A 72089-nucleotide genomic window follows, 5' to 3' on the forward strand; every position below is an offset into this window, starting at 1 on the left:
ATTTTGATCCAAGACTGCAACTTACCTTAGTCGTCATCAACTGCTGAACAGTGTTGAGACAGCCTTGAGCTAGACCAAGTCATAACATCTCCTGGACTCACTGGCTCAACCATCCTGTTGCCTCTTAGGTACACAAGTCATGGTTTCAAGATAAAATGTTCAAACATTCCAACAATGGAAGTGAATTCTTTGGAAAGACCACCTTGAACTGATGATAATTGTGTTCTTTACCAGTCTGGTAGTTGTGAAGGTAGCGTTTAACAGATATCTGCGTAGCAGTAATCTGACCTGCTTTCAGCTTTGACAGATTGCAAGGTCCAACCTAGTTCACTTCACCCACTTTAGATCATTCTGCCACTGGCCCCATGACAAAGTGGCATGCAGTTGCAGAGGCGGAGAGAAACATTCTGTTTAATGAAAGAAAACGGTAATGGTCAAGTCATGTAGGTTCAGATGCTCCTTAAATCTTCCGGCCTGGTACTTCAGGCTAGGCACACCCTAGATGTTCCAGGCCTTCACTGGCTTTGAGTCTTCTGGAGGTCCAAATTTGTCTTAAAGGTTACCTTTTAGTTAAAGAACACACCTCAAAATCTTTGTAGTTTTAGTCTCCAAATTCCATTTCTGGGTAGCTCAATTAAAGTTCACAGGGTCAGCTTACTTTTGGTAGTTTTTGCCCTCTTCATAGCACAACTATCCTCATTAGGGTAGTTAAATTAATCAATAGAAAGGAAGTAAACTCCATTTTGGTCCTGTCAGATTATCCAAGTCAACACTGCTAATCGAAACTTCAGAGGAACTTTGTACAAGGTTACCACCCACTTATGTGATAGAAACAGAAATCTGGGTACGTCCAGACATCTCCACATTCTATCATTAGCCATGTGGAGCATCAGTGCACAGCTCAGTCCATTATGTATGAAGTTTATGCTAGCCTGCATCTCAAAGAAGGGTGTCTTAACACAGCTAAGCTGGAGATACAACTTTCCCTAGTAATGCACAGTGCAAACTCCTTGAGCAGAATCTGAAACCCTGGCTATATATGGCACTTGGTCAAATTACTCTTTTGTAAACTTCTGTTATTTATGGTAGCAAAGTACATTGTCTATAGACAGTCTACAGTGGTCAAGCATTCTTGCTTTCATTTGAAGATTACCAGGAATGACATTTTTAGGATCTTGGTTTCTTGCCTCAAGCACTTCTACATTAGAAGGCAGAAGAGATTGCAGCTTGACTGCAACTAAACATACTGTTATGCTTCAGAAACTAAAGCGAGGCCTACATGGTTTAGCATGGTACTTTTAAAACCTCACCATTTGCTTTTATCCGTATAGGACTCTTCCCCCCCCCACACACACACACACACACCACCACCACCACCACCACCACGGAGTCAACTTTCATATTTGCCCTCTTGGGCATTCAGTTCTGCCAGCACTTAAGACAATAGTTACCAAGTGCAACTAAGGACATCTGATATCCATCTCATTTCTCACCCCTGCACTTTTGAGTCTACCACCATGGCTCTTTAAAATGCATTCCTCCTTAGGCTGCTTTAAGAGTTCACGCTGTCTGACAGTAGCAGTTTTGCATTTCAACATGCTTTAATATCTACAGTAGGATTTAGATATGCACTTTAGATGTGATGAATGAGCCAATTATTATTGCTTGGGTAGCAACAGTTAAAAACCAAAATACGTACCACGTTTGCCTTGCTTGTAAGATCCCATTGTTTAACTGATGCATACTGATGGGAAACATGTTGTCTGAAAGAGGTAGCAGTCTATATAGCTACTCTGCTATTAGTGTTATTGGCTGGCTTATAGATATCTGCAATTTAACTTTACTACTGGAAGAGGACAATTCAGGTGCAGGAGAGCAATGTGAGAACTCATTCCTGTGATGTACAAAATTTGTTTCACAACTGCAAAACCTCACTGGTTTAGCCCTTATCTTACTGAAATTGTATAGAAAGCTACATTCGACAGAAATCATACCACATTATATGGACTAGATGTATGTTGAGCCTGCATGGCAGCTAGCTATATGTCAAAGGGATTACTGGATGCAGTCATGTCCTGTAGGTTGTGTGTAGTGAGTGCTGTGTACATGCATCCTGTGATGGGCTGACATCTAATCCAGAATAGCTTCCATTGCAAGAGCAGGCCCTGATTCAGCCCTGATTCAGTTATAAAGTATCAAAAAATTAATGACTGCAAGCATGAAGGTATGGAAAATGTGCAATCAAGTGTCTATGTGGTCTGTGGCTACTGTATGCCAGATACAAGTTTAGATGTGTAAAATTTCAAACGGAGAAAATATACTGCACTCAGTGGGAATCACTGCATTAAATGCACCCAAATCAGTAAATGTATAGAGTGAACAAGGTAGGGTTCAACAGATCAGCTAGTAGCCCCCCTTAGGACCAGGGGACTAGCTCTATACAGAACTACAAGTCAATGATCTCCACATTTACTTCCTTCAGCTTCTTCATACACATTTTATACTGACAGGACAGTCTCCAACTGCACATGGACTTTGCTACTTGGAGTAGGAATGCAAGTATTAAATTTGAATTGTTTGCAGTATATATTAGGTGCTTGAAACCTGCAGTCTGTTACCTTGATTAAAGCAGATCAAACAAGTAAGGGATGCAGGGAGCCAGACAAAATATGAATTACCACCTACAACCTATTTAACCCAAACAGACAAAATTTAGACTCAAATAAAAAATATTTGATAAATAGTTAGCTTTATTACTATTAAGTCAGTTTTTTTTTTTTTTTTTTTTTTTAAACAGTGCACAGAACTTGCAAATTCCAAACTGTGTAATGTTCTGGGTCCTCAATAGACATAATCTGTGCTTCATTTCAGTTGGCAATGAGCATTACATCAGCTGTATAGAAATTCATAACATTTGGAAGAAAAAGGATCCTTCAGTAGAGTTGCATTAGAAATAGTGGTTTAAGATTTTGTCCTTGGTCCTTCTGCCCACTAGGTTTCACTACCATGGTTGTGGCACAGGTCTGTAAACTGTTCCGTATCAAAGATGGCAACTAAAATAGGTGCAATATCGGTTAAAGTCTACTGAAAAAAAGAGAAAAGCTGGTAAGATCAAACTAGTTGTCAAGAAAGTGTCCATAGGAGTTTAGCATGCCAAGTTAATCTCGAGGAAGGGGTTGAGGCAAAATGTGTAGATGACCTTGTTAAAAATCAGAGGAAGATTAAGACTAGCATCCTGGTAAGATATCATGAACTTTGATGTGGTGTTTAAAGGACATTCATAATGGGAATACCACCCCTAAATGGGCAGAAAGACTACATGAAGGTTTATGCCATGCAGTGCAAGAAGTGATCAAATGTACTCCATTGCATTACCCATTTGTTGATTGGGAAAGCCTACTGGGTACAATGGCCTTTTCAGAAGTGACCCAGGAGCACTGTCTGCTTAAGTGACTTGCTCAGACTTGCACAGCAGGCAAAAGGTGAAAGGAATCAAGCCCTGCACCTGGGCAGCAGCAATTCACCATTCTCTGCAACTACCACCAGAGATCATGAAAGTGCAATCTGGAGACATCACAAGGATGCATCTAGAATATTCATTTAGTTTCTAACCCTACAGATAATTGGATTCTATAGATAACAGAACTTCTGTGTTAAAGGTGATGGCATATGCACTCAAAAGTCCACAGCACTAGAAATATACTATGGAGGAGTATCAAAAGGGAGAAACACCTATTTATAGACTGGAATGGTGGTAGCAATGAAGAGTGGCAGAAGCCAGGAGCATAGGTTGAGAAGTGGACTTGCAAGAATCAAAGTGCATAGGACATTTTGCACAAGTCTTCTAAACATGCAAGTACATAAACTTGGAGAATTTGAAGTAGACGAGGAAAGGGGGCGACATGGTCCTATTACACACCATAAAGTAAATAGCAGAGAAAAGAACGACAGCACTGGAGACAGAATGCCAAAAAATGTAGTTTAGAAGCTGGCAACCAAAATGAGAGGCTCTAGCAAAAAGTTGTCTTAGCAGAAGGTGGGAAAACGAATTAAGAAACTTTTAGCTCTACAGGACACTGCTAGTAAAGTCAAATACAGATGCATGGAAAATACAATTAGAAGTAAAAAATGCATTTCACGAAGGTGCTACAACAATCCACCTGATGTGCAAGAGTCCTGTAAATAAATGCTTGCTTGGAGGCTTTGGTTTATGCTTAAACTTGTTTAAGAACTAATCCAGAAGTTTGACATTAGGTTTCAATTTTGAAGGACTTGACAATAAAGTCTCCTTGAATGGAAAGCATGCTTATCTTTTCAGCTGGCATACGATTTGGAAAGCTCATCTCTTCAGCTTGTGCCTTAATTTCAAAGCAACCTTCCTTAAGCGAGACAGATATCTAGAAATTAAGAGAAAGAAGTCATAACTGGACGAAATCTGAAACTTAAAAGCAATATAAAGAGATGTAAAAATATGCATCCATTTTTAAATATTTACAATTTGACTAATAGTTACAATACTATAAATACTTTCTGTATTACATCAGCACAAGAGTGCCAAGGTTTTAGCATATTCTCATGGAAGGAAATTCGTATTAAAACATTTCAAATCAATACAGGCATAGAAGTAAAATCAATACAGGCATAGAAGTATAGGGATGTATGATCTAGTTCACCCAATGATTCAGTATTTGCCATCTGCATACAAGTTTGTGCAATAAAATATAGAAATTCTGAAACACATGCAGTCACAGTGATGAGAATATTTTTCAAATGCTCTCCAAATCTTACTTCAGCCTCCTCTTCAGATTCAAAGGGGAAATTAGTGTTTCGTTGCTCTTCACACCAAGTGCCACCTTCTCTGGAATTGCATACTATAGTTCTGTAATCTCCAAGCATATCAAAGCGTGGGTTGAAGTGTAGGACCACATTCTCATCACCTGATCCCAAATTAAGTGAAAACCTAAAAATAACACAAATAAAATCTTACCGCTTCATGTACTACTGAACATGGAAGCACTACAGCAGTACTGATAATGTTTCCATTTTACAGATGGTAGGGTACATTAGTATGAGGCATTCCTTGATACTGAATTACCAGAAAAAAAAAAGTTATGTACTCACCATAACGTTCCATCAGAGTAGTTATACTTAGGATTCATATCGGATCAGAACCAGCAACGTTTACCAAGCATCTGCTCCCCTTGCCCATAATCCCTCATCTCCTACCTTCCCTCAGATCAGCAACTTACAGCACTAACCTAGAACAGGTTCAGGGGAAGGAAGGCCGGGACGGTTGCAGAAAATGAAGTACAACTGCTCAGATGGAACATTATGGTGAGTACATAACTTCTTTATCTGAAAGTTAACTTCAGATATCTGCAACCTGTGGGACAGTCCCCAGCTAACAAAACCCCTGGGAGGCCTTCATGGAAGGACATTCCTGAGCACTGCAGAGCCAAAGGATGCTCTCCCTCTAGAAATCAAATCAAACTTATGAGCAATAAAAATGTCCAGGTTGCTGCTACACAGATATCATTCTGTGAAACCCCAGACCAAAAAAGCAGCAGTAGATCTGGTAGAATGAGCTTTAACGGGACCAGGTAGGGACAGACCTTTACCCTTAAAGACTTGCAGTATACATTGTGTAATCAATCTAGCTAAGGAGGCCTTGGAAACTGCTTTGCCCAAAAAGGGTCTACAAAAAAAAAAAAAAAAAAAAAAAAAAAAAAAAAAAAAGGACACTGATAACTGGACTTACGAAAGGGTTTAGTCCTATGAAAATAGAAGCAGTCTATGAACATCTAGCAAATGCAGTTTATTTTTCACCCTTGTTCTAAAAATTTGGAAAGAAAACAGGCAGATTAGTAGTCTAGTTAATATTTGATTCAGAGGCAACTTTCAGTACGAAAGGGTTCACGCGGAGCAAAACCATATCAAGTAAGGGGGCATGGCAGACGAAGCTTGAATCTGAAACCCTTCTGGCTGAAGTAATGGCCACTAGGAAAGTGGTCTTCCAGGATAAGAATTTCAACTCTGCAAGTTCAAAAGGGGGGGGGGGGCAGCCAGTGCCTGTAGAACTAGGGTAAGGTCAAGGAGGGACTGAATCTAACTGGGGGGGCGTAAAACGTGCCTTTCAGGAAAGCTTTACACAGTCTCAAGAGGCCAAAGCATTCATATTTTTCACAGACATGAAAAATAGAGATGGCTGCCAGTTGTACTTGAGGAACTACCCCTCGTTGGAAAATATTGGACAAAAACTCCCAACACTGCAGAAACTGGGGCTGTAAAGTCATCTAGGCTCCACTGAGAAGAGTTTCCATTTGCTGCGATAAACCTTCCTAGTGGAAGCTTTGTGGGATGCCACCAAAAAAAATAGTCTGGGAGTCCTAGCAATCAGGGGAATTGGAGCAACCAAGCAGTCAGCTTGAGGCTTGTCCAGATCAGGTGGACAGATACCAGAGGGAGGAGAGGAGATCTGGGCAAGATACCAGAGGGATGAGAGGAGATCCGGGCAAGGATCCAGAATCAGAGGAGGAGTTAGAACATGAGACCAGAGGAAGGGGAACCACACTTGACAAGGTTTGCACACCAGTCAGTAAGCTTTCTGAAGAAAGCTCGGAATGAGAGGTAATGGGGGTTCAAGCATACAGTAACCCAGGAGGCAAAGCATGGCCGTGAGCATCTCTGGGGAGTCCCCTGGTGAGGGGATCAGAGCAAAGAACTCGCTGCACTTTGTGTTGGAAGGAGATGCGAGATTGCAGCAAGGCTGACCCCACACAAGATCTACCCCACTATTGACCATTTCAGAAACCACTCATATGGCATTTTGTCCACTAAAATGGAGCATCCTGGGATATATGTTGCAATCTGAAACTTGCCAGGTGGAGATGGCCCACTCCTGGCCTCACGACAGAGAGGGTAAGATCTGGTTTCTCCTTGTTTGTTGATATACCAGACTACTGACATGTCTGACTGAACTGTAATAGGCCCCAGGGGACAAACAGCATTGAAGGCTTGCAATGCTAAAACAGCATTGAAGGCTTGCAATGCTAAAAGAACTGCCCTCATCTCCAGAACACCGATATGCAATCTGGTCTCAGTCTGGGACCACGTGCCTTGGACAGTCCTCTCCAAATAGTGCCCCCCCCCCTCACCAGAGCTGGGAGGCATCTGTGGTCACTGTGGGTGTTATGAAGGTACGCCCTGTCAAGATTTCCAGCAATTGGAGCTACCAGAAAAGAGACATCTTGCAGGTACTGCTGATTCTTATTGGATAGTCCATGGGGAGGCTTCACCAAGACCACTGAACTACCATGGTCCACTGAAGCACCTGTATATAAAAGGTGCATACAGGGAAGGATTGAGATTGCTGCGGCCATGGAGCCTAGGGCTCTGAGAACATAGCTTGCAATTGGAATCCTGGGGCCAATGATCACTTACATGCGTCCGTAGGTTCTGGACCCTGTCCAGTGCGAGAGACTTTCAATAGTGTAGTGTCCATGTCCAAGGTCCTTCTGGTTCAATGACTTCCTAGGTTGACTGCAAGATGCAGGAAGGAGTCTCTGGCCATGCAAAGTAGACACTTGGTGGCAGCAGCAAGGAGCCAATCACCTAGATAAGAAACACCCGAATTCCCTGAAGCCTCAGGTGAATCACTACAACTGCCATAACCTTGGTAAACACCCTGGGGGCTGGGGTGAGACCAAAGGGTAGGGCTCTGAACTGGAAATTATTGGCTCCCAGCAGGAAGCGAAGGAATCGCCTGGAAATTTTGATATCGTAGCAAGTGTCCTGGAGGTCTATCGAGCACAGTCGCATTCTTGGAGGCAAGGTAGAACGGACTGCAAGGTGACCATTGAGCAGGTGAAACATCTGGGAGGCACTTTGGTTGGATGGGTGGGGCATGGAGTAGCCTCTGGATATTTTGGAGCACCCAACAGTAGATGCCCAAGCAGTTGGGTGCAATGACAATCTTCCCCAGACTGTCTAGAGGAGGAGTCAGGCAACCCCTCAGCGTTGCTGTGTGGGTCTTGGAAGATGCCCCTAGACCCAGAGTTCCTCAGCCACCCCTCTACCTCTGGGGTGGCACCCATCTTGTCCCCCTCCGTCTCTAGGGGATGGTGTCCTGAGTCCCAGGAAGAGAGATTCAGAACCACTCACAGGAAAACAATTTTGAGAACCACATCTCTTGTCCTCAGATTCCTAGAAGAGGATCTTTGAGAGCTAGAGAAGCCGACTCCAATGGCAGTCTTCCAGTCCTTCTCGCTCTGGACCAGGGTGTCAGTCTTCCTGAACAAGGAAGAACCAAAGGGAGCATTTGTGAAGGATGCCTTGAAGGGGTCTGCAAATTTACATAGCCTGAGCCAAGCATGTCGCCTCATAGTTATACTGGTCCCAGCTGCCCTAGCCGCTCCTTCTGTGGCATAGGAAAGAAGATGCATTAAGTGTTCAAAACAGACTTTAACAGCAGCTTGTCCTCTGGCGACAAAGACTCTGGGGGTGACACAGCGAATTCTGTAACTAGATCTCACTGAAGTCGTACAACAGGTGCCAAATTATTCAGCGCTCCTATAGAAAACAATCGCTGAAGAAAAGACTTCCCAAATAGATCCACCACCCTAGACTCCTTGTCTGGAGGATGGACCCAAGAACTTTCCTGTGCCAGTTCTCACTTTGTAGCAGCTGCAGCCACCAAGGATCCCTTGTACCAGGCCTGTGTCTGCAGGAGGAGAAGCTACTGTCCTGGCATCCATTAAGATCTCCAGGAGAGGACACCCAGGATGTAGATGGGCCCATGCCAAAGGCCTCCAGGAATACAGAGTCATCCATAGAGGGTCTCAGGGCCGACCAACCCCCCCTAAAAAGGAGCTATCCTTGGAGCTGACCTTGGGGAACCCTCACCTTCATCCATGTCGGTATCTTCTGTGAGGGACTCTGGGGAGTCCATGTGCCTCCTCTTACAAAAGTGCTTACAGGGACCCTCTTTAGTGAGACTGAGGAGGGCTAAGTCACAGGGTGGGTTCCACGACAGGATCCACCTGGGGGTACTCTAGCACAGGCTGTCCCTGGGACACACTGATGGGAGTCATGACCCAATCCACAGGAGCCTGGGTTGAGTCCAAGACAATAGGCTGGGGTCTCAATCCTTGGGAAGAGAACTCTCTGCACCATGTTGAAGGAGAGTGCACCTCCTTAGCAAACAAAAGATCTCTGCCATGAGGATCGGGGCAAAGGCTGCCAGGGTTCCAAAGGAATGGCTTGGATCTGAAAGCCAGAACCAAAGACACTTCCATTCCCTCTGATCAGAGGAAGGTAATCGGTGGTGTACAGGTTGAACAGTCAGTGCCAAACCCCCAGCTCAGAGGATCCATAAACCCCAAAACCACAGGTCAGATAAAGGAGAAATTGGATGGAAGAAAGGCATAGAGGTCCCCTCTCTGGCCAGAGAGGGGCCTGGCAAGACTTCCATTTGGATCTGCATCCAAATGAACCTCCGCATTATCCTGTCCATGTCTAGCTCCGACAACTGCAAGGAGGCGACAGACTGATCTGGCTGGTCTGTGTGGACCCCGAAGGGGGCCTCTGGTCTGAGGGCTGGGGAGAAACTCTGGGAGTGGAACCAAGGAGAGGCAGTCCTGACAACTTTTGTAGGTGGGCTAGGAAAGGGCTCCCACTCTGGAGACTGCAGTGCCTTTCCACTCCATCTCTTGTCCCGTTTTCTTTACTTTTAGTCTCCACCTCAGAAGGCTTAGAGGAAGGTAGAGTCCCAGCCTGAGGTGAGAGTTGATCGGCTACTGGAGCAGAGGTTGGTGTCAAGGCAGAAACTGGTAGCAGGCCCTGGCAGCTTTGCCTTCCTTTCCTTCAAAGCCCTAGGGTTGACACAGGCAAACATCACACCATGTGGCCATTGGCTGGTGAAAGCTTGTGGCCACACTGCATTTTTTAAAAGTTGGTTTTTGCTGCTCAGCCATCACAGAAACCTACTCAGCCAAAACTAAACCCAAAACTCACACGCACTAAGGTTGTTAGGCCTACACAACATTTTTAATTTTTTTTTTTAAAAACAAAAAACCGAACAAAGGGGAAGGGTTTAATAATCTGACACAATGACAAATGTCCACTTTACGCCAAACTTGGAGGTAGAGACCATGATGCGTATGCATGAAGCGGCAAATGAGATCTGCGGGAAAGTAGGAGATGTGAAAGATTATGGGGGGAGGAGCTTAGAGCAGATGCTTGGTAAATGTTGCCAGCTCAGATCTGAACACCCGCAGGTTGCAGATAACTGCTTCAGATCCACAGATACTCCTCTACATGGAAATGCAAGTGCTCAGCCACACAAAAAAACTGCACGTTTGCAACATTACAAAACGGACAATGTTAAAACAGGAGGATGGAGTATAGGGTACTTCACCTGACTTTAGATGCTCAGAGCTGTAATACATTTGAATATATCACTACTAGGCTGTGGTACAATGAGCAAACATTTCAGCAGATATCCTATGAATGGCCCGTTTTCCCTCAAAAATACACTGACAATCTAAAGAAAATTACCTTAAGAATGGCACAGAGCACAGGATACCCATCTTTAGACCAAGGATAGTTGCAGAGGTCTACAGAAGTGTTCATTGAACAGCAACACAGCAGTTAGGAAAGTGGTTTATGCACCTTCTGCAGGCTCTGAAAATTCTCAAACTAGAGCTACAAGATGCCATGAAAATTCCAGCTACTACAAAGCTTTTAGAATGAACTTTTATAGCTGAAATCAGGGCTCTCACAAGAGGAAGTATCTAGTACAAGCCTACAGTGTACTGTGCAGATTACTTTGTAAATTAAGAGGATCATGGACTTTCCTAGGTCGATAGCCTGCATTATTAAATGGTAATCAAGCCCAAGAGGTTACCCAAAGGACTGATTTAAATGAATAAAATGTGCTCAGCCCAAGAGGTTACCCAAAGGACTGATTTAAATAAAATGTGCTCAGCCTCCTCAGACTTATCCAATCAATGCAGTACTTCATCTGTGTAGGTTAAAAGACCCTCAGGTTCCACAATTTTAACAGGGCCTACCGTTATCTGATTTTACAAGGTAGAATCAGTCCATCAGGGGCTCTTTGGGATGCGAAAGGGTCAACCCAAGAGAGCCACACCCATCACAGCTACAACTTCTCACACAAGCAGTGCATTTTTGGCACCTCGAACATCCCCAGAGACTGTTTTTGATTTCCTGGATATAGCTTTTGTCTTGTAGAATTCATCCAAGGCTAAATTACTTGATCCCAGGGGCAGGCTCCAGTAGAGAGCAATCTGGAATACATTTGCCTGTGCTGCACTACTCTGCAAATTCAGTCCACAACCCAAAAGTGAAAAGTCAAAATACCCAGGCAAAGGAAAACGCACCTTCAAGTATCAGCTGTTGTAAAACAAAATTCATGTTTAAGCACTTCACTGCTTCAGACCAAGAGAACAAGATATCATACACATCTTAATAAACCGATTTGAAAACAGCCAATCACTTCAGAGAACCCACCAGATAATTGGCAATTTAAAACTACAGGTTCATAAAAAATCTATACCAGTGTACTTGCATCAAGAATGTATGCATTCATTGAGAAAATGTATAAAAATTCATCCTGAATATATACAGACTAAAATATAAAGCAATAAATAAAAACATACCATAAATCATAAATGAATTAAAATGTATATACAACTATGAATAGATTAGCATTTCTTATATTTAGGCTCATTTACCCTTCTAGATTAAGACAGGTTTAAGGGGAACACTGTCATTCAGACCATGACCCCTAGGAACCAAGTCTCAAAAGTTCCACAGTCTCCGTAATGTTAATCACCTTGTTTAACATTTTCTGTAACGTGTAGAACCTGAATATGTGGTGCCCCTTCCCTTCAGTGAATGCTTAGCTAGGGCACCGTATTCTAGTCCTTTCATAGTATATCCCCGATGCTCTAAGACTGTTTTGTCTTCCTATATAGGACCCAAGAACAGTGTACAATGAGAATACACCGCATTTTTTTTTTTAATCACAATTAGCCTGACTTCAATTCCCATAGGCGTCCTCTGCAAATTCAGAAACAAGTGTACACTTGTTTTAAAACAGTAGTGTCCAACCCGCGGCCCGCATGCGGCCCTCAGAGCTCTTCCATGCGGCCTGCGACCCTTCAGTTTAAATTTGACTTTTTTTCAGTGTGTTTTCACGTCCGTGTCCCTCAGCTGTTGTATGCATGCGCCACATTACTTTTTCCCCGTTTTTTTTTAAGCCAGCGTCTTTCAGCTGGTGTGCGCATGCGCCAAAACACAGTCCTGACTTTTTTTGCGTCTGTAGATTCATTTGCGGTACACAGCTGAAGGAAGAGGATTGAGGTCGTGGCGAAGGAAGAATTGAGAGCAAGGGGGATTTATTACTGACTACACTACACATCTCCTGCAGTAACAGGTAAGTCGTTAGATTGAATTTTCTTACACTGAGTTGCAATGCTATGTACTAGCTCTGATGTGAGACCTGTAAACTTTTGATTGGCATGCAAAATTAGGTCACATTAGAGTCATCTTGTGTGACCATGACTGGCTATCTATGCATCTCAAACTCTGGAGGGGACTGTTATGCTCGTTAGATAACTTGTGGGACTATACCGAGGAAAGCGAGAGCCGGCGGCCCACGGGTAAGTGCCTGTTTAGGTACGACAGTGACGCTTTACTACTGACTGAGAACCGAACTTGTGACTGTTAGGGGGAGTTGTTTAAGGCCACTACGATTTGGGTTGACTGTTGTCATTTAGAAAAGTAATTTGTACATGTTGTAAGATTGAAAAAGCATTATGCTCCTTTTTACAGGACCCCTTAAAAAGTTAGGCAGAGTTTTCTGAAGAAAGTGAAAGATCTGTGTGGATGAGAGATAAAACTAAAACCCCTCCCGCTTGCCGGTTGGCAGGCGAGTTGTCTGTCATTCGTACTGCTCTGAATGAGGAAGCAGCGTAAAATTGTGTGTGGCAGGGCATGGGGGCCGGGTCACTCCCTCTTATTCCAAACACACGTACCTTAATCTTTCTTTTATTGACTCAGTTTTCATGCTTCTCTGTAAACATGAGTTTGTAAGGGCCTGCTATTGTTTCCTTTCTTGGTCAATTTTAATAGAGCTCATCTTATGTTTGAAGTTATGCTCTGCATCACATACTTAGTTTAGTCCCTGTACAATACAGACCCCAAAGTTACAGAAGGGGTGTTGCAGCTGTCCTCTGGTGCCTCTTTAGGTTAATAGTCTTCTCCATGCGCAGAGTTTTTCATTCCTATGAGTGAACATTCAGTAAATATGTATCAAACATTCATTATATATGTCTGTCTGTAGAGAAATTCCTTTACTTTCACTGGTTATTTTATTTGCAATGATTAGTTCCCCTAAGGGTGTATAGCAGACGTCCCTATTTGGGTGGGACTGTCCAGCCTCCGCTTAGCTTTTTTTTTTTTTTTGATTAGCCTGCATACCTGGCATACAGGCCAATCAAAAACAACTAAATACGGAACCTTTTTTTTTTTTTTTTTTGCTCTTCAGGTTACATGAGGGACTTTTTTTTTTGGTCCTCACTTGCAGTCTATCCATAATATATTTTACAATTGGCCCCCAGACCATTTCTGGGGACTCAATGCGGCCCTTACAACTGAAAAGGTTGGACACCCCTGTTTTAAAAGCTGTAAATAAGGCAATTTACCAAGAAGTCAGATTTTTAACAGCTGCAGTTAGAACAGATGCATATTCTGACGGATATAAAGTCAGACATTAAGATGCCTCATTCCCAGAAAACTGCAAATTTTGTAGAACAGACCAAAAATGAGGCAAAATTCTTGAGTTACTACAGTTTTCAGAAGAGCAATCTAGCAAGTCTCATCCATGCACGAACTTGCACAGGCTCAAGTCCACAACTGTTGATTTAGCAAACAAAAGGGACCCCTGCTAGCAACACACCCCTTTATCACTGGGTGTTGCTATTTTCAGCAAAGGAATAATGAATCTGCTTCACATGGTTGGGCCACAGATCAATGTTTTGGCAAAGCCCTGTAGGAGGCTATGTTACAAGCCAAACTAATTGGAGCCAAGTCTAACTTGATGCTATGCCAAGTTCTTTAAACACCACGTCTAAAGTCACTACATCACTTGCATCTTCCATCTAAATACTCAGAAGAAATTTAGTGAAGGGAAGTAGCTATCAAGCAAGACTAAGACCCACCATGGAAGTGGGACACAAGCTGTGATTCCATTAATGCTGCATTTATGGCAAATTTATGCAAGCAATAATCTTTCTATAGGGATGCAAGACCAGAGTTCAGAAAACCTGCAAGACCAGACAAACTAGTAAGGAGCAATTGCCCAAATAAATTCTCACTGAAGGAATGGCTCTACTTAAGAAAATGGTTCACACTCAAAGCATGCAAATAAGCACAATGTGAACATAAACACATTAAAAATCCACTTTGTGTAATGCACATAAGGCAGCATTAGGAGGTAAATTGAGTGGCAGTCAAAAGGCCCAGAATGTGCACAAGAGCATATACAGAGGAGTCTCCAGACTCTGTAGCCCACTGGAACTGGGCTACAGCATGTCCTTTTTACCAGACCCTGCACATCCACTCCTATCTACACAGCATTCAAAGCCCAGTCCTGAAGTGTCCTCCTGAACAGAAAGCCCACCTAGGGAAGGGACAAAGGGTAAAACCCAAATTGCAGTAATACAGAGGCGGACTTTCATAAAGTCACGAAAATGTTTATATTGCAAGAAAAATAATTGCCAACCAGCACCCCTAAGTGACTGAAGACAAAAAATCAAAAATCTCTTCACACATTTACATGACAGCTCAAGAGGACAAGTGTCTAGAGCCCAACGTTGGATAAACATCCAAAAGTAAAAAAAAAAAAAGTCATGCATTCCATTAACATTGCTTTAAAATGCACAGATGTAATGCCACTAGAAGCTAGTCAATACATTTTTGACTTCCTATCTTGACGATCAGAGATACCCACCAACCTGCTCAATGCAGCCCATTCATTCTCTTAGGAGGCAGGAGTCCTATGGCCCCTGTTTATTCTAGGAGCAAGAGCTGAACAGTAGATAGGAGCAGCAGTTACCCAGCCAAGATAAAGTACAGTAAAATCTTACCATAAACAGTAGCAGTCCTTGCCTTTACTGCTGCAGTATCAAGTACGGTATTTCCTCAAGTACGGTATTTCCTGCCATGGAAGCACAATGTCCAGCCTACCATTGGGGGACATTCAAGGTACCTTAAAAAAGGTAACTTCCCTTGCTTAGTGTAGGGCATAAAGGTGACATTCAGGCATACCATCATCAGAACTGATTAGTGTTCATATTGCGCAAAGAGAACCTGCACATCCAGGAAGAAAAAAAAATACTAGGGGATGGAGGGTGTGAATACTGCAGTGGTGAATATAAAAAGATATCTGTTACAGTAAAATTTCACACATACTATATTCTTATTCACCGCTGCAGTATCAAATGCATTAGCAAAATCAGCTCTGGAGATACCAAACTTAGAGTTGCTGCTTCAAGAGGAGAATTGGTGTCAAAGCAGTTGGGAGGAGGAAAAAAAAAGCTGCCATGGCTCCCAACAGAATGAGCCTTTACAGAAGGAACCATGAAAGCACAAGAGAAAAATGGTTTGCTTTGAAACAGCTAATCTCAAGACATAGGATGAAAGGAAACTGATCAGATATTTATCAAAATAAAATCTGATAAGTCTATCCACGTCCAAAGTATGCAGCACCTGCTCATTGTCAGCTTGTGGACAGGGGGGGGGGGCAGATTAAGTGAAAACAAGAGCCAACATAATTCTAGGAACATTGCAAGGAAGCTAATAAAATGGGCCTTAATAGAATAGGCCAAACCTGCATTGAGCAACTCAAAGGAGAACACAAAAGGAACATCCACAGTAAGTGGGTCCAGGTTACAAGAGACAAATAGAAAACCTTTCCTCTTCCATAAGCTTTCCTAGTAGGTTTCCTGGCCTCCTGCAGTACACTCAGAAAAGGTGTCTTGAGGAATCAAAACCTTATCACCCAGCGTCAGTTGAAAGTGCTGACAGGTGGGGATAGAGGAGAGATCCCTTGTCTTGTGCAAGTAGAACCACCCTGTGCAGTAACTTGCGATGACTGCCCTTGGCTAGATGCAGAAGTAGAGGGAGTTGTGCTGTCACAGCCAAAAGGGAATCACCGACAAGATTTTAGGAGCATCCTGTGAATCTAACAGGGCTTTCAGAAAGAGGAAGGGAGAGAATGCATAAACATCCCCTCCCAAGAAAATGAGGGCATCCACCTTCGGGCGATTGCCTGCCTCCACTGGGGGGGGGGGGGGGGACTATTTGGAGTACCCCACTGGTACTGGTGAAAAAGGTCCAACATCACTGTGAAGCATTCATTCGTGGTATTGAGTAAAGGACCTGCTCAGTGTACCACAAAGTTCTGCTCTGTAAGGATATAAACTGCCTGAACAGAGTCACTTAACTTGATGGCCAGAACCCATACCAGAAAGTGCCAAATGGCAGAGTAAGATCTTTTTCCCCACGGTTTGTTAGTACATCTGAATACATAGAGGCCCCAGAGAAAGAGCCAAAAGTGGTTCCCCATCCCACATCTGAAGTGTCTGAACAGATCCTGAGGGGGAAGCCCTGGATTCAGAGACAACTGCTGAATGCACCAGAGAAATTCCTTCGAGACATGAGGGGAACTGTAAGGTCTACAGGATGCACATGTTAAACCACACACTTTGGAAACCACTGGAACTATGTGGAGTTTGGCCACAGCTATCAAACTCCCTGGTTGTAATGGCGGTCAGGGGAAGAGAAAATTTGAAATGAGATAAAGACCTCTGGAAGAGGCAGGGATGCTAGCACAACTCCTGCAACCTAGAAAGATCTGGAGGAGGCAGGGATGCTAGCACAACTCCTGCAACCTAGAAAGACGATCCAGAGAAGGAGTCCAAAGACTTTTGAAGTTTTATCATGAACCCCAGGCTCTAAAGAGAAATGGCAAAACAGATTTTGTAAAAGATCTCCAGAGAGGATGCCTGAATCAACAGGTCATCTAAGTAAGGAAATATTTGGATCTCTTAAAGCCTACAAAAATGCAAAAGGGGAAAGCACAGAACTGAAAATTCTAGGAAGCAGAGAAATGCAAATACTGAAAGGCAGTCTAAAGCACACTAGAAACATTGAATAAACCCCCCAACCCTTGGGATACTATTCAAGAGGTGCCAGTGTGAACCAATAGATCTTTAAGAACCTCTGGTAGAAGAGGAAATTGTTCCCGATTTACCCCTGACGAATGACTGACAGAACCCAAGAATCCTGAGTGATTGGAAGCCAAACAGAAGGAATGCGGCTGAGAACAGGTAGATGGGACCTTTTCTTGTCAGGAAAGTAAGACTTTAGAATCCCTGCAGTCTGAATGGCCTTAGCAGGAGGAGCCCTTCTACCACCATTTCACATTTACCAGGAGGGTGAGTGTCTACGAACAAGCACTTGTTTCAGAAGGGTAGCTCCTCTGAAATTTAGGCACAGGACAATCAAACATGCTTAAGCTCCTGTATGGCCTGCCCTGAAGAACTAAGAGCAACTACTTCCAAAAAAGTTATCCAGAGAAGAACTAAGAGAGAGCAACTACTTCCAAAAAAGTTATCCAGAGAAGCATCCATCAACTTGGGCTTCAGCCTTTACCCAATAAAGTAAAAGCCAATATTACCTCATTACAGAGCCAAAAGCAGCAGCAGCCGTAGGAGAAGAATCTGCTGCATCATAACTACATTTGATAGAATTATTAAACTACAAGCTGACGAGCTCTAGAAAGAGCAGCCAACACATACCCAGATACAAGAGTGATAGCCGACCTAAAAGCTAGGGTTAAACCTTCTTACCCAGCTTCTCCATGGATCTGCTATCCTTGTCAGAAGGCAGTAACCTGGATGAAGGAATGGCTTAAGAGGCTATAGCAGGACAAACTGGTACAATCCTCAGGCACCCTATAAAACCCATCAAGCTTCTTGGAGGGAGGGGGGAAAAGAATTAGGCACTTTAGAGGCATTGGAAAAAGCATCAAAAAACAAGAGGAATAACTGCAGCTTTAGGATACTCCATCTACAGTAACTCCTAGTAGATCTTGAGACCTGAGCACAATCTCACTGAAAAAAAATCCTAGAGATGCTCCCACACATTTCCTCAGGACCATCAGATTCCTCTGACCCAGGTCAGAAGGAATCAAGAGTAGAAGTAATGGATTCTTTTAGAATACGATTAAGAATTTTCTCTGGGCCCTAAGTGGGAGAGGAACAATGAAAAGAAACCAAAACCCTTGAACAGGCTTAATGACAGTAAAGCATTAGGCCTGCCACTCCTGTTGTGGACCCTAAACAGGTTTAGTCTAGTCAAGTCACAAATTTTACACACATGTGCATGTATGCGTGCACTCACCTTTTGATTTAAAATTACAGCATTCAGTCTTCTTGGGTACACACCTGCCATCAATTAGACTGATTAACCCAAAATAAAAAGTTTAGCTGTCCTAGCAGGATATTCCCCGACACTCAGCTACAGCAAGCCACAGTTTGCCGAGAGCTTACAAAGCAAACACTTTTTGAAAGTTAGTCAGAAGGGTATAAAAAAATTTCCACAGCACTGGATATACCATGGAACACAAGACAACCAAAAAAAAGTGGAGAAAATATGGGACCATAACGTTGCAAAGTGGACGTCCTTCCAAAATTTAAGAGGAGACTAAAACTGGTCAGGAAGGCTGCTAAGAGACCTATAGCAACACTGAAGGAGCTGCAGGAATTTCTGGCAAGTACTGGTTGTATACTACATGTGACAGTCTCCTGTGATCTCCATAAATCTGGCCTATGGGGTAGGGTTACACAGGAAAACATCCAGGCCTGGCTGAAATTTGCAAAGCAATAGATTCCCCCAAAAGCATGTGGAGCAAAAATGTAGTATGGTCTTACAAGACCAAGGTTGAACCTTTTGGCCACAATTCCAAGAGAGGTTTGGCAGAAAAACACTTCAGCGTGGGGATTGTGTTCTTTTGGTGATCCAAAGCATGGTGTGGCAGTATCATGCTTTGGGGTTGGTTTTCCTCAGATGGAACTGGGGCTTTAGTCAAGGTGGGAGGGAATTATGAACAGTACCAAATACCAGTTACTTTCGGCACAAAAGCTTCAGGCATTTGCTAGAAAGCAAAAGATGAAAAGGAATTTCACCTTTCAGCACAATGACGCCAAGCATACATCCAAATCAACAAAAGAATAATCTCACCAGAAGATTAAAGTCCTGGAATGGCCCAGCCAGAGCTCAGACCTAAATCCAATAGAAAATCTGTGGGTGACCTGAAGAGGGCTGTGCACAAGAGATGCCTCGCAATCTGACAGACTTGGATCACTTTTGCAAGCAAGAAGGGCAAATATTGCAAAGTCAAGATGTGCCATGCTGATTGTTGGGAAAAAATTTAAGACTATTTTTTTCATTTGAATTGTACAAAGTTTTAGGTCACATTAAAGGTGGGAAACGCTTTGTAATAAATTTATTGCGGTCTCAAGTTTTTTTTTTTTTTTTTTTTTATAACACGCACAGATGTCTGCCATAAAAATCCAGCATTCAACTGTAGTAAAAGAGTTTAAGTAGAATCTGCAGAGCCCCTCAAAACAATCCACCTTTGTTCCCCCTGGACATCTGAAACAGATGCCTGCAAAGCCTTGGACATGCTGCCTACCAGGCCCTTACCAGCCTGCAACCTGGTCGCAATAGAGAAATACGGAGGTTCACCTGGCTGTGTTTTGAGCAACCTTGGAAGAAACTTGGCAGAGACTGGACAGCAGAAGATTCCAGTTTTTCACCTTCTTCCAGCGGCTGACCCTCTGGGCAGGAAATTCCTGTCACTGCATCTTTAGCAAGAAGCTAAAGACACTGGTTCTCAAGAGACAATGAGGGAAGAAAGCGGAAAGCCTACTACGTTTCAAGATGAGCGCCTGACAAATTGAAAAAGACATATGGCTGGCAGAATTTCCTAGGCAAAAAAGGCACTTAAAACAGTCTTTATGGGAAATAAATCTCCCACACTGGCATTTACCCTTCCCGGATGATATGAACCCCAAACAGCACAAGAAACAAAACCCCAGCTGGGTACTTCTCTGCAAGGATAAGGAGTTCAGCAAACAGGAGTAATCACCAGAATATAAACATGCAGTAAAAAAAAAAACAGGCAAATGGACAGATTGTTAGAAACAGTGATAGACTGGCAGCAAATTCTGAGGATGGTATGTTACCTTTATGCCCTACACTATGAGAGGGACATTTGGTGGGAGACGTACAGCATACTTTAAACAATAGTAGGATGACTGGATGTTGCTTCTACAGCAAGGAATCCCACACATTCACGCAAGGACCTCAATTACAGCCAAGTGAGTGATGCCTCTAACTGCTCTACCATCCCTTGAAGCCAGTGCTAAATAGGAACCCTGGTATCCACTAGGGATTCTACACAATAGGACAAGAGCCCTGGTGTGTACCCACCCTCCCCAAAAATCCTATCCTATGAACCAGCAAAGCAATATAACCCATATAAAGACATGCCATGCTGGCCACTGGTACAAGTGCTACAATGGGAGAAGAGTGCCTCAGCCAGAATTTCTCTACCGTACACAGTTACCAAGGACAGGCTTTACCTACACCTCAACTAGATTAAGCATGTTATTTGTCAACAGATCTCTTCACTTCCTGAACTAGACCATGCAGAGTTATTGGATTCCTAGAGTTATCAAGCATGCTTCCATCTATGCTAGTGGTGGCCAATGTGGAGCTGCTTTTAAGAGCTGGCTGTGACCTATGAGAAGAGATTTACCAGTGTCAGGTTAGTCAGACCTCAGTTTGCTGCTGACAGAACACAAAAGCATACACAAAAACTCAGTGACTTCAGTCCATAAATAATGTAATGCAAGTAATACCTTTGTCCAAGGCTGTTGAGAACAGAAGAGGGAAGCTACTGCTTCCCTGCCAGAATGCATCATACAAAATACAGCACATCAGCTGGAATCCAAGCCCTCCAATTACTATTTGGACATGATGGGACAATGCAAAAGGCTGGATAGCCGACTGTAGGAGTGAAAAGTCCTGCTGCCGGCTAATCAGTACGCAGCAGAGATGCAAGTCAGACCATATACAAATCTTCACAATCAAAACTGATCTATGGGCAGTCAGCAACTGCCAAAAGCTTCCACTTCCAGCATTTCCCCAACCATTGCACCCTCCTCTACCAGCCCATCCAAATACTTACTTGGGCATCAGCTCTTACAAAAGTAGTAGAAAGTCATGGATGTAACAAGCAGAATCATGTTTTTATGCATTGCTTCCTTGTCACCAACCACATGCTGCATTCATACCCCTTCTTTGCAATGTAAGAGCTACAAGAGACCCGTGTGGACTCATCCACATTACCTGTCTGGAGTCACTGTCCAAACATGTGACTGCTCTAACCTATAACATTGATAACCTCCCACTCCTATATCTAAAGAACTCCAACACATGCCAAAAGGAGACAATGCCACTCAAAAATGACAATTTCTTTCATAAGTGTGCCAAGACAAAGTTACTGCAGTGCCCAGTAGTATTAATGTTATTAACTGCCATCCCCAGATTAGTACTGCAGTGCCAATAAGACTACAGTGCTGGGGGGGGGAATTCATGGATCTAGTTTGAAAGGCCAAATTTTCCTGAGGCAACACATTAATTAGGCTGTTGTGCACACATCTGTACATCTACAAGAGGATGTGCCATCACAGATCAGCATTTTGTTTAGAAAAAAAAAATGTCAAGCTAAAATGAAATACAAGGTGATTAAATAGAAAGTTAGCAAGGTTACATCAAATAAAACAGCATGTGCAATAACATTTACAACGATGCTGATTCACTATGGTGAATATGGACACTTCTATAATTCTAAACAGATCTGAGCAGGTGACAGGCATTTAATCAATGCGTCTAAATAAGGTACATTTTGTTGTACTGCACCATTCAGCTGAAAGAGGAGAAACATGACCAGGCAAAACATTTTAGGATACCAAGAAAACTGTAGCAACTGATAAACTGAACTGCAATAACCTTAGAGTTTAGCTAAAACTTTTGCTACAGCTGACAACTTCATAGCTTACATTTCAACCAAGTCATGCACAATTAACCCTAAAGGGACCTGTGCTGTTTTGGAAGCTAGAGGCCTTAACCTTGGATACTTCCAGAGAAATACCAGGATTGCATTACTTTAGCCCTTTATTACACACCGCCACTGGCAAGAACTTTTGGGGTCTAAACAAAGCAAACTTCTCAGCACACACTAAGTGCCTAGTGAACTACCATTACACACCTAACCTACTGCAGAACATGACTGCCAAGCAGATCAAAAACAGCACATATGGACAAAACCATGACTGTACCACAGATAGCTTGTTAGATTAGCAGTACAAGGACAGGGGAATATGGGGACGAGTTGCAGATACTGGCTCACCCATCCCAAGGAAAACTTTGCTCAATGCACTTCTGACACCTGCAAGAATGCGGGTGCGTCACCCACAGCATGACATCTGTCACTTGGCAATGAAGTTGCACATAGCTTACAGGCTACTGGGGGGTGGGACAAGTAAACTAGGTTGCAAAGAGGGCAGACAGACCTCTACACCAAAGTTAACCCAACTTGTTTTAAAGGCTGATACTCCAGTAACCAGTACACCACTACAGATGTGCATTTCATATTAAGTTTACAATCTACTGAAAATACTACAGAGTGCATTTTACTACAGCAGAAAAGAAAGTTCTTTCAAGATAAGCAAATGGACAGGTTTACAAGTCTACAGCATGCAAAGGGGTGGGGCAGATGAACAGCTCCATTTCTGTCTGTGGTATATTAAGTCTTGTGTTCTGCTGTCTACACTACTCAATCTAGACCTAGACTGAAAAGACAAGACAGCCACTGATTCAAGTGCAACACAGATAGTTAGGCAAATGTTCTGGTTCCCAGGTCTATAGGAGACATTAGACAAGCTCAACACTAGTGTCATATGTTCCATGCTGACCAGCTAGGGAAAGATGTACACAACTTGTAACCAAAAACAGAAACATTCACGAAATAATCCACAAAGTCTCCGGCACAATGAAGGTTTTCCTGTTTCCAGTAAAGGCAGGCAAACCACTCGAAGTAGCAAACACTTTGTATAAAAATAACAAACCACATCAAAAAGCAAAAGCAAGGGTCGATTAGCAAACCACTCGAAGAAGTAGCAAACATTCTGATGAAGTCTCCGTAATAGGAGACGAAAGCGCTTAATCGACCCTTGCTTTTGCTTTTTGATGTGGTTTGTTATTTTTATACAATAAAAGTGTTTGCTACCTTCGAGTGGTTTGCCTGCCTTTACTGGAAACAGGAAAACCTTCATTGTGCCGGAGACTTTGTGAAAGATACACAACTTTGACACAGCTTCTAAACAAGTGACCTTTTGTTAGCTACAGAAGGTATTGGATGCCAAAATCTGTACACTGCAGACAAAGGTTTTAAACAATGAAAACGTAAAGACTGCTCATGCAGTTAAAAAAAAAAAAAAAAAAAGGCTTTTGGGGAGTGACCACAGTGTACCATTTTAAGATTCAGAAAACTGATAAAACTACACAGTTTAATATTTTACACAAAAGCAAGAGCTTCCAAAAAGGCAGCAGTTAACAGACATACAAGGAGAGTCACATCTGTCCAGCTTAAAGGATGGAACTGGTGTCCAGACCCTCGGAGAAAGCTCCAGAGGCCATTGCCCCTTGAGACTAGACTCCAGAGGCAGAAAGTTGAATAGGAACAAAATCGTAAGGAACTTGTTAGAAACTGCTAAGCCATGAAAGACAAAGTTGACTTAAGAGAAGGGAAAAAACATGCAAGAGTGGTCCAAGTTTGTTCTTTAGCCTATGGGCATAAAGGCTTGGTACACAAAGAAATCTTGCCTCAAGTATAAAAAGGAGAAAACAAAGCTTGCAGTTCAGAAACTCTGGCAAAGATGAGGACAACCAATAAACAGTTTAAAAGTGCAATGTTGCAGAGAAGCATTAGCAGGTTCAATGGAAGCCTGGGTCAATTAAAAGGTCAAGGAAGGAGTCTTTCTTGGAGGCCTGATGTTGAAGTAGTTTTACAAGAATTGTTTAGCCTCAAAACAAGAAGCCAGTAGTGGATTCATAAGCAGAGACTGCAAACACATTTGCAGTGACAGTAGAGTATGCTTAACCATCCTGGAGAGGTACATAAAAGGTCCAAAGGGACCCCACTGAGAAGGGATCCTTGTGAACCAAAGAAAAATCTATTTAGACATACGATTTTCTGGCTTTACCTTTCCTGGCTTCCTGCAGAAACCTATGCATATCCTCAGAAATTGGGGTTTACCCAGACTATCAACTGAGTGGACAGTGAAAGAAACCTCTAGTCTTGACAAGATTCACCCAGTGAGCCCCTGGCTAGCTAGGGGGGGGGGGGGGGACATTGGTGTCTGGGCAAAAGTTTTGGAGAGAGTCCACCCTGGGAAGAGCACAGGGGAACATTCCCTTTCATGGAAGGGGAATGGAGTTCACCATCCAAGCTAGGGAGCTTGGAAATCTGTAACAGATGTAAACTGTACTGTTTAGAAAGCAAGAAGATCCACTTGAGGGGTACTGCACTGATGAATGGACGCTTCAGAGGGGTACTTCTGGAAATGAAGGTGTGCACTGGAAGTCTGAGTTTTTTTCCCCTGAAGGAATGTAAGCTGCCTGTTCAGATATTTGCATTTGGACAGCTAGATCCCAGGCCTAAAGGGATAATATGCCAAGACAGGACCTTGTAGACCCCTTGCTTGTTTATGTGGTACATAGACCTGTAAAGGACCAGGGGACCAAAGGAGTGGAAGGCTTGGGAGTGCAAGTATGAGAACTTGCATTTCTTTGCTGGGTACCAGAGACCCTGAACCCTTATTGCCTCAAGCTACAGCTTAAGGGGGGGGGGGGCGCTGTATTTGAGCTCATGAGATGGAGCAGGAGGCTGAAAAGGGATGCCTTGAATCCACCATTGAATTTAGTTTTATAAATAAAAGGAACTGGAAACTCCAGTGAGTGGCAATGCTAAAAAAGGGGCTTTGAAGTATTAGTTTAAGGGTGTGCCCACTTATGCAAACAGCTTATTTTTGCATTTTATATTTTTTCCCCTATAGATTTGTTTTTTTCAATTGAGTTTACAGGTTGTAGGTCACTTAAGGTGGGAAAAGTTTTGAAATAATTTATTGTGGTCTCTTTATATCATTGAAGAAAGACTTCTTTATAAAAGTAGACCCACACATTGCGAAATTCTGTGAACGGTTCAAACCATTAACAGAGGGAATTTACCAGTTTTCCCACTGTAGTGGGGTAGTTGGTATATTTAAGTAGGTGGGTGTGTGGGCGAAGCCCCCCACATGGGGGTGGTGTTGGTTAGTGGTTCGTTGAACCGTTTTTCACAAGAGCACTTCTTTTTCAAAGTGTTTCTTCAATCAAGTACAGTAGACCCACAAAGTTCAGAGTTGATTGTCTGCAAGTCACTTTATGCCCTATGCTGACAAGATCATGCATCAGACATACAACAGAAGAATTAAAGGCTCTGGTACGAGGGTCAGATGTGGGACTGTCCTTGGCAGGAGATCCCACGTTTATTAATACTACTATCACTGGGCACTAGGCTATTGGCCCTAGGGCCTATGCAAGCCTAGCTAAAAAGGTACCCTGGCGTTCACCACCCAAGAAAATTCCTGTGCCTCTGTCGAGCAGAGCCACAGAAGTGATCCCAGGGTGAATTTCCCATTTCCCATCCAATCAAGATTTTTCTCGAGTGCTAAATAGGAGCTTTATAGATGAGTAGTTTGTTCCAGAGTATGGGAAATCAAAGCCTTTTAATCACCACTAATGCTTATGCTGCATCCTTGCAAGTGTGCATGCAGCCTATAAAAGAGAACCAAATAAAGCAAACCAGACTTTATTTGGAGTCACAGGTTGCAAGCAGTTATCAGGTCCTGTAGCTAACATTACATATGGACATTTTCCAAGAATCCCAAAAGTCAGTGGCAGTCCACTGCCTACAGTTCGCTCCATGTAGCCAGGAATTTCAGACAAGCAAATGCTACACTGTACAACTGCAACAGCAATTCCACTTTAAATTGCAGGACTCCATTCTGTGGAACCTAGTACTTTAGCCAATGCATTTAAACACTCACATGGAAGCCAGAAGTATTTTTGGTCCCAGTTAGTTGCCTTTACTAATTCCCTGCCATGGTCCCAAGTGCCAACAACCTTATGTTCATAGGTATGAACTGGGCTATCTGCCCAAAGGCATTTATAAGCCTAGCCAGAATGTGTTGGCTTTCACCACCCCCTTAGATTAGTTCCCTGTGCCTCTGTCCAGCAGAGCCACTGAAGTGATCCCCGAGGTATACTGCTTCCCATCCACTTGAGGTTTCTCATGGAGAAAAAGCGAGGAGCTCTGCCCACTGCACATCCCATTTATTGTTGTGGTGAGGTTTAGATCCCTAGAGCATGTGGCTCGAGGGGGATATGGTTCTTTAGGTGGAGCATGTCCATCAATTCTGGGTTGGACATGGTTGCATACCGCCTACTCAGAGGTTCTCTGCCTGCTATACAAGGCCAAGTACAGCTGAAGTTTGTCGAGCTGCATAGGGCATCTGTTTTGAGGCCAGTGATCCTCTTGGTGAGGTACTTCTTTCCAGCTTGTAAGGTACATCCCAAATGGGGCATTGTCCTCTGATGGGTCTGATTAGTGAGGAGTAGAGGGGCACAATAACCTCTTGATCTGGATGCAAACCCTTTTGCGATTAGGTGTCCCACATAAAACCCAACCACTTTGGCAATGTGATTATCAAAGGAGAGATTACCATCTACTTGGGTCCCCAGATCCCTTATTACATCTTGGGGACTACCGCCCATGTGGTAGTTTGTGGATACTTTTGTTTTTTTCCAAAGGGAAAAACTATGCACTTTGGCATTTAGCTTGAGGCCATGAATTTGATACCAGTATTTTTCAGCAATGACTTGCTAGGTCAACCAGTATCTCCAGTCAAGATGTGCTACACACCCAATTTTTATACTCCATGAAGTATTGCATCGATAAAAGTAGTTGTCTCAAGCATAGATGTTCACACACTGGCTGTGCACACAAAAATGATACTGAAAACAGCATACTATTTCTACTGCATGTGCATGTATTGGAAATGCTTCTTAAAAAGGTACAACTCCCATCTGTTATTCTACAGCCTCCCTTTTTGAAAAAGGACTGACAATAGACTGACATGCTATAGTTTCGTGGTAGAACGCACTTCTGACTCAAGCCGTGCCGTTGAGTTTCTGGGCGATCTTGACAAGGCACCAACCAGATAAAGGTTTGCCTTTTGTATAGACCATTTTGAAGTCGTACAATTTAAGCATCATTCTTTGCAATATCACTGTAGGCTTCTTTGAAACTCTGGTTACTAGATCTCTACCACAGATAGATGGAACTTGGAACATGCAGACACCATTGCCGAAGCTCTTATCGGAGCATATTGCATTCAATTTGGCAAGTGTTCTAGATGCACAGGCTACTGGTCTACCCTCTTGAAAAATAACTGCACCAAGAGTTTAACATAGTATCTTAATGTAGGTGGAGTAGCCATTTTCTGCTAAATATCTTCAAATTCTCTCAACATAACCTTGTAGCATTTCTTACTTGTTAGCTCTCTCAAAGGCACTGTCAGCTCAGTCTGGTATAAAACATGCCTACACAGTTGACCATACCATGAAAATGTTGTACAGCCTGAACATTTGGCACTAGCATCTCAAGAATGGCTGCTTGCTTGGCTGGGTCTGGTCTCAAGCCAATGCTAGTAAAACAAAATTACCTACGCATGTTCTGGTGGTCCGAATTTTCATGGAAAAATCTTTACGTTCACTTCCAAATGCTTTGTCTAGAACTCTCAAGATCTCCGTCATGCCTCCAACACTATTAAGGCACAGGGATAACCTGAAAAATTTGCTTCCTTGCATGCCAAACACTTCACTTGCAGAATTTATTACAACTGACATCCTAAGGAATCTACATCTTCCAAACTGGGTACTGAATAGTCAGTAATGAAAATTCACGATAAAGCACCACTTGTCAGAATGAACTTTTATGCATCTAAACACAAAAAAAAAGCAATCTGTATTAGAGCTGCAACTTCGACGTATGGGATGATTTAGTCTTTTTAATGCTTTAGTCAAACCTCTTGGGTCAGTGCATTCAGATTTCATCCAGGCCTTTGTGAGCTGCCATCATGGACAACACCCATTCGGTAGGTTCTGTAACTGGACAAAATTACACCTAACACTTCGTCCAGCTGAGCTTGTACTTTTAAGCTGCATAGCCATCAGAACTTTGCTGGTCTGTCTACTAATCTCTGTCCAACTTCATAGAATACACAACTGGAAGTTTGCCAACTTGTCAGTGAAGAGTCAGCATACTATGAAAAAATAGTTAGTGAAGTTGTGGGACATGCGCTTACTTGATGAACTTGGATAAAAGGTCAGACTAGTTCTTTGCCACATAACATGAAAGCACTACCAAGCCTTCAGTTAGATTTCTTCACCTCCAAAGAGGTTTCACACAACTGGTCACATTTAGTTGTTTACCAGCTCTCTCTCCTTAAAAGTATCTGCAGACACATTACACTTTGAACGGAGGTCTACTTGGAGCTCAGTGGATCTGGACAATACAAAATACTACATTCTTTGCCAATAAATCTACTGCAATCTTTTCTGATGCACCATCTACACAGAAAGCAGTGTGTTGCAGAGTCCAACTTTCAGTTCACTTCTTTGAATAACCCTTTTCACAAAAGTGTGAAGCTTACTCGATTTGCAGAGTTTTTGCCAATGGGCCAGCAATGACCATGTAAGAAGTGAACAAGTGACAAGCACTTCAGACTCATGGCTGGCACCACAACTGCGACAGTTAATAAACTTGATTTGCATTTTGCTGATTCTCCCTTTTATGGCAGAGTATGCCCCTTTAACTGAACCGGTCTCAGAACTTGCTGGAAGGTTATGGGGCCTAGTTTAAAAAAAAAGGAAAACACCCACACTGCAGCTGCCACATGCTTAGGCCAGTTTCCACCTGCCATATGTTGCATACAGTCTTGCAGAGCATGGTTCCAGCAGGCTCCAGAGCATATCCCTTTGTAAGCATGTGCACCTTTGTTACTTCAGTCTCAATAGCAAAATCTCTCCCAGCAGCATTAACACCACACACTAGCAATGCATCAAGCTGCTTGTATGAATATTGTACTTTTGCTCAAATATTCTCCAATTTTCTGCAATACTCTGAATACAAGTGGTAGCGGTTAGCTAGACTTTTGCCAGTATGTACAAACACACTGAAAATGTATGCCAGTGGTGCTGCAGTAGCGTTGTCACCTCATAGCAGGACACTGTCCTGTTAGATTTTCAGCTAGAGCGTCTTGTGTGGAGACATGCATGAATAGGCGTACCTTCATTGAAGGTTGTGCTTCAGAGCTGGCAACTACGCACGTAAAAAACTGACAATTAGCGGAACAGAGTTCCGCTGTGGCGACCCCTAACCGGGAAAAAGCAGAAAGACAAAACTTGTAACTATGCCCAATAGCACAAGCAGCTGTTTAACAGAACTTTGTGAAATGAGTTTCCTGGGTACTAATGCTCTTGGAAGTCAACTCTCAGTGTAACATTTCAAATAACTGCACTGTGCAAATAAACTGGGTAGAAGCAGCTCAGAGTAAGAAACATTTCAAGTAAATGCACTACAGTATACAGCACACTGAATTTCCCCAAAACTGCTGTACTTTGCTAAATACTCTATAGTGCATGAAACACTGTACCGGCAGCATTCTGGCCCAACACAAGAAGCTTTTCTAAATGGCTGTATTTGACTGCACCTAACAGTGGCACTTCGGAATAAGTGCCCAGTACAGGGTTGCCAGATTACTGACTGGCCACATAGGGACAAACAGTGAAGACTATTTTATATATAAAAAAAAAATTCTTCCACGCCAGGGTCCAATGCAGAACAGAGTTTCGCATTAAACAAAAAGTAGCAGTTTCAAAAATAAACACGAGCTGCTTCTGTTTAATGCGAAGCATCGCAGTTCTGCATTAAACAGAAGCAGCTCTGTCTTGCTTTTTGATTGGCCCATACAGGCCAATCAAAAATTGCTAAACAAAAAAATCGGAAGCTGCCCATGATTTAAACTGGCAGAGCAGGACTCTGGATCAGGCTGCTGTTCTCGGGACAGTCCCACCCAAATAGGGGCGTCTGGCAACCCTGGCCCAGTAACACTGAGCACACTTTCAGATACTTCTAACAACTCTAGGTACACTATTCAGAGCTCAGAGCTCCAATCAATATTTAAGTAGCAGTATATGCCAACTTATTTATACTTGAAATGTCATTTTTGCCCTTTGTTATATTACTTTTGCTCATTTAATCTATTTTCATGACTATTACAGTTAGAAGCACAAGAAAATATAAACATGCTAGTCTTGCAATTCTGAACCTTGTGCTTTGATACTCATTTTAGCAAACATCTTAATTTCAAACATTTTGCTTAAACTTTTATGCTGCTAGTTTGCCTAGTAATATGCATTTTGCACCCATGTAATGCCCAATTTTAATAAAATGAAAGGGTTCATGCAAGTTTACCACCTTTAGTTTCTGGCCTTTTATTGCCTTAGATTCACTTGCCGGTTAACTCTGTTACATCATGGCTCTGAAAAAGCAGTCTCAGGAATCTTGGTTCTGACACCATGTCGCTTGTCTAGTCAGGATGAAGCGAAACATTGTGGATTCTGTTAAAGCATCTTTTATTATATACAAACTACTTCTTAAAAGGTACAATACATCTGTTACTCTACAGGTTGTGTTTAGCACAGACTGACACGAATGGTGGCAAGTTCTCTCTTGCTGCAAAAGATGACAGGTGTCAAATGAATGACAGAAGTATTGAGGAAACTTGTGGCACATGGTAACCCCTGGAGTAAGATTGGCCAACAATGAACAGTGAGACTGCTGAAGTGATGGATTGTTGCCTCATGCCAAGTTGTACAGCTCTGCAGTGCTGGACTAACCAGAGTTACACAATTCAAACTAGTCATTCCCTTTTGTAATCTGGCAAACTATACTCCTGTTGATTGCTTCTCTACCACCGCATTTTTTTCCATACATTCTTGTCCCAAGTAACATTGGAACCTGGAGGAAGAGTCAAATTATTTGGGGTAGAGGAAATATGACCACCTGGTTCACACCTCACTACTCATTAACTGGGAATAAAGTTGCCAGGAGACAGCCAGCAACTTGCCAAGTGTATATGGTCTAGGGTGTCAAATCTGTTGGCATACTGCTTGTTCATGGTGTATTTCATTTGAGCCACATGGTGCTGGCTACATTGAGACTTTGAAGGAAGTTCCCCTTTCATTTACTATCAATCCTTCACACCATTCCAAGGTGTTTTTATGGCATCTTGCACTGGTGTTGCAGGTTTTACAGCAAACAGCACAAAGTGTCACCATCTTGGCAAAGTACATGCGAGAGATTCCTTGTGGTTGGAGTAATTAACTTCTCTAGCTGGGAAGCATAGATGCCCAAAAATCAAAATGTATGTTGTGAAAGCAGGAAACTAGAACTTTTGTAGACAACTTTATACTCAAGCCTTACAGCCACCTATCCACCCCAGCTTTTCCCCAGTTAGGGCCACAGTGGATCCGTCTGCTCATGATCTCCTGCCACTTACGATAGATTAGGCTTGCATGCAAGTTGTACACGGGTCTTTGCAGGCAAGAATCAGGTGCATTTACTGGGCTCTGGAAATCCCCCCCCCCCAAACTTCTACACTACAGCTCAGGTTTCACCCAAAGCTGGATCTGAATTCTTACTGGCAATTATGACAAAGCTTACCCCCACCTTTTCTTTTAAGAGTTAAAAGCACTCCAGATGTGAAGACCCAAATCTGGAGAGTCTGGCACCAGTGCCTTGGTATAAGCCATCCAAACAAGTCTGCTCTTCTGTATAGAATCCCCTGCTTTTTGGTTGGGGGATAATGTAAACAAGTCTTCAGCTTCTACCCCAGAAAGGTAGATTATTACTCTTGAAAAAAAACTACAGGTCCATGCAAATGGATTGCTTCATAACTCAATCCCAAGATAAACTAGCACCTTTTGAAAATTTGAGGTTAGAGCTCCTAGTACACAAGTAGCCAAATGTATTATTGTTTTAGGATTCAACAGTACACTTAAATTTGACACTAGGCATACAAGCATAGACAATAGCAACTCAAACACCATACACAAGGTTAATTTTCTCAGCTTGTCTGCAACAACTCAAGTCTTCTCCATACCTACTACTTAGTTGGGGCAGCTCTGTACCCACTTTTCAAACTAGCCCCTTCCTTTTAAACTTTGTGGAGTATGACCACCCACCACCCTTCTCCAGAGCAAATGAAGAATTCAGGGGGAAGTGGGAACAGTCATTAAATCTAGAAGCATTACCCCATACTGCACAAAGCTGACAAATCCTCCAGCCTTGGAACAAAGGCCTAGGAAATTAAGGTTACTGCTGCCGCTTTTCAGCCACTTTCAAAAAGCAATGAACACTTGGACTTCCAGCTGCATACAAGTGGCAATACTATAAAGAACCTACCAGTTCAAAGTATCCTACAGCAATTGAAGACAGAAGCCTCATGTCCCGCACTGCAAGACAAGGCTTAAAGGTCTTTCACCAAAGGCCAGTGGACAGAATCTGGACACTGGCACCTAAATCAAGCCCACCCCCTTGTTAAAGCATTTCCACAAGTGGCCAGCATTTTCTAGTCCTAGTCTACCACAGCAATAGCAGCATAGTCAAAGCCATCTTGCCAAGTGATCCTGGACCTTTCCAAGCAAAAGCTTTGGCATGAGAATGGTCGAACAAAGTCACATTTGTCATCTCTTCAGTGGTATCAGAAGCTTGCATACACCAAATACACCCTTCAAGCATGGCTAGTACCTCTTCTTAAACCCTCTTCAGTGAAAGGGTACCAGACAGACTTTCATTGCTGCTCATTTTTTCCAGTCACTCGCTTCTTTAAAATTATCACCTCATTTTGTAATGTGCAATTAGGCCAACTGTTCTGCCACTTAATATTCACTTTTTTTTTTAAATTTATCCTTTGACAAGTTTAGTCCTACCAGGCTAATAGCCTCTTCTCAGGCAAGAGGCAAGATGGTATTTATACAGCATTGGGAGAACTTACACGTTTGATAGATTTGAGATACCACAGCACCCAAGCTACCACCTTGCTTAAAACACATCTGAAGGACTGCACACTGCAGTGCAGCATAAGGGTGATGCAGCACTGAGTGTAAACATTCAATTTACCTGGTGCAGGAATTCAACCCTAAGCTTTCTACAAAGGAGTGAAACATTCAATTTACCTGGTGCAGGAATTCAACCCTAAGCTTTCTACAAAGGAGTGAGCTACCTTCTGCACCACTGACAGTCCTCATATAGGAGGCCTTCAACCCATAAAGTTTCATATGTGCAGTTAACACTAATCATATTGGACAAAGTACTGATGCAAACAACTCAACCATTAGGTGTGCGCAAAACCATCTTGCACATCCAGGCACTTATTCCCCCCCCAAAAAAAATCTTTTAGTACAAAGTGCAATTGTAAGTAAACAAAAGTAGATTCTCACTGCTGCAATAGCCTTAGCCATTTGCATTTTATAAATCATAACAGCCCACAAGCTTCCAAAGCTACAAGGAAACAAAAAAAATCACAATTGCAGCACCTACTGCAGAGATCATGCCAACATCTTCAGTTACTGTTCAGCATCATAATCACTGCTGCAATCTTTTTGCCATATGGCTAGATGACCCTAGCTTCTTACATTTGGGAGATAGGACCTGTGGAGAATGTACAGGATGATGAAGTAGCAGCCTCTAGACTCAAACCCCTTCCAAAACCCAGATGCAGCCAAAGCCCTGGTAGTGTGATCTTGACAGGTTTTGACCGGTTGCCCCTTCTTACTTTCACAATAAATTAATTGATTAGATGATCTGAGACACCAGTCGAGATAGTAACCAGTCTGCGGACATCCACAATATGGCATATCCTCTCCTTACATAAAGAGAGGAGTGAGATTTAAAGTGGCATCACTTGGCAGTATCAAAGTAAAATGGTTGCAAGCTCTTATGGCAAGTCTACTCTCAGATACTCTTCAGAGGTTGCAGCCAACAAGTTTTCCCCATGTAAGAACCTGGGATCAGCCAGGCTAGCTGGTTCAAATGGAGCAAGTGTCCTCTTCCAAAATTGTCCCAAGGAGAGGCCACTGGTTTACTTGAGGCCTCCGTGTAAAATTCCTTTCAAATACACTGAGACTGCACTGAAAGGAGGATCCATGGGCAGACAAGCTGAAATGGCAGATGAACTTTTTGTCAGGATTCAAACACACCTGTTCTTGTGTAAAATAAATATGAAAAAGCTTGATAGCTGCCCTTTGCAATTTCGAAAAGGGAGAAACAGTTGCCTGGACAGAAGTGAGTCTGACCTGGGGATTCCTTCTGAATCTTCAGGAATACTCAAAGATATTAGTGGAAGCAGTGGAAAGTATAAAGAACATTCAGTACAAGGAAAAAAGGCATCCCATCTTGCAGAAGAGAATCTTGCCAATTGACTGCCCAGTCTGAACAAAGCGGGCTACTTGAGAACTGGCCCCCTGATCCATTCACATGGGTCTGCCCTGGTCCTACTCAGCTTATCCGTCTCACAATTTTGGTGATATAGGATGCCTGTAGAGTGAGACTGTGCTGTGAAGCCACATCAAAAGCCAACGTAGCTAGTCTACAAAGGGAGTAGGACCTTGTTCATGTAAAACTTGATGCAGTCTGTAACAGGTCCCAGGGACCAAAGAATTCTGAGAGTAGAGTGTCTTGATCAGGGCAAGCATTGCCATCTGCTTGTCAGTCTTTAGTGTCAGTTACACCCTACACTTTATCCCTCTGAAAAACTATTGCTCCAACAAGTACAATGATTCTTTCCACTGCCACCTTTATGATGGATGAGCCCATTTGTCCGAAACTTACCAAAATGGTTTTGACTTTGGGGAAAAATGGGACCAGGGTGGTAGGGGGTTACAAGGTCTCCTGAAGCGTTCCAAATAATCAGTTTACCTGCATTTTGAAGTGACTATTCTGCTTTCTGCAGAAACTAGGAGTTAAGAATCCTTTTTGCAAAGCTCTGGAAGCTGGCAGGCCATTGTTTCCCCAATGAGGCTATAGCCCAAACAGTATAACTAAAGCTACTGTAACAGTGATCAGCAGGAACATCTTCAGAAGCACAAGAGGCCACTTGGCTCTGCTTTTTTACTATTTGTGAATAGAATGCTGGTGGGTAGCAAAGCCCAGACACCTATGAAGTCATACAGGCTCCTATCCTCAAATCTTTCCTTCTGCACAAAAAAAAAAAAAAAAAAAAACAAACAAACAAAAAACAAACAAACACACCACACAGAACTGCTGGACTGCCTCCCAAGGTTATAGGTTTCACTGTTGAAATGTTAGTGGATGACAATAGTAAACCAGAAACTAACATGTCCACCCACAAGTGCAATGCATCAAGTCATGTACATCACTTGCCATACCAACTCAGATCTCCCATTCTGCTTCTGGGGGCGATTATGAATTTGCCAATGGAGCTTAAAACATTGCAACTTGCTCTTCCTTTCTAAAGGGCCCAATCTACCATCATGGAAAGCTGCAAGCCTTTTCTACATGTACGTCGCAGAAGTGCAATGCCATGCTCTAGTAGAGCACTTGGATATACATTTCTAAAATTAGGAGGTGATATTCCCATAATTTGCAGCCATATTAACTTTTTGCACTGCAGCACCCAAGAAGTCAGGATCAGTGAACCCACCTCTACAGAGAGGCCACTCATCAGCGAGTACCAAAGGTCTGAGGGCTGGGCCCACTCCTGCTCAAAGTGGAGTAGGTGGTTATAGGCCTCTGGCTCACCATTTTCCACCAGAAGAATTCAGGATATAAATACACGGTCCTACAGGCTGCTGAGAGGGATCTTTGCCCACCTACCATTCCCCAAACAAATCCTTGCCTTGTTACTAACATGCCCTACCCCTCTCATACAAGGAGCCCATGATACTCTGGACCCAAATGGTTTGGGATCAGTCAGGCTCGTAAGAGTCCTAGTGGTAGTGAACCAAAGAACATATATGGAAAACATCTTAACTTCAGGTATTGCAGCCAATGAGCAGATGTAGTTGCAGAAGAATGCCAAAGAAACTGAAAATAATGTGTAGTCAGCACTACTGTATGGTACTGGAACCTAGACAGAGGATATTTATGAAGTTGCAGGCAATGGATCACAGTAAGCAGGAAAGGATTCAAGACCCAAGGCCATCTCTGATGCAACATCCTGACCAGACCCCATGGGAAAGGTGCAGATTACTTTTAGACCTCTATTCGTCTCAGTAAGTCCCCAACAGAAGCTCAGAAAACATCCAGTCAAGTATACCACCTACACCACAAGACTTTTGATTAAAGTAGTTTTGCTGCTACTGCTGCAGGGTGGAGCCTCAACCCTACTCCCTTAAATTGCCTTATTGCATTTCTTCCAATGATAATCCATAAGGCATCTTCCACAGAACTTCCACTGTTTAGTGCTATGGTAGTCATAGAACTACTTCCCTACACATGACATTTTTCCTATAAAAGGCACAACTGACATTTCTCTAATATCTAGTTGCACACAGGACAACTTGTTTTGCAGTGACATTTCCTACCATTTCTGGTTTGGTGATATGAGCATCCTGAGGAAAATGTAGAAACTGCCTCAGGTTTACTGAGCCAGTCAATGGTATGTGAGATTTACATGTCAGAGGCAAAACAAAAAAAAAAAAAAAAAAAAAAAAAGTACTTCTAATGTCAATAAGGTTCAGTAGTACACATGCTGCACACATCACGCACAAGTCATAGCAGACAGACCCACATACTGAGGCACTTGCATGCAACTTTGCTAAACCACAAAGACCGCCTAGACTAAGGAGGCAACAAATACCCTCAGCAGCCTCAAATCACCCACAACCCAGAGCTACATCTCATGGAGCCTCTACTGCTAAGCCCATAAGGCAAGCCACAATCCAACATTATTCATTGGAGACTCCATTGAAAGACACACTGATGTCCCTCTCACCAGGCTGAGTAAGGAGAAAGTTATGGTCAGTTACTTATCAGGGGGTAGGATCCGCCACATTACAGATGCACTCATGTTAATGGACCACAATTACCAATATGATCAGTCCCATGTGGGAGTAAGTGGGACCTACTTCCCCAGACTATATGGAGAGGGGCATCAGAGCTCCCAGAAAGTCCACATCAAGCTGGTATTAACCTAGTGCACCGAGCAGGATTTTACCTTCGCCAAGGATGATGCTACAAAAGAAAACCAATTGGCCTAGTTTCTGGTACCATTCTAAGTGGGTGCAATTTGTCAGCATGGAAGGAGACTGCCAGGGATGGTCTGCACCTCTCCCCTCTAGGCTTTCAAATATTAGTTCCCCATAGTGCTTTAGGCAAATGCCAAAGTACTTCTGACATGGCAGGGACTATAAGGTGGTGTCCATTTACATAAATATACTTAAAGGCAGATTCAAAACAGGACAATGCACTTCAGCTGCTCCATGTTCAAATCATAGCTAAAATCCAATACCGCTTCCTTGAAAGCTATAGGTCCCCCTCTAGGACCCAACACATACCATGTATTCCAACTCTAGAAACACTAACCATCCAACCCAACAGCATTACTGGACAACTTAATTATCCCAACTATTATAATCTTATAGGACATCAAATGTAGATGCAAAGATTCCAATTTTTTGTAAAACTCCCTGAAGTCAACACCAACCAGGGGTGCAACCATACTGATTTGGTCCCCACCAATATGGGGAGTGCTGCACATCCCTTCCCTAGTAAAGTCAGACCACAAAATGTTCTCTTGGATGTAAAGAGAATCTGGGCCTCCAGCTCAAGCAGAATATTCAGGAACTATTCCAAGGCTAACCTCCTGCTATCAAGTGAGGAGCTGGCAAAATTTCAAGCCCCTATAAACCCTGAGAACACTTCTGCCTATGTAGAACGGTTCACAGAAGCCTTGTACAAGCATGTTAATAGCTGCACAAAGACAGCTGTACCCACCAGAAGTACAAGTCACCCTGGTGGAATCAAAAGCAATTGGGATGTACAACAGGAAGAAAATCATAGCAAAAATTAGGAGGTGCAACACCCAGAAGGATTAAAGCACTCCTAGGACAAGTCTACCAAAGCCAAATCTGAGGTTAAGTTTGGCCTCCTAGGCGAAGGACAACTAGAAAGCATTCTTTAGCCAGGTCTGCAACCTCAAAGGTAATACACAATTGTGTGCAGAGCTCATTGTAAATGCAGCCACCGATACTGAACCAGAAGATAACCCCCCTGGTAGCTCCAGTTTTACTCCCCCCTCAACCTTCTCTTAGGAAATGTCAAATATAACCCCCCCCCTCCCTACTATTACTAGGAACAGATCCTTAATGCTCTCTCCAAGACCAAGAACACTGGATTAATGGGCCCAGACAATATCCCAGGATGCCTTCTAAATAGCATGAAACATGACCTATCAGGGCCTCTGGAATTAAACTGTAGCCTCCAAACAGGCTGCGTCTCATGACTAGAGAAAGACAACAGTCATACCTTTGCACAAAGGTGGGCCATCTACAGATGCTGGAAACTACAGACCCACAAGTCTCACTAGTCTTGTATGTAAAGCCATGGAAATGATAAAATAGAAATATTAAGCCTCTAGACACTGGACTCAATAGATTCTCAGGGACCAGTCCTTGGGACTGCTCCTTGGCATTTACTTCTCAGAAGTAAGGGCCACCATCAGGGGTCTGTCCAAATTTGCATAAGATTGCAAATTAGGAGCAGTCATTGAATCTCACACTGATGCAGAATGTTTTTCAGAAGGGGCTGGCAACTAGTGTCAAGAGCCATGAACTAAAACTAAATGCCAAGAAATGCATAACCGTATCAAGTGATCCATCCCTGGTAACCAGAGACATGGATTGTAATCTAGCCTTTTATCACAGTCTACAGTGGTGAGGAACTGTATTCAGCATTCAGACCCATCGAGTACAATGCACCTAATCAGGCATACACAACTGAACATCCAGAGGTCCCTCACCAAAATACAGGGTGCAAGTAATATGTCCTATGCAGACTGCCTCAAGACCCTATCCCTCAAGTTACCTACTTTCACGTCTACCTTCTCTAGTGCACACTGCAGTGTGCATTTTTTTCTTCATCTTACTTTTAAGCATCCCTTTGACTAGCCCTTTCTAATACCAATACCTGCTGGAAAGCACTAGGAAGCCTTAAACAGATACAAGCACTCAACTCTCCTGAAGGAGAAATTAATAGTAGGCACTAAACAGCCTACAATTGCAAAGTACCTTGCTAAGGTAAGGGAAGACAGCTCCTGTACTTAAATATAGACATGTCCAAGGGTCAGCTTCTGGTTATTTCTCCTGTCCACCTGGTGAATCTGGGCATACTGAGGCAATGCAGCAATTGCCTCATGTACACAGACAACCCTCTCCTCCTACCACCCAACACTACAACCTGTGAGATGCACTTACATAGCCAAAATGGAAGCAAAGCTCTCCACCCAAGATTGTGCTAGACAGTCAAGAGAAGGTTAACACCCACACTACACCTCAAGCAACACATAGCCCTTCTAAACCCACACCACCAACACCCACATATAGCAACACTAAATCCACATATGCAGAGGCCCTTAACTGTAACCTGCCCAAGCAACAAGAACCTCTTAAGCTGAAATGCAAAGACCAATCACAACTATAGTGTCATAGTTCAAAACACCTGTGCCACCCAGCAACAGCCCCAAGGCAAGACAATGTACCCAACACTTAAGTCATAGGTGACTATAGTCCAGCACACTGATGTCCCTCTCACCAGGTTGAACAAGGAGAAATTACAGTCAGCTGCCTGTCTGGTGCCAGGATCTGCCACATAATGCATGCACTCAAGTCACTCCACAACAAGTACAAACAGGACTCTGTCATTGTCCATGTTGGAGTGAATGACTTGAAACGTACCTCCCTGGACTACATGAGCTCTCTGATCATGTGGCCCAGGCAGGTATGACCCTACCCAGAGTAGCATCCTGCCTTCGCCCAGAAGGATACCACAATAAGGACAAAATGATAGACTTAAACAATTGGCTAAGCTTCTGGTGTTCAAAGGGGATCCAGTATCAGTCTGCCTGGGACGACAATGACAGACCACGATGCTTTGCCAGAGATGGTCTGCACCTGTCGCCTCTGGGATTCAGGTTACTGGCCAAGGCTCTTGCCACCCCTATAGTGCCTTTTTTAGGCAAAGTTCAAAGAACAAAACCACCGCCATAACAGGTACAAGCATGCAAAATCTGAAGGTAATGCTACTCGATGCTAGCAGTCTAAACCTCAAAAATGCACTCGAGGCACTCCTAAAAATGGAGAACATGGATATCTGTGCAGTAACAGAGACCCGGTTGGTTCAAGGCTCCAGAGAGCACCCCTGCAATACCAGGCTACAACTCTTACCACACTTCGGCCACTAAAGCAGGACTGAAACACTAAAGGTGGAGGAGTGTCAATATTCACACCACCAGGCTAGTTGCCCAACACAATGAGTCTGAAATTCTCCAGGTGCAACACGACTGCAATCCAAATTGTAGCTCGCTACAGATCCCCCACCATACCCCAAGATTCTCACTACCTTTCTAAACATACTGGAAAATATTAAGATGGAACCAAACACCCTAATACTGGGTGATTTCAACTACCCTGCCATTAACTGGGAAAGCTACTCATGTACCAACACCTTTGCCCAACAGTTTTTGGAATTCATAAATTTAAACTCCCTGGATCAACTAATCCCTAGTCCCACCAGGGGCTCCAATATCCTAGACCTGGTCATTACCAACATGGGAAATAGATGCTCCACAACTATGGTAACCCCCTTGTTAGTCACATCTGACCATAAGCTAATCACCCTTAACATCCACATCCCACCCCCCCAGTAAGGAAACTTCCATAAAAAACTTCTCCAGAGCCAAGTCAGAAGTGACAAACTTCACGACACCCATGCAGACGGGAGCTGAAAGTTCAACTGCCGAATCCTACACTAAGGCACTGTACAAGCACATCCACTCATGCATAAATATCCCAAATAGAGCCAAGATGCTCTCATCCAAAAAAAGAAGCCAATCTGGTGGTCCCCTGCCATAAACAACTTAACAAAAGAAACTGTTGCAGAAAAGAGGAAAATCCCAGGATACAAAAAACTTTACCAGCCTCAGTAAGAAACTGAGATCCCTCAAAATCCTCCAAAGCTAGTTACGAAAATAAAGTTGCCAAAGATTCCAAAGACGAGGCATTCTATAACTGTCAAGAATCTAAATGGCAATGCTCAGATCTGCTCCAAGCCAAATGGCATTAAATATACTGATCCCAAGGATATTGCCAATATCCTGGCAGATCAATTCAGTGCCAACTTCACCCCTCTCACCCCCCTAAACAGCCCATCTCAATACCGGAAGATTGCCAAATTCCAGTAATAATGGCCAAAACAGGTAAACGCACTCTCCAAAGCTAAGAATACAGCATCCATGGGACCAGATGATATCCCGGGCAGTGTACTACATGAACTAAAATATGAACTGGCACCTCACCCATGTCATGTTTTATCATAGCCTCACCTCAGGTTGTGCCCACTGAGTGGCACACAGCTAGTTAGCCCACTCCACAAGGGGGGGGGGGGATCCACCTTTGATCCCAGAAACTACCGTCCCATCAGTCTGACTAGCCTCATCTGCAAGGCCATGGAGCGTATCATGGAATTTATAAACAAAGACATTGGCAACCTTCAAACCTTGTCTCCTGAACTTGATTGACTTCTTCGAAACAGTCTCCAGAGCCATGGGCAAGGGTAAGGTGGTCCACACAGCCCATCTAGACCTTGCCAAGGCCTTCGACACCATTCCCCACTCTGGAATCATAGATACTTACTAAGCTGGGCATTAATCCCTACATCACCCAATGGGTTGCTAACTGGCTTACTGATAGAACCTACATTGTAAAAGTAGCAGACTCCAAATCCAGCTCCAGACGTGGAGTACCTCAGGGTTCAGTCCTGGGACAGCTCTTGTTTGGCATCTACTTCTCTGAAGTACAGGCCAGCACTACAGGACTCTGGATAACAAAGTTCGCAGATGACTGCAAACTGGGAGCCATTATTGAATCCCCAAATGTGGATACTCTACAAAAGGGCCTTACAGAAACAGATGCTTGGTGCCACAGTCATGGGCTCAAGCTCAACGCCAAGAAATGTATAGTTATCCCCTTTAGGAAAAACATCTGTGAATTACTATATAGGTGGCAGTACACTAAACACCGAAAGTTTGATAAGAGACTTAGGGACACAGGTGGACAGTGGTCTCACCTTCGATAACCACATCGCCACAACAGTTCAGGAAATCCTGTGGCACACCTCATCACCAAGGGCTTTTCATCTGAAAAAAGGTCATTGTCCCACTGTACTCATCCCTCAGACCCATTATAGAATACAATGCCCCATTTGGTATGTACCTCTCAAGACATCTGCAACAACTGGAAAGGCCACAGAAATACCTCACTAAAGAATCACACGCCTAAAGCAGATGCCCTATGCTGACTGCCTTAAAAAGTCCAGCTATACTCTGGTCGCACATTGTCTACTCAGGAGGCAATCTTTGCTTAACGTACAAGGCCATGTCAAACCCAGAGCTGTTGGACATGCTACACTTAAAGAAAATCCCAATCCCTCAGAGCCACACGCTCCAGGGATCTAAACCTAGTCATCACAATAAACAAAACATGCTGGAGGGATAGGTTCCTGACCCAGAGACTCCAGACTCGAATAGATTGCCCATACATGTCGAGCAGAGTGCCTCATTGGTCCTCTTCAAAAGGAACCTTGACGATTGGATGGGAGAAAGGAAATTCACCCTGGGGATCACGTCAGTCGCCCTGCTAGACAAGGGTCCAGGGAAGTAAATAGCGTGTGAAGAAATAGCCAGGGAATTGGCAGATAGCCTAGTACCAACCTATGTATTCGGTCTCCTACAGGCTTTTGAGGGGAGCTCTATGCCTGGCATACAGGGCAGTCAAACCCTACTCTGATGGGCCTCCTACATATCCACAAACAGTACCAAGATTACCTGTTAGACCTGTAAATGGATCTCCCAGGCCCATGCTTACATAAATGGTATCGGAACTGTCAGATTTGGGATGCATGGTAATTAGCCTAGGTCCTATATAAAAATTTTATAGGTGCCAACTGGAAGCCACTGGTTTGGTCCATGGTCAGACTGACCACCGATGTACATGCTATTCATAGAGTACAGAACATCTGAAGTTCTTCAGGACCTCAAAGCTTCCCTTAGTGCCTCATGTTAGAACACCAGCAACCAGTAAAAAGCAAATGTACATGTACCATCTGTTGAATTGCATACATGAGGACAGCTATGCTGTCGTGTAATATACAGTTGCATATTTCATGATTTTCAAGTGCATCAAGGCACAGTAACCAGCTCGGCTTTCTGTATTTCACAGTCCCAATTGTAATTACATGGAAATATGCAACTTCTATTTGTTCTGGGTCTTGATTGAACACTAACAGGGCCTGGAAAGTTTCACAATCTGGCTGAGTGGGAAAGAGGGTATCGCCCCAAACACACAAATGAATCACTGACAAGGGCCACACCTCAAGTCACTTGTCAGAGTTGGATCACAACCATCTAGAAGATAAAGACTGGCAGTTATCTTGCAGAGAACGAATGAAACTTCAACACCATGAAAACTTTGTCCTGCTCAAATAGCTACTGGAAACACCCCTTATAAAAAAGGATGTCAATTAAGTTTCAAGTGGCTTGAAGTGACATTAAGGAAAACCTCAGTGTACTGCTGTGGTTCACAGGTTTGAGTGGCCAGACCCCCACAATGTGTGCAAGGAAATAAGCTTCAGCTGATCTGTGTGTCAAAGTACAATCTGGGCTGGAAATATTCTTGGGGCCAACTGGAGAGAAGTGGCAGGTATGTAGCAATGACATCCCACAGGAGAAATCATTATCTCTGCATGTGTGTGATAAAATGTCTGCAACAGGGCATCATAGGACATAAATGACTGAAAGAACCACTGCTGGCAGGTGTGGCCCAATATCAAGACTTCAGGGGAAAAAGCCCAAGTACCTTGCTTACATTATATCCTTGGTACAAGGGCCACCTACCATCTTCGACAGCATGGCAATGGGTCCCTTGGCTAAGTTTTAACCAGCTAAGTAGCCACCTAAAAATCCCATCACTGGGGGGGGGGGGGGGTGTAACTGGGAAAAACTGCACAGTCATTCAATGCAAAGATACCTCAGGAGTTCAGATAACAGTGAAACTGACTGCTTCCCCGTCAGCTGACTGGTTTTCTCACCATGTGAGAAATTAGCTGGCAACAGCCAGCTATACATTAGCTTTCCTCTTCCAGCCAAACTACAGAATCATAAATGAAGTTTCAATTAGGAAGCCACACACGCCAGAGATCCACAGAGACACACACTTTTCAGGAAAATCATGCTAGTATCCAGCAAGGGTTGCATTTACTCCAGCAGCCAGTTGACCACAGCTTCAACACACAAAAGGACATTGATGCCAGACACAAAGGCAACAAAGCAGCTAGTCTACTAAACCACAGAAATCACACCAACATGCACAAGACTTTTTATTCAGCAGCACATCTTTGGTTTAGCCAGACAAGGTCCAAGGCACCCAATGAACAATAGCTAAAGGTCCATGTGTACCACCACACCAAGTACAAGAAATCTGGACAAAGGCTTAAGTCTTAATGATTTTAACCTTTGTAGGATTTGCTGGAACAGAAAGCATGCATTTTAAGGATATTAACATTTAGTGAACTCTTCAATGATGATTTGCCAGACAAGGAACAGAAAAAAAAAAAAAAAAAAAAAAAAAAAAACACAAAGAGCTTGTATGCAAGTGACTAGCATGATGGCCTATTCCAGGAATCCAGGGTACATCTCAAAAAGAAGTGACTTCACAGAATTATAGCAAGTGCTTTCATTTGCACCCATATGCATGTTTAGTGTTCCTGCCTTTATCTGACCTGTTCAGTTATTTCTTCACCTTGGGTATTGGGATGAAGTGCCCCAGAAGGTGGCAGTGCCTAGCTGTATATTGTTTAGGTTCATACTAGGCTATCTGCCCTAGGGAATTTATAAGCCTAGCCAGAATGTGTTAATTTTGCTATGTTCTTTCGAGGTTAGTATACTGTGCCTCTGTCAAACAGTGACAGAAGTGATACAAGTGATACCCAGGGTAAACCTACAATCTCCCATCCACTCAAGATTCCTCGTGGGAGAGGAAATGAGGGACTCTGCCTAACCTGGCCTGGGAGTGAAGGGAGCATCTGGGTTATGAATCTGTCCCTCCAACATGTCTATTTTAGTGCTGAGGTTCAAGTCTCGAGCGTGTAGCTCTATGGGATTTGGATTTTCTGAGGTGCAGCATGTCCATTAATTCCAGGTTGGACATGGCTTTATATGTCAGGCACAGATCGCCTCTGAACAGGCGGTATGCCACTGAGTAGAGCTGGAGTTTCTTTAACCGGGCAGCATATGGCATCTGTTTGAGCCCTCTGATCCTCTTGGTGAGGTACTTTTGGGGTCTTTCCAGTTGCTGCAGGTGTCTAAGGTACATCCAGAAAGGGGCATTGTACTCAATTATGGGCCTGATAAGGGATGAGTAAAGAGGCACGATGACCTCCCCTGATCTAGATGTGAATCCCTTCATGATTAGGTGGGTTATATAAATGTTTTATAACCACTTTGGCTATGTGGTTGTCAAATGAGAGATTGCCATCAACTTGGGTCCCCAAGTCCCTAATTACTTCTACTGTACTTAATGGATTACCACCCATGTGGTAATTTGTGGGCACTGTTTTTGCCAAAGGGGATGACTATACACCTTTTTGGCATTTAGCATGAGGCCATGGCTCTGGCACCAGTTGTCCGTTTCTATGAGGCCCCTATGGAGGATGCTTGTGTCGGCTGGAGTCGATTATGGCACCCAGTTTGCAGTCATCTGCAAACTTGGTCAGCCACAGTCCTTCCGTGTTGGCCTGTACCTCCGAGAAATATATACCGAACAAGAGAGGTCCCAGGACTGAGCCTTGTGGGGCACCACTTGTAACTCCAGCAATTCTAACCATGTGGGTTCTGTCCTCAAGCCAGTTTGCAATCCATCTAGTGACATTGGGGGTTATATTTAAGCTGGTGAGCTTATTTATAATGCCCGTGTGGGGTATTGTATCGAAGGCTTTTGTGAGGTCCAGGTAGGCTTGTGGACCACCTTCCCCTCGTCAATGGCCTTGGTGACTGTTTCAAAGAAATCAACCAGGTTTAAGAGGCAGGATCTGCCCTTAAAGCCGAACTGGGTAGGATCCAGTGTCTGTAGGTCCCCAATATCTTTATTAGGTCCACAATGATCCTTTCCATAGCTTTGCAGACAAAGCTAGTCAGGCTTATGGGGCGATAGTTTCCAGGATCTGTTGAGGCACCACCTTTATGGAGAGGGACCACTGTTGCTGTGCGCCACTCTTGGGCACATATCCTGTAGTAAGGCTGAGATTGAACAGTAGTTTTATGTTTGGGTTTAGCTCTTCTTGGAGTTCATGTAGGACGCAGCCCAGGACACCGTCTGGTCCCATTGATGCTGTGTTTTTTGCTTTGCAGAGGGCAGCTCTTACCTGAGCATCTGAGATGTCAGGGGGGCAGCACTCAGCTGGGATAGATATTTGCCCTTTTGGTGGGGAAGGGGGGGGGGGAGTTTGTGCTGAACCTGTCAGCTAGGATGTTGGGCATCACCAGGCTTAAGTACCCCAATAGAGGTGCCTTTCCTGTCTGGAGAGGATATTACTCCATGTGCTCATGATTAGAGGTAAACATTTCAGAGCTCAGTTTTGCACCATATGACTGGCATACAGGGCTGTTTGCAAAGCTGGAATCAAATGCTTATGCTGGTATGTTTGCCACAGACTAAAAAATTGAATTCCACATGACAATGTGGAAAGAGCAAAACTGTTTGGGAGAAAATGTTTACACAATGGCAAAAGTGTCATTAAAGCTATCCCAGGAGCTCGCATTTTATGCTACAGAAAACTGAAGCAAATGCTGGCTGCAAAATACTTTCCAAGATGGAAACTTCTGCAAGGTCAACATATCACATCAGAAAAGCAAAGGATGAAAAATTTGTAGACCAGGCTAAACTTAAAGTCTTAGACAGGTCTATGCTAGTGATAAAGCAATGTCAAGTTTTGCTTCTCCTGCCTGGAACCCTGATGCACATCAACGCAGGGCCGTCATCACCAATAAGGTTTGTAAGCAAAGATGAGCCATTTAACTTTTAGATGGCAAAGCTGAAAGAGCTCACTCCACCCCTTTCAATGTTCACTACTGCACAATAGCCCCCTGCTGTTCAGGGGGCAGTACTACAGAGACTTTTCTAAGTGAATTAGATGTCAGGTTAGCACCAGATCAGGATGCTCATTCCCTACCCATCTCAGCTAGTTGCTTAAGGTATGTTCCTCCATACCTCCCCTGCAAAGACTGCCTTGTGGTTCATAGATTCATAGGTTCATAGATTAGTACTAAGCAAACTGCCCTTGCGAGCCATTTTAAGCTTAGCCAATTATCCCTTGTGAGACTCCCTGCAGGTTTTATCCTGTTTATGGAGGGATATACTATACACCCAAGTGCACGTCCAGAATCAGACTCTGGGATTTAACTTCTGCAGTTAACTCCCAGAAGGATTAGGGGTGACAACTACTTGAAGTCCTCCTTCCAGAGGTCCTTCCCTTTATTTATTGGTACATTTACATACTATATGATCCAGTTTTCCAAGTTCATAGGTGTGTACTAGGTGAATGGTTCTGGAGTCTTTACAAGCCTAGCCATAGGATTACCCTAGCATAGTGCTACCAGACCTTAGTTCCCAGTGCCTCTGAGTAGACGGGAGTTATCCCCAGGGTGAATTTAGTTTCCCATTCACTCAAGATTTCCCTTGAAGAGGGTCAGCAAGGTGCTCCACTTGACATGTATGCGAAGTCTATTACACAGCATGGGCAGTCACTGGGTTATGAGCCGGTCGCATGTTCTGTTAGTTGTGGTAATGAGTTTGGGGTCTCTAACATTTCTAATGGGCGGTGTCCCTTGACAAACAAATGCCCATAGGACAAATGGGTTCACAGGCCATTAACGCCTTAATCCAATCTTAAAGCCTTCACTCCCATTGTACCAAAAGGCAGATGGACGCGTTTTTCAGATGCACTGTCCTTTTATTAGGTGAACTCCAGCTGTGAGACACCAAGAGACCAACTACCCAAAAATTCAAGCCTTCGCTGAAAGCAGGCCACCTCTCCTACCAAACTGCAACCACTGCAGTCCAAAGGGACTGCACCCAATTAGACAAGTTAGATGATAGAGCACCACTGAAGCAGTTAGGAGGTGAAACTGGGAGGGGGTGTTACAGGGTAAGGAAGCCAACAGTTTTCCAAAGCTCACTTCCAGGTCTTGAGAGCTGATGAAACCCTTGTCAGAGCAATAATGGTGCCAAATCTTGCATCATTAGTCACAAGTTATACAAGCCAATAGAGTACACCATTTCAAAAGTAGAAGTCTGGTAATCATTTGCTTACCCATTAACTAAGCTTCAGAAAATTTGAGGCAACTATAGTGCAGCCCTTAAAAATATAAATCATAACAGTTTTACCCTTTAGCATCTGGCTTGACAACTCCTTTGATTTTGATTTTATCCCCTTGTTTCAGGTTCATGTTTTTCATTATCAGCAGCTCCTGCAGATTGAAAGAAAAAAAAAAAAGTTACGGCTTCTCTGCAGCATCAGAGAGTGAGTAAGCTGAGCACTGAATTTTTATGAAGCTCAATAAACCTAACAGTTGAATAGATCATAGGCTACCACAGAGAACAGTAGGAGGTAACATTACTCCAAGAATGGAGTGCCAGCAATTTTTTCTTGCCTTGTCCCACTAGGACAGCAACATCCTCTTGGAAAATTGTTTCCTATAGGACTTAGTTGCCCTTTTGAGTAGTTACCACTCTTCACCCGAAATACCACCAACCCCTTCAGATAGGTTTCACATCTGCATATGAAGCAGAGACTGTACATAGGGCTGCATTATTCATGCTTGAAAGTTTGCTGCAAACAAATACAAATTTAAGCCAGGGTGTTTCCCTATTTAAACCAATGTAGAGGCCAGAATGGCCACCACTGTATTTTAGAAACTGCACTCTACAAAGATGTGTAAAGTTCAAGCAAAAGCAAAGAGTAATCTGTCATGTCAAGATTATGGAGTCAAAACCAGATTTGACCAGATACAGCCAAAGTTGGCTTTGGCAAGCTTTGCATACCACTGCCCCAGGTATCTGCACACAGTTCATGGTGGCAAAATTAGATATATACACCTTCACTCCTCTCACCTTTTCAGGTGAATCAGCTCTATTCTTTAGTTCAGCCTTTTACTCCTATAAAGAGGAGTCTCCCTTAATTCTACCTATACAACAGCTTGCACTCCATATTTACAGAGTGCAGTAGACTCCTCCTGCAAATTCTACCTATACAACAGCTTGCACTCCATATTTACAGAGTGCAGTAGACTCCTCCTGCCTTGTTCCTGCAATGAAAGGATCCACTTACCCACCCTTATAGCAGTACAAATTACTATAGAAGGCCAGGCTCCTAGGATTCAGCCTCAAAAGGTCAGGCTTCCTTGCTTATAGTATCATGAAAGTATAAAGCTAGACTCCTTGCTTATAGTGTTGTGAAAGCATACAGCTAGACAAGTTGACTGCTCATTTTCTAGTAGGCCACTGGAGCAGTGTGTATACTGTATTTGTACTTTAGTACAAACTAAAATATACAGAAAGTAACCACTTTCATGGTTACAACACTACAGTTGTACAACTGCCATCTCAGGCTGCAAACCTGTTACCCCCATAAAAAAGCAACATTGAGACAATTATGCATCTCATAGTAGAGTCTCTTCACAATACCAGTCTGAAGGGTTCACTGCACTTAAAGTGGTTTCATGAAGTTCAATCCTGACTAACCTTCTCTCTTTAGGAGTTTAAGCAGCACTCCCACTATGCAGTAACTAGCATTTTGTTAAATAAATGGCCAAGCAGCCCTCAAACCACGAGTTGCTAGCAAGTAGTACATTGCTAACTGCAAGACTAGTCTGCAGTGGCTAGTAGTCACAATGGTACATGCACTTAATGATTCATTATGACTGCAGTTGGTCTGACATGCAACCTGCCAATGCAATTTCTGAATTAGAATTTGCAAGACTTTGAGAATGCCTTTTCTCTAGGAAACTGACTTATGCTTGGCAGGAAGCAAATTAGTACAATCTTCTCTATTCATGGTAGCTTCAAGCATTTTATTCTAGTCCCCCCCCCCCCCCCCAAGAGATTTGCCAGTTTACCACACACAATGGAGCTCAACTACACCCCATCTTTATGTAAAACTGTCTTGCACTGGAAGAGTCAGTAAATCTGACCTTTAGTGCAATATCTTGTGCACAGGATTGAGAGATCAGGAGGCCAGAACAAAAGCTACACCTATATTCTTTCAGAGCCATTACACCACACTATACACAAGCTTTCTGGGTAAGACACTGATTTCATTCCATTCAGGGACTGGACATCACTCCCTAAAATATTTCTATCCTTGCCAAGCACCACGAGTGATGAATGGCATTAGAATCTCCTGTATCTGAACTGGGTGTTGACCCCACACACACACACAACAGCACCAGGGAGAGACGTGCAATAGGCTGTCAAAGTACATACTTAAGGGACTTCCCTTCAAGCTTGTATGAGCACAGGGTCAGTGCACACTTCCCCCAACCCTGAGAGGCGAGTAGGCCACACATTACAAATCCCCTTGATGCAACGAGAGGCGAGTAGGCCACACATTACAAATCCCCTTGCTGCAACAAGATCAGTCCCCTGAGCACCACAAAGACAGGCCAATACCATTAGCAAAATACAGTTTCACTACCTTTGCAATCTATGGCTACTATTACAAGCCTCCATCACTCAAGGGAATTAGTGAGCCATTATCCACTGGCAGTGGGCACCATCTGAAACATGTATAATCTGCCCCAAAGGAGTCAAGGTGACTGACATTGCGGATTCCTTGTTTTATTCCGTCAGTTACACCTTTCAGCAAGTCCATTTTCACTTGCTCTGCATACACATCTTCCTAATACCACCCAACTTTACCCAGGTATACAAGCATTTTCTGGTCTACCCATGAGCAGTGTTTAATACCCTTGATCTCTACTGAATAAACACCACCAGATTTAATATTTTTGGCACAGATTTCCATGGAACATCCGACAATGTTTGCCTCGCTATATGCCAAAGACTTCAGGACTACCCTAGTGTGGTACTCCAAGCAACATAACAGATCTTCCACAGTAACTCACCTTCTGAATTTCACATTGATAATGGAATATCCTGCACAGGTGTATTATCAGGAAGTCCTCTGCACAGAGTGCAGGGCACTGAAGGAAGATCACATGACATACCAAGACTAGAGACACTCCCCTGCAATATCCTGTATATAATGCAATATCCTGCACAGGTGTATTACAAGTCCTCTGCGCAGACTACAGGGCACTGAAGATTACACCTGTATCTATTGTAATCCATACTAAATACTACAGTGGCAAACAAACCACTTGCAGCGGAACCAGAATAATCCCAGGGATAAAAATTCATGCAATTAATTTTGTCTTTGGCAAAAGAACACAGTCCAAACTACAGAAGGACTTTAGTGTTTATTAGAAATGATACATATAAAAACACAAGTTCATACCAACATGCTCTATACAGAGACAGGTTCCTCAGGACTGTTTTCTGCAATCACAGTGAATGTTCTGCAATCACAGTGAACGTTCTACAGCACCAAGTCCAAGAGGATACCTTTGTTTAAACTAGCAGGAGCATTTTAGAATGGAATTAGAACAGAAATTAAACCAGGAAATTAGGCAGCAACTGAAGAGTGCAAAAATGAAAGAAAGAAAATCCAAGAGCTCAAAGTGTGGCAAGGGTACTCTTTCCTGCAGAATCTTGGAAAACATGGGATTCTAATTATGAGGCAAGTCTCAATAAAGAGATGAAAGGCCAACAATGGCAGCTCAAGATAATCAGCTATATGTTCTGGCTTACAAAGTCAGTAGAAAAGTGGGGGAAACCAACAGAAATGAAGGTTCTGTAAAACTGGAAACAGTTGGCACATATTGCTGCAATATAACTGTGCCTTATATACACCCCTCAGACAACGTGGTTAAGACATTGTGCAAGCAACACAGCCCAACACCATGTGGCTATGGGTGGATATAGGTGGCAGAGATGCACTAGAAACAACCCCAAAGCAATGACAAGTTTCTCACCCAATACCAGTTGAAATAGATGCAAGAAAACTAGATTGTTGAAAAGTGCTACATCAAGCAGTTAATCTTGCATAACAGACAGCTTCCACAAGATACAAAGATGTGGACTGGATGGCACAGGGGTTTGTACAGTCACCTCACAGCAAGAGATAGAAGGCACCCCAGGCAAGAAGGCACCCCAGGCAAGAAACTATGTGGAGTCTGCATGTCCTGCCTGCAATCATACAAGTTTCCTCCTACATTACAAATATGTGCATCTGGAGCATTTCTTCCCAGGCCTCCACTGAAAACTGGCTCGTTCCAAGTAAAGACTTTCCCAGTATACAAATGCTATGATAGTGTGGAGTAGATACCCAAATGGTCCCAACAGTAGGTGTCCCACAGCAGATTATACACCACACCATTGTACACCTCAATATCTTAATGAAAAACCTGGACAAAGCCCAATAGGGAGATGTAAGGACATATCCCTCTATGGTATGCATTTTCTGAAGGATTAAGTCAGAGTCTGAAATAATTCATTTCAGCAATTTCGGTATTTAGTGATTTGCCAGAAAACCACAAAGAGGCACACAGAAGTGAGGTAAATGCTACCATGGCAGGCTAGCAAACTGCTATAAGAGTTTGTAGTTAAATGATCCATTATCCAAACATTTTGGAGAACTCCTCATTTCAGATCCTGCTAACAATAGTAGCTTACTTGCTCAGGAGAAATTAAAGAACTGCTGCTATCATGTCTAATCCACTTGCACATTTAAATTCAATGAAAAATAAAAGGCAGCTGTTTCAAGACAAAAATCGACACTTGGTAGGTGGCAAATCCTTTATAAGCAGAAAACTCCAAATCCAGAAAAATACAGACAATATTCATCCAAGATAAAACAGTGCAAGCAAACACTTGCACATTTCCAAGAGTTACTGTCACACCTTGACAGCATTGCAAGAAAAATCTGGTACTGACCAAAATGCAGACTACTGGGAGGGCTCTGCCCCAGTTTAAGCACACCACAGACCTTTTCAATGGGGTTCCTATGGCTTCAGGCTAGTCCTACAGGCCAATTTGTTTTAATGCCTCAATTTATAGCTGCATTAGCACTTTAGTGAATAATGACACTTACACAATGTACATTGCTTACATAAAATTGTTACAATACTCCCAAAGAAAGCTACAAAACTAGGACGGCCAAGTGAGCAATATACATTGGATCCCTGAGAGCAGAAAGCAAGGTTAAGAAAATTCTATAGAAGGTTCCTGGCTGTCCGAGAAATTTGCTGTAGGATGTTTAGTTTCCCTGAGCAAACACCTTTCAAGGTAAGCAGCCTCACTAGAAAGGTACTTTCCCTTCAACATCCTACTACAGAGACCAACACCATATCAAATTGGGAGCATTGTCAGTTTACCCATAATCTCTGCATAATTAAATATTTTGAAAGGCCACACTTTCACCTACCAGCAGTTGTACTTCTATCACATCATTTTTGAACCCTGCATTCACTGAAAGATGAGTTTTGAAAATGGCAAGTTTTTTTTTTTGCAGCAGGTGTCCTCTACACCCCCCTCCCAGTGCTACCACCTTGCACAATTACAGTGCTGGGAAACTTTGGAAAAAAACACCATGTATTCCCAGCACTTACACAGGCTAACAGAGATCAGCCATGTTTGCAGACTTGGCAAAAATGTTTCTGGGGCTGGGGGAAGCCAAGCACAGTTCAGAAAGCCAAATTCCCAAATTCTCCCACCTGCAAAGTCAGTTCTCCCACAAAGAATCAAAAAGAGGAGGAAGTTAAACCCACACCTGCACAGTAGGCCTTCATTCAAGTGAAGGAACCAGGCCACAAGGTAACGGGACTGTGGAATTTGTAAGGCCATCTGTATTACTTAATGGATTGAGGATGGAGGAGGAAGAGCCACTCCAAAAATTGAATGGCAATGCAGGTGGAACAGGAGACCAAAGCAGGCAACAGACCTCAACCTAACAGCTGTGCAAGACTGCTGTGCACATCTCTCCCCAGTCTTGTTCTCATTAAAAAAATTAGAAGTTATAGGGCAATCATAGCATATTATAGCCAAGCATGTGTTTCAGGAAAAATTTGACAAAATTTAATGAAGCTATATGAAACCAACTAGGCAGAGTTAAGGTGTGACTACTGCCAAAAATCCAATCCACTTTCAACAAGTTGGGACAACCACAAAACCAGGTCCCCCTTCAAGACTCCAATGTTATGCACCTATTCCATCTATACTACATGATTTCTCTTACAGAAAGAAGCCTTTACTTGCATCCTTGGTGCCTGCCATCTTACATAACGGAGGAAGAGGCTATCACAATCTCAAAATTCTTACCAAGGATCCACTTCGCAAAGAAACCTCAGCTCCTTATTCTCAAATATGTCCCAAACCTAATACAGGACCCAAACACCTCACTACCAGCACACTTAAGAGGGGTGGGTCAGTTGACCTTAAGTTACAACCTCCACATTTCTGCTATTATGCAGCTATTTGTCCTTTAGTGTCAAGCCAGTCTCTTAATAGATTGCCTTCCTGTAGAGTTGCACAGTCCAGGTGCACTTCTGCACTACGCAGTGCGCATTGCGACTATTCCTGTAACTTTGAACTTTAGGGTTTCTAAACTTCCTGCTAAAACTGTTCAGTAAGAGCAGCTTCTCTTGGGACCCATGCTAGCAATAACTGGAAGCACAGGCTACCACAATTAGTGGTTCTCAATGCATTTTTCAGTTTTGTTCTAATGCTGCAACCTACTCCAGGCCTAGGGAGTCTGGAGACTTGCATGAGAATACCTTGCAGATAGACTTTTTGTAGCCTTCCCAACATTTTGGTACAGTCAAGTTGTTTCTTGCTCAAAACTTTTTTTTTTTTTTTTTATCAGCAGACCAATTATTTCTCATTGTTGGGGGTCATTTCAAGCTTTTAGGCAACGCACTTGTTAAAACAAGGTACAGTATTTTACCATTTACTGTAATTACACCACCCACAAAGCAACACCAGGTCTGATAAATAAGACACTGCTGTAATTAGATAAGATAAACACCACCATAATATCAACCTTATTGTAACTTCTCTTGCCTATTTCATGCCTCCTAACAGAGGGAGGCACTTAAATTACATTTTCTTACTTGCTGCAGAGGAGTAATGCAAGTACTGTCACCTCTAAACTATAGGAATTTCAGAATATAATACCATACATTAAAATTCTCCCTCCTCCACCCAGTTATGGAAAATGCACAAGGAGAAGCAGGTATTTATAGAGGGTCACAGAGATCATTTATATGCAAATGAGAAGCAGGTATTTATAGAGGGTCACAGAGATCATTTATATGCAAATTAGTAGTTCCGCAAGACTTCACAGCCTGGATAAGACACACAAATTAGAATCTGTTGCAATTAACAGATCCAAACAAATGCAATATATCCTCTACACCACACTGTGGCAGAAGACTCCCACAAATCTAAAGTGACCAGAGAATTAACAGAACTTTCCAAGAACTTTCCACACGACCCCCCCCCCCTAATAAGATAATCAAGAAAGGGGTGGGAGCAGCTTGAAAAATCCTAATCACATACATGTTTGTTTCACAGATCTAAAGAGAAGAAAAACTAAGCCACAAGTCAAAAAGACCAAGTAACAATCATGATACTGACAGTAATCCCCCCCCTATTTAAAAAGGCTACCACCATTGGTTATAACCAATCGCCTTAAAAGCCATTTAAAATATATGGCTAGAGCAACCTTGGGATAACTTCTGGTATAGTAGAATTGAGCCATGTTATCTTCCAGTAGTGACAGGATACCTACCTAGTAGTCATTGGGTACCTTTACTTTCAGGGTGGAGTGAATGGGAATAGAGAAAGCAGTCAGTTTCAGGTCTCTTACAAACTTACACAGAGCCCAATAAGAGTGAGTGAGCATTCACCGTATGAATATAGCTCCAGCAGTAAACACAAACAAGAGAATACAATAAAAAAACAAACATTTTTTTAGCAACACTAGACAGGCTCTACAATTTTAAACACAGTTAGGTTTACACAAAGCCTTTAAAATAAAAAAAAACACTGCTATTACTTGCATGCTTTAGCAAAAGCGGGTTTTAAGCATATCAAACTACATGAAACGGTTAGTACTCACATCACCCATTCTTGTAACAAATTTAATAATCCCCCTGAAAGCTGCTACAGAGTAGAGTTACGAATTAACAGTCTTCTCTCCAGTTGGGTTAAAAATAGCTAACCCTAGCGATAGTGATGATGAGAGAGGAATCCTCCAGCCAATCAGAGACAACAAAAATTATTCTTCGTAATTACTATCTGTGCTTGAATTTAAAGGAACAGACGCAAAATGTCTACATGCAGGACGGTACAGCGTAAGTTATCATTACTGTTTTATGGTCTCCAGCTGCTTGACATTTAAACCCTCCCCTCCCCCGTTGCCGTTTAGGCCTCCTTCGGTTTCTTCTACGTGGGTAATTGCATTTCTGCTTATTTTAATAAATACGTATTCTGTGTGGGTGTTGGGGGTCTTTTGCTTTCCATTAATGGGAAATGCCTGGTAATCCGTCTGGAATTAATTCTGTTGCCTTCAGTATGCTGCTGCGATAAACGGTGGCCCCGGCTCGACCCACGAGCCTGAATTGTATTAAACGGGAATCTGATAATTATTCTAGGTCACTAGTTACTGTTTTGAACTGGACGGGTCACATCTCTTAACTGTCCTTGATTTTGGTTCAGATGTAAGGTCTCCCGCTGTTAATCTCTTTTAAATTGGTGACTGAGAAAATGTGAACTGTGCTTTGTATTAGAACAGTAACCCACCGCGATTTTCGCGCATGAATGGGCGGGGGCCTACATGATTGACAGGGCTGAGTGATAAACCATGCAGATTATACAGTGTCACAGTGAATGTTTGTAACGCAGTCTTCATGCTCTTTTATGTTAGAGTTACCACAGCTTTCAGTATGCAATATGTAAAAGAGAGCTTACATAAAGTTATCCTTATTTTCTACATCTGTAACTGCACCGTCCTTTATAGGGTTGCCAACTTTTCATGGCAAAATTTCTGGACATGTACATGAAAGCAAAATGCGGTGCCCCCCCTACATACACGCACACACATGCAGCCATTCCGGTGCCCCATTACTTGGCAATCTCTCCATTTCTCCCCAGTTCATAGGTTCATAGGTTGGTACTAGGCTATCAGCCCTAGGGCCTATACAAGCCTAGCCATAACAATTCCCTGGCTATTTCTTCCCACTAAAAATGCACGACAGCAGTTCACATTCCTAAATTGGCAGTGGTGGGATTCGAACCCACGCCTCCAGAGAGACTGGAACCTGAATCCAGTTGCCATAAATACTGTTCAAAACTCTTTGTGCATACTGTTTTCGGCTTTACTTCTACAATGATTACAGATACTTGGATTTAATGTAAAACTTTTATTTTGAATTTTACAGCACAAACATTAATAGCCATTTGCTAAACAAGCAATACAGTCTCTCATAAACAGACATAGCTTTAATTTTTCTTTGCCTTTAAAACTCACATTTACTGAAACAGTATTGAAACCTATGTTCAAAGAAAATGCATCTGGCCAGTGGGGGATTAAGTTTACCTTTGGGTTTTTTCAAATCATAGGTCCCTTGCACACATTTTTAAAGCCAAGCAAAAGTTCTTTGATTTGCCTTCCTGATTGTATTAAATTTTAATACATAATAACAGCTAGCAGACATGAATTAGCAGCCATCACAACTTTTAAGACTGGTACGCTCATGTAGAATCTCTAATGAAACAAAACTGGCATATTACTGATATACTTAAATAGCATATATTGCCAGGCTGTGGCAATACAATCTTCTAAAATGTTGGATATGTTAACCGTATGAAAATGGCCATATGTTAGTTCCCTTAAACCAATATACACTAAAAATCCAGAGAGTTCTAATAGGGTACTTGAGTACAAAACACCACATACATACTGTCCCAGATGACTATGCATGCCCCTTTAGAGAGGGTACATCAGATGTGACAGTGAAGTCTTTGCATAAATAAGATAGCCATATTGCTCTTTGACAGACACTGCTGCTCAACAAGCCTCATCAGTAATCAGGCAGAAGTAATGCTATAGGTGCTCTTTTCATATACCAACTACCTCTCAAAAACTGTAGATACTTTTCTGTACACTTCTGATTTCTCATTGATAAGCGAATGAAAAACATATGGCTAACGTTCAACTTGCAGCTTTTAGACACACACACAAACACATTGCCCTCAACAAGCCTTATTATTTTTGACAGTAATGATGTGATGACAGTAACAGCACCACTTGTTAGACTGTGTGTAAAATTTATAGTTGTAAACATTTTGCCAGTAAGCGTTGAAACAAAACACATGAACCAATAATGACAAAACTGCCCAACTCAGAACATTTCAACCATAAATGGCCAGTCATACTTATGTCATTAAAATCCACCAATATCAGTCAATATGCACAATCTCTGCAGAGTGCAGAAGTAAAACATCATCTAAATTCCGCATTAAAGAGCTCTGCAACTAATGAAAAGTTGCTGCTAGCAAACAATTTTATATTTCAGTGTTTCATCTACAAATCAATGCATGCTGTCCTTGAAGAATTGATTGCCTATGTTACGTTAAAAAATGGTAAGCTGCCGGTAATATTGCAATAGGCAATGGATGGCAAACTGAAAACAGGTTCATAGTTACTACTAGGCATCAGGAGGACATACTCTCAGGACTGCAGCACCCTGCCCCATTAAAATACAACACAGTATAAGCTGAGGGAAAAAAAAAAAAATGGAACTTACATGTACCACCGTGTTGGATTAGAAAAAACTCAGAGCAAACACCAGCCGGACTCGTGCTTTGCCTCTGGCTTTTCAGCATACAGTCCGTCTTCTTTATAATTCAAATTCCGCACGCGGAAGACCGTGAGTAGACAGACGTAAACAGTCACAAAGACACTGTTTTTGTCATCTGCACCCAGACTCAAAGGGTGTTCTTAAAGAAGAATGCCCCTAAAAAAAAAAATTTAATTTTTTAAAAATAAACGAAAACGTGCACAGTGCACCATTTTTTCTGGACAACACAGGCATTTTCCATTCTTCCGGACAGTGTCCCTTAATTCTGGACAGTCCGGAAGAATTCTGGACGGTTGGCAACCCAGCTGTTGAAACCACCGCATGCCCTGGGTGTCTGACTTTGTCACTTTGTACTTAGTCTTAACCACATTACTGCATTGTAGGGTAAGAAGCGGGTCAGAAGGGCAGTATGTACGCAGTACCCACAAGTTCCCGTTTTGCACTCCGGACCCATAAACCCGTGGACCCCCCCCCCTTTCTGTTGTATAATGTTGTGCAGTAATTGCTTTTGCAGGGGGGAAACCCCCCCCCACACCCTCACCTTTCTTTAAACATTTTTCTGGAGATAAAGCAACAAGCTATATTCTAAGGCAGTGGGACAATAAATGCATACACTAAATGCAATAAAAAAGACCTCTCAGAGATGTCACCACCTGCACCCCGCGCCTTTACAGAATAGGAATTTTAACTCTGTGTAATAGTTTTTATACGTGCAGCATACTATGTGTTCACACCCCTCCCTTTTAAAGAATTGTAATAGTGTAATACTTTTGTATAACAGTAGCATATTCTGCATTTGTTTGAATAGGTAAATCTGTTTGGATCGGTACAGCATTTGTAAGTACACGTTCTGCCAAATTATTTAGTCTAAGATGTAGTTTATTGATCACTGCAAATTGGAAATCCTGGTACCAGCAAATAAGGGAGAAAAGGCTTTGTATTGAAATAATTACAACCTTTAGCATACTCCTCTTTCTGAGGATGGGTTTCACATGTTTATTCAAACAAAGCACTTTTCAAAAATAAACATCATGGGCAAAGTGCTGAGTGGGGTTTGGGCGGTCCTTGCTACTTCGCATCTGGTGGGGTAATGTTTTAATACAAAACCGTGAATTGCTCTTAATAACTAATGATAGCAGTTAAAAGACTTCTTTTATTTCAGAAAACACATATTAATTCATATTTTCTTATCCTGTCGATGTCTGTAGTTAATAGCACTAATACTTTAAAGTTTTCCTGATTGTTCCTGATCATTTCTGGATTTGTCCTTGAATCGGTTGAGAGTTTTCTTCGATTGTTTGACAGCCGTGTATGGCGTATCGCGTTCTTACCTTCTCAGCAGGTGTAATTTGCTTCTAATCCCATGCTTCAGGGATAATATAACTTCTGTGTATACCACTAAAGCTTTATATTTAGGTACATTAAAGGGAAGTGTGTGTAGTATTAAAATGTTATGAAGAATGAAAAGGACAGCATCATATTGTATATACTTAATTATACAATGTCTCCCTATTAATATTCTAAAACGTGCATGCCGATTGGTCAGCCCAACCAGCGTGTCCGTTGTAAATCCCACAATATACCAACGGAAAAAGGTCTGGTCGCCCTTGGTATAAACTGCCCCAAAAAGAGAGAGAAAATGGAGCAACAGAGACTTTCTTTTCTCCATTGCTTCCTTTTCAAAGCCTTGATGTACTGGGTATGTGTGGGAATGCAAGTCCCATACGCATACCACAACCGGCAGAAGAACAGCAATCCGCCATTATACAAAGAAATTATTTAAGAAAAGTAAGTATATTTTTTCTTAAATAATGTCATTGTATAATAGCAATAACCGACTCTGTGGTTGTGGTATATTGAAGATTTACCCACGGTTACCTTTGTTTAATCACAGTAACTGTGGGTAAATCTTCAATATACCACACCACATCATCGGTTATTGCTTAATTCACAGTTCCTTATTGTCTCAGTGCAAGTTAATAGTACTAATATTTTTAAAAGTGTCTCTGATGGCTGTTTGTTCCCGATTCTGCTGAAATTTGGCCCCGACTGGTTGACAGCTATGTCATGCTAAGTCTGTTTTCACTGCGAGACTGTATTGCCTTGATTAGCTTGTGCTACCAAACTTGAAATAAAAGTTTGAAATTAAATCCAAATATCTGTAATCACAGTGGAAGAAAAAAAAATATGCACAATGCTAGGTTTGAACAGTGTTTTTGGTAACGAGGAGAGATGGCCAAGTAGAATAGCTGGGTGGGAGCTGAGCTCACATACACAGAAAATCCAGTTAACTCTGAAGTTTGACCTCTTACAGAATGTCTTCTTTCCCTATGTGCCTAATTGTGGACAATTTCTTCTACTGAATGCACCTATAGTAAACAATATGCAGCCTTCACTGATCATTATGTATGCCTACCTTCCTGTTACTATTTTACTGCTCATGGATCAATGTAAGTCATTATTTGTCAATTATAACAGTATATCTGACTTGAAATAATTTTACTATTGTATGCATATTGTTTCTCTAATACTGTGTATAACCAGAGACAGGTTATCGACAAATGGGGCGCTAGGCAGGGTAATGGCTTAGCCCCCTGCCCAGTTATTCTACTTGGCCATCTCTCCACAGTTACCATAAACACTGTTCAAACCTAGTAGTGCGTAGATTTTTTTCTTTCACTGTGATTTCAGATATTTGGATTTAATTTAAAACTTTTATTTCAAGTTTAGTACCACAAGCACTGACAGTCATTTGCTAACCGAGGCAATACAGTCTCACAGTGAAAACAGACTTAGCATGACATAGCTCTCAACCAATCAGGGACAAATTTCAACAGACTCTGGGGACAAACAGCCATCAGGGATACTTTTAAAAATATTAGTACTACTAACGTGAGACATTAAGACAATAAGGAGGTGTGAATTACTACACAGTATGAATTTTGTCCTTTTCATTCTTCCTCAACAATGGGTTTGGATCCAACTTCCCCACATACACTAGAGTTCAGATCCAGCTCTTGAGCTCCCCCCACCCATAATGCTCCACTCCATCCCAAACACCTCAGATCTTGGTTGCTGCCATCATGGTTAGAAGTAGGTCTGCTCTTGAACTTTTAGTGATTGTTTTTGACTAAACCTTTTTGATAGTCCTCATATTTCAAGTTCCTCTCCCCTTTATCTTCATTTTCCTCCCTCTGAGACATTCACTGGCATTGGGAAGTAGTGTTTCCTTTCTTTTTCCTTGTGCCGTATACTTTTCTTCTACTTTGGTAGTTGGCTGTCAAATACCATTTTTGGTATATTCTCTTTACCTGTTTAGGTATTTGTATCTTACCATTGCTGGTATTTCTTTGTTTTTCTTGTTATTTTTTGATTGATTGTTTGCTTGTGTGATTTACTCTGTCGTTACTGTTCTCTGTTATGTCAGAGAAACTGACAGGGTTTAAGAAATGCACTTCTTGTAGGCATAAGATCCCTAGTTCGGAAGCTTGGATGTCCACAAGAAGTGCGTTTATTGCTTAGCACCTGATCACCTCAATACGGCCTGTTCGGTATGCTTGACTTTTAATCCCAGAGCGTTAGCCAACAGGTGCAACAAACTGATAAAACAGAAGTCTCTTGCCTGCTTCTTCTGGGGCTCAAACCCCCTCCAAATCAGTAAAATCTGTTTCTTTGGAAACAAACAAGAGGTCCCCACCGAAGTCTCAAAGAGCTTCATTGGAACCTCTGGAGAAGATCTAAAAAAATTTGGATCCCATTTTCTTGGATCCTAAACCCAGGAGCCTTCCTTTGGATCCTAAGTGCCTTTCAGATTCTACAGTGTTAGCTCCTATAGTAATTTCTCCACTTCCTTCAACCTATTCATCGGATCCCAAGACCTCAGATCTGAGATCTATCTCTGCCCACAGGAGCCATACACACCAGTATCTCCATCTTTACCAGGCCAAATTTTCCAGACTCCAAAAAAAAAACACTCCAGACCCTCATCAACAGTGTCTTCCAGGCATTTGTCAGAGGTGGATGTGGATAGGATGATGTGGAAATTTCTCATGTCTCAGATCCAGATGAGGGTCCTGCCAGCTCCATCCCCTCCTGGATCCATGGGTACACCTACTAAGTCCATTCCCTCTCCTTCTCTAATCCGACCAGTGGTTTCAGAGTCCCAGGATATGAGATCCCTGAGAGTTTCAGCTTCGGATCCAAGGAAATATCTTCCTCAACTCTGATTGTGTCTCTGACCATTTCTGATCTGATACCTTCCCAGTTTTGTTGGATCTGTCCCTTCCTGTCGAAGCCTCAACCCTGGACAGCTTGGATCTGATTCCCCCCTTGAGGCTTGGATCTGGGGGTGGGGACCTGACCTACCTTCGTCAGAGGCTTTGGCTGCAGGGAGGGAGGTGGAAGTTTCTCCTGGTCCTTTGGCTTTCAAGATGGTAGAAAGGGTCTTTCTCTACACAGAGAACCATCTTCTTTTGTCTCAGATCCTGCCCATCTCCCATCTTTGGTTCCAGGCTCTGAGCCCCTCAGACCTATTCAACAGGGACAGCCAGTTCCAGGAAGTCTTCAGACAGTTCCTCTTCAGGAATTTCCTCATTTTTCTGATACCTCTCTCAGACATCCCATGGAGGAGGTTCCTCAGAAGAGGATGTGTAAGAGAAGACACATAGACTCCCTTATGAAGTTTCTCACAGAAGACACTGATTTTGATGAGGGAGATGGATTCCCAGATCACCACGTGATGACATCTCCTTCATAGATATCCTTGAGATCCTCAAACAGAAGAGTGGCTGGTCTTTCCAATCGCCTTCTGAAGAATCAGTGTTTCTGGAGGCTTTCGGTTCTGGACCATTTACATTTTGGGCGACCTACCCAGTGGATGAACTGATTGACTTGGTTTCTCATTGGGCTCGGAAGGAACTGGACACTGTCAAGCCAATTCCCAGCTATCCAGACAAACTTCTGGCCCCTCCTGTTGATAGAACCCTCCGGAACAGGGGAGTTCCAGTTGGTGTTATGGTGGTGGCAGCAGCCACTAAGAAGGAGATAGCTGAGCAGAGCTCTTTTGTTCATCCACCAAACATGAAGTCCAGAGTGATGGACAGGTTTGGAAAGTGAGTGTTTGTTTCCACTACTTTTGTGCTGAGGTCTCTAAACTACTTGGCACATTTCACTCGACTGCAGAAAGATTTGACTAAGGAGTTATCAGATGCTCTCTTGGAGTCCATGTCTGATGAGGATTTTAAAAAGACTGTCAATTTCTAATCCGTTGATGAGTCTGATCTCCCATGCAGCGGCTGGTACCTCATGAGTGACCAGTTCAGGTATAGCCTTAAGGAAACATGCCTGGATGCGACTATGCAATTTGGTGGAGCCCATCAAGACATCCTTTGTCAATGCCCCATTTGATGGCACTTCCTGGTTTGGGTCATCAGTAAAGTACATGCTCACCAGCAGCAAACAGGAGGGAAAGACTCTGCATGCCATAGGGTTCAATTTTAACCCCTCAATGGACCTTCTTTAGAAACCAATGAAGTGGCAAGAAGATGTGGTTCTGAAAATGTCAGGGACGTTTCCAGGATTCGCACAGGGACAATTCCTCCAGAGGCAGAGGAGAAAATTTTAATGGTAGATGTCATCCTAAAGGCAGAGGGGTCTGGAAAACCAGGGCTTTAGGGATTCCTTTTCCAATAGGCCCTATCAGCGCTCCTGAAGTGCTGCCTAACTGTCCAACTCTGGAGGCAGTCGAGGATAACTTTTCTTTGCACCTAGATGCCTTGGCAGATATTAAAAATGATTCATGGGTGCTAAGAATTATATCTGGAGGTTACTGCGTACCATTCTCACTTCCTTCCCCTCCTCAGAAGAAGAAACTTCCAGACACTCTACGCAGTCAGAGGAAGGATTCAGCACAAGAAATATAAAAGCTGCTATGAAAAGAATAATCCAAGAGGTCCCATCCGATCAGTTTGGACTTAGAACTTGCTCTTGCTTCTTTTTAGTGCTTAAGAAAACAGGGACGTAAGACCCATTTTGGATCTAAGCAAGTTGAACCAGTATGTAAAGAGGGCAAAGTTCCGTATGGTCATGATCCAGTCCATCCTGTCTGTTCTATGCAAGGACAATTGGATGTACTCTGTAGATCTCCAGGATGTGTACTATCACATAAAAATAGACAGGCAATCCAGGAGACATCTACACTTTTGGCTTGGAGCCAAACATTACGAATTCAGAGTACTGCCCTTTGGACTCACCACAGTTCTCAGGTTGTTTCCCAAAAGTATAGCACTCATGGAAGCTCACTTGAGGCTCAAGGGATTCCAGGTGATTTCAGGTGTTTCCATATCTCGATGATTGGCTTCTCACCACTCCATCCAAACATCAACTTTTACAAGCCAGGGACTACTTGTTTCAGGTTTCCAATGCCTTAGGCATCTCAATAAACCATGACAAGTCAAATCTAGTCCCGGTGCAGACCCTGGAATTCACAGGGACATTTCAGGTGGCTTTCTTATCTCTCCATCGCATCACATCTTTAAGACTTCACGTTTGGTCTATACTTTCTCACTTGTCTCCTCCAGCAAGATTAATACTAAAAGTTCTTGGGTCAACGTCAGTGGCCATACTTCTGGTCTCTTTATCATGATTCTTTATGCACATTTTTCACTGGACCTTGGTGGTACAGTGGTCCATTCTTTATGAGCCCCTGGTGGTACAGTGGTCCATTCTTTATGAGCCCCTATCATTTCCCATAAAACTCACTCCAACCTGCAAATGTGATATTTTGGGGCGAGGTATTTCTTCAGCTCCTTCTTTTATCCATAATACTCGAGATTGGTCCCCTTTAGAGACCAAGTTGCATATCAGTATCCTAGAGATAACAGCAGTCCTTTAGATTTGCAAGCATTTCAAGACACTCTCCCTCTGGTGACTGTTGCAGGAATTCTTTTTCCACTTTTATACTTATTTTTAACATATATTATAATTTTTCTTGTGGTTATTGACACATTTTATCATTTGTATTTATATATAATTATGGTGGCTTTAAGATTCAATATTTGGAGCATTATAGATTTACCAGCATTGATGGCAGGTATGAGTAGTAGATACCAAATTATTGAATATTTTGGCTGCTTCTTAGTTAAAAATTTCAAAATGTAATTATGTGCTTTTTAAAGGGGAGCCGCTAGGGGGCGCATCTGAGTTGAGTAGTGATGTATTTATAGTGAGACAAATGTGTGGTGCAGTTTGTTTTCTGAGGAAGTTGGTGCAGAGCGCCGACGAAAAGCTTGTTTTTAAGCTTAATACAATTTCAATTTGGGTTTTTTTCGTTTATTGGCGTTCTTGTTTACAACATAACCTGTGGATTATAAAGAACTTTGTACACATCTATCTGAATCCAGGAGTTTAAAGGCACTGGACCTGCAAGGGTGGTTTTTTCACCAGTTTGTTTTTTGTTTTTTGAATTTTTAGAAGGTTTATGTCTTCCACCATGCAGGAAGCCAGTGGCACTTCAGACTCAGGCGACTTAACTATACTTATTAACCTCCTAACTGAGAAAGTGGATCATCTTTCACAACAAATTGATGGGCTTTCACAAAATGGTTCTTTGAGTCCAGCGTTGTGCCCCTCCAGTGGATTATCAACGGAATCTCCAGCCTTGTTATCGGCTAGTGGAACCGGAACTGACTCGAGAGTTGTTACCATCAGCAACAAGGCTTCACATAATACCGATAGCAGCGGTAAGCCTAAGGGCATTTTGGAAGGCCATACAAGTTCAGGTGAGAAAATTGGAGCCTCTCCAGGTATTCTCGGTGAAATGGAGGCACCGAGGAGGGGCTATGTTGAATTAAACTTGAACAATTGGCTGAATCGCCCCTTCAGTTTTCCTACTGGGGAAGACATCAGTAATATTGATATTCAAACTGAAGGATTGTCCGATTTACACTACTAAGCTCAACAATTTCGACCAAAAATTACTGAGGTTAAGGAAGTTACAACTTGAGGTATCCTACTTTGGGGAATGCCGACATGCGAAGATTGTTCCGAAGGGTCTTCGCTCGTGGCAATACCCTACAGGTTTGGAAGATGGGTTGAAATTCCACCTTGACCTCTTGGCACTTTTTGATAGACATGGGAATGAATTGATCAACTTAATCTGTGCCCACTATCAGGAAGTTATTAATCAACTAACCATGGAACTTTCCAACTTAGATGAGGAAATTAAATCAGATACCCATTTTTTTTCAGATATCGTTATGAATACGAAAGAGTCTTCACCAGTATCGACCAACACATTTCTAAGACCACTATAACTAAAGTAAAGAAACTCCAGAGAGACATAAAAGCCTATAAAGAGGGGGTAACCTAACCCAAACCCCCTAAATCTGAAGGGAATTTTCTAGGGAATAGCAGAACCACCATGGGGTTGCTATCTGGCCCCGAGACCAATGGCCAACCGATGCACCCCCGTGAACCAGAGAATGGATCCCTATTGAGGTGAACAAACCAGAGAATTTCAACGGAATGTGTTATGAGTATTGGGCCGGGCGCAGGCCAGGAAGAGCCGACTCTTGACAACTATGACGAAAATTTTCAAGTTCGAGCCTCATCCCCCCAGCCACAGTCGGGTCGGATGACGAGGAACAAATACAAAACCAGGAGGAACTGAGAGACCATGGACTAGTTATTCCTTCAGTACCCCCAACGCAACCTTTGGAAATACTCTACAACACGGGTAAAGACTTCGAGATTTACAAGTTTTCACAGTTTGTTTTTTCCCAACCTTTGGTGGATGTTTTGGCTAAAGGATTAGCTTTTGTACCCTCCTGTAGAGCTGGTGTTGGGAGGACTATATTGGACCTGAAACTTTTTGTGAGAAAGTTGAACCTGTCACTGTTGTTGAGTGATTCCCAAAAACGCAAGAACCCTTACCACATACCAAGTACTTATAATCCGCCATTACTCCCAGCTGTCGGAATTTTTGAACAATTGTGTGATCTTGACATCCGCCACCTCCTCAATTCAAGATGCCATGCTCCTTTTAATATCACTAAGGAGGAGAGGGCCTTGTTAGAGGCACGCAGGTTTGCATCAGTTAGACTTATGCAACCCGATAAGGGAGGGGGATTGGTGGCTATGGATATGAATGACTACAATGACAGGATGTTGGCTATTTTATCTTCTGATACTTACCAGGAGGTTTCTAAGAATGAATTGAATCTTAGCTTGTGCCACATCTGGTCATATTTTGAGGAGATGTTCATCAATGGCGTTATGGATGTGGATGTTTACAATTTCGTTTCTGTGGTATCACCTAAAATTCCAGTCTTGTTTGGGAACCCCAAGATACACAAGAACATCTATGATCCACCTATGCGGCAACTGGTCAGTACCAGAGGAAGCATCACGTATGCAGCGGCCAAAGTGGTGGATGAGATTCTCAAGAAGTATGTGGACAGAGTCCAATACATTTCGAGAGATTCTTGGGCATTTTTGGAAAAAGTAGGTTCTGTTCCATTTAACGCTGATTGTATTCTCTTGACCATTGAAGTTGTTGACCTGTATTCATCTATCCCCCATTTGGAGGCAGTTGAGTGGATCCAATTGGAAATGATTTTTCACCGTGCTCCTGCAGAAGAAGTGACGATGGTCAGCGAACTATTGGAGGTTATTCTTACCAGCAACTTTTTTACATTTAATCATCGGTAGTTCCACCAATTGATTGGGGTCCCTATGGGATCACCCTGTGGAGCCAGTGTGGCCAATTTAGTCATGGCCCACTGGGAGAGGGTGTTTGTTTTATCTAATTCTTTGGTCCAAGAGAAAGTAGCATTATACACTAGATTCTTGGATGACATTTTTGTCATCTTCAATGGTACTCTAGATGATGTTAATAACTTGGTGTCATTTTTTAACGGCTCCACAGAATTTTTGAAATTCACATCTGAGTTTGCCATTGACAAGATTACCTACTTGGACATGGAACTAGAGAAAGATAGGAGCCTTAATCGCTTCATGGCCAGCATACATCGGAAGCTGACCTTCTCGAATTCTTATTTACATTTTGACAGCGAACACCCATTACATCAAAAGAGGGCTATTGTAAAAGTCCAATTTGTTCGAGCAGCCCGCATGACATCAGAAGATAAGAAATTTCACGAGGAGTGCAAGTTCATCTTTGGCATGTTCGTAAGCAGAGGGTACCCCGCCGATTTTGTCACAGAATTGAGTTTGGAAGTGCAGGGGAAGAGGACCAATGGCCACTTCCGCTCTATTTTGGGGAATATGGAGGATGGGTCTTTAGGTTTACCTCGCCTCATCAGTGAGTCTGATACTTTCAATTGTACTTTTGTAATTTCATTCAACTTGGATGCAATGGACATTGTGTCCATTATAAGGAAAAATTGGCGCTTAATAACCACCGAGTCAATAGGAGCATTTGGACTATTATCACCCCCTAAGGTTACTTTCAGTAGGGGCCTTAACATCAAAAACATCCTGGAGTCCAAAGTTGTTGGTGCCTCCCCCAGATCTGGGATGTTCAAATGTAACATGTGCAGGTACTGCAGATACATAAAAGCAAGTTCAGCTTTTTCCATCAGGGACAAGAAGTATCTCTATGAAGGAAGATTCAATTGTGCCAGCAATCGGGTGGTATATTTAGCCCAGTGTTCGGTCTGTCCAGGTTTCTACATCGGCAAGACTGATAGGAAACTACAGGAACGGGTATTCAAGCACTTATATGCCATCAGGAAGGGGAAGGTCGACAACGCTCTGGCCAAACATATATTAGATAACTCAGGCCACAAATTTTTGTTTACAGTGATCGATCAGCTAAACCAAGAGTTTATGGGGGGACCCGATTCTTTAAGACTAGAATGTAAGGAGTTGATGTGGCAACTTAAGTCGGAAGCTTATCATTTACCTGGACTTAACAGTATGCTTTCCATCAGTTGCTTCCTCAAATTGAGAAGCCTAGTGAGGTGAAGCCCCCTGGAGTGACTTAATGCCATCTGGGAACATATTTTTGGGTCTCACCATTTTCCATTATATTTGTGTTCACCATTTATTGTTTATACCAATGTTTATATTAACACTTGTGGGATTTTTTTTTCCACTTTTATACTTATTTTTAATATATATTATAATTTTTCTTGTGGTTATTGACACATTTTATCATTTGTATTTATATATAATTATGGTGGCTTTAAGATTCAATATTTGGAGCATTATAGGTTTACCAGCACTGATGGCAGGTATGAGTAGTAGATACCAAATTGTTGAATATTTTGGCCGCTTCTTAGTTAAAAATTTCAAAGTGTAATTATGTGCTTTTTAAAGGGGAGCCACTAGGGGGCGCATCTGAGTTGAGTAGTGATGTATTTATAGTGAGACAAATGTGTGGTGCAGTTTGTTTTCTGAGGAAGTTGGTGCAGAGCGCCGACGAAAAGCTTGTTTTCAAGCTTAATAAAATTTCAATTTGGGTTTTTTCGTTTATTGGCGTTCTTGTTTACAACATAACCTGTGGATTATAAAGAACTTTGTACACATCTATCTGAATCCAGGAGTTTAAAGGTGCTGGACCTGCAAGGGTGTTTTTTTCACCAGACTGATGCAGTCCAGACAACATGCTAGAACATCAACAAGCAAGGAGGAACCCAGTCTTACCCACTGTGCAGAGAGGCCATGAGGGTGTGGGAATGGGTGATTGCTTTAGACCGCTTTCTCATTGCAATGCACATACCAGGGAAAAAACAATGCACTAGTAGACAGGCTTTGCAGATCCATTGTCATGCTTCATGAGTGGTTTCCCAATCAGTCGATAGCAAATATGATCCTCAGCTGCTGGGGCCAACCTTGCTGTGATCTTTTTGCCTCACCCCTTAACAACAAGTGCAGCAAGTACTTCTCTCTGATCCCCCCTTCAGGGGAGTCAACGAGAGATGTGCTTATTCATGATTGGCCCCTGGGTCTCCTTTATGCCTAACCCTCTCTTCCTCTGATTCCACAGTTCTTACAGAAAGCAAGAAAGCAGAAAAGTTCAGTCATCCACATTGCCCCCTTCTGGCCTCGGCAGGTTTGGTTCTCCTTCCTGCGGTCTCACCTGTGATATCCTGTATGGATACTGGAACCCACTCAGGATCTCCTATCTCACCCATTGATAATTCAACATCCCAGTCTCCGTGCCCTCAAGCTTAACCATATATTTTCTCCGCTTCCAGTTATAATAAGACAGTGCAGGCTTGCTTCCCCAATTTACGGGATTATCTTGGCCGCCCAGAAAGCTTCTTCCAAGAAAGTTTACAAAAGCAAATCGAAAATATTTTCTATTTGGGCCTCTAACCAGAATTTCGATCCTTTTTCAGCACCAAATTCAGCCATTGTTCTTTTTCTAATAACTCTTTTTAAAGAAGGGTCTAGTTTCTCTACAATTAA

The 72089-nt window shown here is 42.7% G+C and overlaps 1 protein-coding gene across 1 annotated transcript; it reads right to left on the minus strand.

The window, feature by feature from the left end:
- Positions 1 to 2730: 2730 nt before the first annotated feature.
- LOC122794646 (16 kDa beta-galactoside-binding lectin-like) lies at positions 2731 to 57108 on the minus strand. The gene is made up of 4 exons (XM_044063251.1): positions 56912 to 57108; positions 49060 to 49142; positions 4789 to 4960; positions 2731 to 4397 (listed from the first exon to the last, which is right to left on the minus strand). Exons 1-4 carry the CDS (start codon positions 56918 to 56920, stop codon positions 4251 to 4253), a joined length of 411 nt encoding a protein of 136 aa, XP_043919186.1. The 5' UTR covers positions 56921 to 57108; the 3' UTR covers positions 2731 to 4250.
- Between the last annotated feature and the right edge of the window lie 14981 nt (positions 57109 to 72089).

This window comes from Protopterus annectens, chromosome 1.part0 (assembly GCF_019279795.1).
Source record: "Protopterus annectens isolate FY-2018-M chromosome 1.part0, PAN1.0, whole genome shotgun sequence".
Taxonomy (NCBI): domain Eukaryota; kingdom Metazoa; phylum Chordata; order Ceratodontiformes; family Protopteridae; genus Protopterus; species Protopterus annectens.

Bases quoted from the DNA above. Each gene is read 5' to 3' on its own strand.
- LOC122794646 (XM_044063251.1), bottom strand. The intron at 4,961-49,059 runs GTAAAACTGTTA...TGTTATTTTTAG, and splicing joins GTCAAGCCAGATGCTAAAGG to GTTTTCACTTAATTTGGGAT. The intron at 4,398-4,788 runs GTAAGATTTGGA...CTTAATTTCTAG, and splicing joins AATCTGAAGAGGAGGCTGAA to ATATCTGTCTCGCTTAAGGA.